This window comes from Acomys russatus, chromosome 11 (assembly GCF_903995435.1).
Source record: "Acomys russatus chromosome 11, mAcoRus1.1, whole genome shotgun sequence".
NCBI lineage: Eukaryota > Metazoa > Chordata > Mammalia > Rodentia > Muridae > Acomys > Acomys russatus.
This window is the reverse complement of record NC_067147.1, coordinates 291,190-363,278: the sequence shown is the minus strand read 5'-3', so window position 1 is coordinate 363,278 and position 72,089 is coordinate 291,190. Positions and strand designations below refer to the sequence as shown.

The 72,089-nt window shown below is 43.0% G+C and overlaps 1 protein-coding gene across 1 annotated transcript; it reads left to right on the top strand.

Annotated features, from left to right (window-relative positions):
- Window positions 1-29,574: 29,574 nt before the first annotated feature.
- Window positions 29,575-65,718, top strand: Nck2 (NCK adaptor protein 2). The gene is made up of 3 exons (XM_051152689.1): window positions 29,575-29,838; window positions 48,976-49,697; window positions 65,402-65,718. The coding sequence occupies exons 1-3, from the start codon at window positions 29,613-29,615 to the stop codon at window positions 65,594-65,596; spliced, it is 1,143 nt and encodes a 380-aa protein (XP_051008646.1). The 5' UTR covers window positions 29,575-29,612; the 3' UTR covers window positions 65,597-65,718.
- The last annotated feature ends 6,371 nt before the right edge of the window (window positions 65,719-72,089 follow it).

Here is a 72,089-nt window from a genome sequence, read left to right as displayed (position 1 = left end):
TCCTGTTTTGGTGCCCACGTGGTAGGTAGGTGGTTTCCTAGCTCATGGCTTATCTCGTGGAAAAAGCAGTAAATATGTCTCTCACTTCAGTGAAGGTGCGTCTCTGGCACCTTAGGATGGGTTCCAGGCTACCACCCCAGCAACTGCGTCATCTCAGGTCATGCCTTGATCCTTCTTGCTTTTCCTTGTCTGAGGGCACTACCAGGCACTGTGTTTGGACCTGTCCGAACGTTAGACACCATGGGTTTCTAGTTCATATCTTTGCTTGAGGCACCTGGTCCTCTGTTGCTATTTGAAGCATTTTTTCTTTACTCACCATCAGAAGGGACAAAGGGTGTGCAAAGACCAGGTGGGTTCTATCTGTAAAGCCTAACAAGGAAGACCTTTAGTGTCTCTGCTGATGATCTTAAGTGTCCTACAAAGACCATGAGTTAAAAGCTATGGCACCATTAGAAGCTAGTGGAACCTTTAAGAGGTAGGGTCTAGAACAGCGATTCTCAAGTTGAACAATCCTTTCACACGGATTGCCAACAACCAGTGGAAAGCAAAGACATTTACATTACAATTCATAGCTGTAGCAAAATTACAGTTGTGAAGTCGCAATGAAGATAATTTTATGGGTGAGATCACCACAACATGAGGAACTGTATTAAAGGGTCACAGCAGGAGGAAAGTTGAGACCCACTGGTCTATAAGAAGGAAGTTAAGTCCCCTTGCCTGAGTCCTTGAAGGGCTACTGGAACCACTTCCTCTCTTTCTCTTGAGGTTAGCAGTGTTGTTCTACCGTGTATTCTTTTCATGGTGTTCTGCCTTGCCCCAAAACAATGGAGCCACTTGCTATGGCCTAAATGCTCAACCCCCCTGAACCATAATAAATCTTTCCTCTATTTAAGTCAAGTATTTTCCTTGGGTATTTTGTCATAGCAATAGAAAGCTGACCTACGCAGTCCCCAAGGGAGTTAACACTCTGTAAATTCAGGCATTCATGTATGTTCTGGAAGGGTCTTAGATCCAAAGCTGCACAGATACTCCTTAGAAAGCCTGACTTCAGAAAAGTTCCTCTTTCAGTTAAAATATTAAAAACCCAATCTTCTTCTAGAATAAATATGGGACCTAGGGATACAGAGATGTTTGGTGGGGCTGTGCCTAAGACACAGAAATAATTAGGTCAGTGTGACAGCAGGAGAAATATGAACCCGAGTCTAGCACTAGCACCTCATGTCATCTTACAGTAAACACTTGACAGAGAGTAAGGCATCTAGTATTCTCATTGTATTTGCTTACGGGTTTTTCCTTATAATAAATCATATTTTTTAAACCATCCAGCTCTTGAGATGGAGATAGAAAATGCATAGAGGGATTCATTTTTAAATCAAAATTTATGAACTTGCCCTGTAACACTTTATAATAGCTCTGCTTGAATTATCACTTTGTATTTGAGTAAAATATAAGTCAGTTTTTCTGTGGGGTTTTTAGCAGTTTCGAGTTATAGTCATCCTAGTGATGAGTTAATAGATTGTCTCCGAGTGAACTGTCAAGACAGATCCCCTCTGGGTTTGCAATGATTAAAGATGCCAGTGAACTCCCTTGGAAATCTGCAGAGCACACCAGAGTCCCCTTGAAAATGCTAGAGGAAACCAGAAGTTTTTGCCCAAGTGTGTGCACAATGAATGCATGGCCAACTCAACAAGCAGGAGGGAGTGTGGCCTCCTGTGTTGGTTGCTTGCCCCTTAACTAACTAAAGTGCTAGTCTCTGATTTCCTGGTATGGGCAGAGGATGCTTTTAGCCTTAGGACTGGGGACTCACTTGGTGACACTTGGGCAAATGGCAGTGCAAGACACTGTCAGTTGTGGGTAGGACTCTGTGTGGTCCTCCTCCTTATGAGCTTGCCTCTTTTATTTTTTTCATTTTTATTTTTTATTTTATTAATTTATTCAGATTACATCTAAATTGTTATCCCATCCCTTGTATCCACTCATTCCTCCCTCCCTCCTGCTTTCACCCAATTCCCCTCCCTTATGTCAGTGACCAAGGGGGACCTCTTCCCCCATTATATGATCATAGGCTGTCAAGTCTCTTCTTGGTAGCTTGTCTATCCTTTCTCTGAATGCCACCAGAGCTTGCCTCTCTTGCATCTGTAATCTTTCCTTGTGGCAATAAGTAGTAATAGAACAGAGGGCTGGAGATGCTTGGGAGCCTTGAGGATATTGAATCCTTTTGGAGCTTCCATACAAGCAGTTGTGAGCCTCCAGTGTGAGTTCTGGGAACCAAACTTTGGTTCTCTGCAAGAACAGTAAGCACTCTTAACAGCCATCTCCACAGTCCTGTTTCACCAGTGTCTCTTTTTTCTTTTTCTTCTTAAATGGATAATTGAACTCAAACAAACAAGCACATCTAATACATGTTCCTTTTTATTTCTCTACAGATCCCATGGGTTGCTTTCCTATAGTGTAATCCTGGCTGGCTCCTACTCATCTGCTACGGTCTGAGCCCAGAGGATCACTGCAGTTTGGAACGTTCAATTTGTTCTCAGCAGAAAAACTTCATCTCTTTGAAGAGTGCTGCGTTTTCCCAGCCGTCTATTGTAACTGTGTGCCAAAGGTAAACGTGCACATTTCTGCTGTTCAAGTTCAAGTACAGTTTGGTGCTGAGAAGATAAGTTCACATCAGAAGAAATGCAAATAAATAGATTCCTAGGACTGTTTCACAAGTTTGTGGGAGAGGTGTGCTTAAGCTGTATTAGGAGGAAATGCTGAGTGTAATTGACCTTCTTCAACCAGGACCCCGGGACCCCCACAGTGATGTTGGTGAACAAAGATGTGGTTGTGTAACAGAAATATTTGAGAGAGAGATAGAGACAGAGACATATACATAAACACCCAGAGACACACACAAAAGTTGTGTGTGTGTGTGTGTATGTGTTGCTGGGATGGATGCATGCTAGACAAGCATTCTATGCCCAAACTAAATCCCCAGCCCACAACAATATCTTGGCCATGACTGATGGCTTGAGGTGTTTGACTCAGGATGTGGTGCAGCTCATCCAGTGTTCTCTCTGGTCAGCAGTGAGAAACACCTTGTAAGAAGACGTATTATCATCTGCAGAGTATTTCCTCAGAATTGCAGGGATAGCACCCACCCACCATCCTTCCTTTTCCCTACCAATCTCATATTGTTTCTGTTGTTTAGATTGTCTTAAGATGGTCTCAAATCTTTGATTTGGTGTACGGAGTTGAGCATCATAATTTCTGCGAATGTATTTTTATGTAAGTGAGTTAGAATTCTCTTTCATTTGATCTAATGCGGCCATTGAAACACTTTGTAAAGGTGTTGTTTCTCCTTGAAGCTTTTAAAATGTCCTTTCTCTGCCTGCTGCAATATGTGCTATTTGGAATGCCATAATGTTGATATGTCGTATTTCATAAGGGTGCAATTGATGAAATGCCCCAGCATGTTACCCTGGTATCTTTATGATTTCCCATGGAGAAAGTGGCTCATTGTCCCTGGTATGTGGGGGGCCTGTGAGATCAATTTAGAATCCAGGGCTGATGATGCTTAGGCTCTAGAACTGGACTCCCAACCCTCCCTGTTCTATATATCCCATCACTGCCCACAGAGGTTACTGCTGAGCTTCAGATCCCCTCCTGCCTTCCTCCAAATGACAAGCTCCACATGGGCATAGGGAGCATCCTGATCATGGCGGATTGATTATAAGGGAAACTCCTCAAATTCAGTGACTCGAGGTCTTAAAAATGGTCACTGAAGTGGAGCCTTATTAGACTCAGATAATTTGTGAATATGGTCACTTGTCAATCTGTTTGTCAAATTTCATGGGTAAGTACGGTAGAAATTATAGCTTCTCAGATCTGGTCAGAATCCATTAATAATTCATCAAGAACACACTGGCATTGGTTATGAGGAAGTTTTTAATGATCAGTCAGTGACATCGACAGACTTAATTTGCACTAAGGAGGGGGAGGACTCTACTGGTTCCTGATTCTGGACCAGCCTGCATATTCAGCAGGGTGCATGACACCAGCCAGGCACTGATTTTAAGGGCCATGTTTATTTCATAAGGGATGAGATCTATAAAGAAAGCATTTAATTTTGTGGTTTAGAGTGAGTGGTAGCAATCGTTTAATAAATGGCCATATTCTAAGCCATTTTGCTAGTATTGTTTTTAGCACTGTCTTTTGCCAGCTACAAAAACAGATAAAATGTGGTTCCAGATATCCTGTGTCCAACTAGACTGCACAGGCCTGTATCCACTCTGTCTAGAACACTGCCCTTTGCAGGAGTCTGGGAAGGCCCCCCATGGATGTTACTCTAGAACCAGTTTGAAGGAATGAAAGGGCACATGGGCAGAGACTTCTGCTTGGCACAGGGCAGGCCTGGTAGCCTGAGTGGGTATGAGTCCTTGAGGCAGTGGTGTGGGGGCTAGCCACATGCTTTCTGTTCAGTGATCTTTTGAAGTGCTAGCAGGAAGCACTGTGGCTGGACAGCATCATCAGTGTGCCGGAGGGATGCCAGTGTAGTGCTGTCTACGAAGAGTGGTGACTGGGATGTCAGTCTTGGGTACATTCCTAGTTAATGGGTACCTAACATGCATACCAAGTGTCTTAGGTAGGGTTTTATTGCTGTGGCAAAACACTATGACCAAAAAGCAAATTGAGGTGGAAAAGGTTTGTTCAAGTTAACACTTCCACATGCTGTTCATCACTGAGGGAAGTTAGTACAAGAACTCAAACTGGGCAGGAATCTGGAGGTAGGAGTTGATGCAGAGACTATAGAGGAATGCTGCTTATTGGCTTGTTCCTCATGGCTTGCTTGGACTACCTTCTTAGAGAATCTGCAGCCATCAGCCCAGGAATGGCACCACCCACAATAGGCTGGGTCCTCCCCCATTGATTACTAGTTGAGAAAATGCCTTACAGTTGGACCTCATGAAGGCATTTCTTCAACTGAGGAGCCTTCCTCTCTGATGATTCTAATTTGTGTCACATTGACACCCAAAACCAGCCACTACAACAAGTTACTAGACTTATACCTGGGACTGTGCTGAGGGAGCAGTTAGAGGAGAGTGGAGACTCAGAGCTTATTTCCAGTGTTTTTCTGCCCCCTGGTCTTATCTCATTAAAGTAAAGGCACAAATTTGGGGCACTTGGCCTTCTCACTCTGGAGAATGGAGATGATGGACATCCTTTTCACACTCGACTCATTTTAATTACAGGTGATCACTCTGCTGAAAACTGAAATTCCATATTGCTGGTGGTGGCTGTTGCTTAGTGGGGAGGATGCTGTAAGGCCTTTGTGTGCAATACCGATGGAGAGAGATATCTTCCACTGTATTTCCCCAGCTCTTTAGTGGCTGCTAGGATTATACTGAGCTATAAATGCCATCTGTGATGCTATGTCTATTCCTTTCTTCCTACACAGATGCTACTACAGTGCAGGAGAATGTAATACACCATGCCTGTCAGTTACCTTTATATTCCTAAGAATTCTATGTAGTAGTATTTCTTTAATGAATGAAAGTTTCATTAATTACATTCACATTATACTTGATTTATATAAAAAGAAGTTGGTTTTTTTTTTTAGAGCTTAACATATATTAATATGTTTTGTATTATTGCAACAAAATTCCAGAGACTAGGGGAATATTTATAAAGAAAAGAAGCTTTTTTAGCTCACAGGTTGGGTGCTCCAGCTGTGATGGCCTTCCTGCTGTGCACAACATCACACACACACACACACACACACACACACACACACACACACACGAGACAGTATGACTTTTGGAGTCTCTCCTTTTTCATTAAAAGCCACCAGCATTCGTGCATGGATCTGTCTAATTCCAATCTGTCTAATCCCAATCAATCCTGTAAGTGTCATAGATTAAATTGCAGCCTCCTTAATACCTTACAAAAGGGAATTTGACACATGAACCCTAGAGGGACCTCAACCCACCTCCAAACCATAGTAATATGTTTAGAAAAATGTGCCTTGGATTTGTTTGGTTCTTGTTTTTAGCATGGCCCCACATTTGTTGTTTTGGAGATTGCTAGTAAGTGACTTTGCCATTGCCCAGGGCTTAGAAAGGCTCATTTGCAGATGAAACTGGATGATGTGTACTTAAGGTTTCAGGTTCCTGCTGCTGTGGCATGTATACAGCTGGAGGTCTCTGTTTGGCCAGGAGCCTCTGTTTGGCTAGAAATGACTCCTTGAGTCTTCGTGTCCCTGGTGGTTTCCAAGGCCAAGAGAGGACCACAGCATTGATGCCATGGGTCTTAGAGGGAATAGATCTGTAATAATTGATTAAGTGATTGCCGGGCAAGCATTTACACCTTCATGCAAAAGCCCTGTAGCATTGCCTTCTCTCTAGTTACTGTAATGGCATGCCTGCAGAACCCTGGTAGGGTCGGCATGAAGTTTGCCTGCCCTGGTGTGTCTCTGGCCTTTTCTACAAATACATTAGCCCACGTGCGAGCTGATTAGGTAAGCAGTATGCATCAGAACCGAGACCTGCTGCTTAAAAGATGGGCTTCCTTCCTGTCTGAAGGTTATGCTACCATTCCTGGCATGCCCTGGAGATGTTGGTGACAGCTGTGTGCTTACTTTGAACTCTCTAGGCTTTGAGAGAGAAATACCTTGGCCAGAGCTTAGTGCTCATAGGTACCTAAGGAGGCTGGGAGTGTCCTCCCCTGCCTAAAGCCTTTCATTTTTATATCAACTTCTTTTGATCTTTCTTTTTTTCTCCTCCTTATTCCTATAGGAAAATCTCCAGCCAGTAAGTAGGATTTGAAGAGTATTTTTCAGAAACTGAAGTAAAGTGGTGTGAAGGAAGAGAGGGGCAATGGGAGGGAGGCACCAGGGACCCCAATGGCAGTTTTGAGCTGGGCTGAGGTACTTTTTCAGGCTTCTTAACCCTACAGGTTAAGGGACCCTAGGTGCTCAGGGTCCTCTTAGACTAATGACTTCAACTTACAGTTAGACCTTCCATGGCAAAAATTATCCACAGAGGCCACAAGGGTCTGTGCTCTGTAGTCACTTCCTATGCACTGGAGCTGCCTCTGCTCCCTTCTGAGCAGCATGGCTTCTCGCAGTGCTCTTTAACCTTTCTGTGCGTGGTCAGTAACATGATCATTTTCTATGGCTGAGGTAGTGATAAGCCATGTTTCCTGCTGTCTGTCTTCACTGACACACCTGTACTACAGCTTCCTAGAAAACTAGAGAAACACCTTTAAAAAAAAAATCAAGTCTGCCTATATCCATTTTCTTTTTTTTTTTTTTTCGTGACAGATTATAGAAGTTGAGTAACAAATATTCTGTTTATGTTTTAAATGAAAATATTCCCCTCTTATCTAGATTTCATTTTCTGAAGTTTGTTATCTATATTCAGCCATTCCTAGAAAAAAAATAAGTAGAAAATTTAAGAAATAATCCATTCAGTTTTCAGCTTTATGCCCTGTGAGTGGTATGATGAACTCTTGCTCAGTCCCAATCATGATGTGAATTGTCCTTTTGTCCATGTGCCCGTGTGGTGTCCTTTCCCTCCCCGTAGCCACTTCAGCATGAAACCAGCTGTTGTGTACTGCCATGCTTGTGTATAGGATTTGGAGCTAACTTCATGCTTTCAGGCATGGGGTTGGAATATGTCCCCAGAAAATGGGGTGGGGGTGGGGAGGGAGAGTTTTAGAATTTGCAAAGAAATTTTTGAGTTTTCTTTCAAGACCAGGTGGTATAGATAAGGCCTCCTATTGAGCATGGAGGTCACTTCGTTTGCTTAGTACAGTGCAGTAAAGGGTGGATAGTGACATGTGCTCTGTCTTTGCAAACCCCTGGGCCATGCACATAGATGCTGTGCAGAGGACAGTAGGGAGGAAGCTGCCACTCAGCTCTAAATGGCAGCATTGCTGCTGCTGAGACTCAGAGACTAGAAAGAGTAGAGTGGCTTGTTATGACATTCCTTCTGGAAAACAAAATGTCATGTGTATCAGCGCAGGCAATGTAGACATTTAGCAATGGAACTTTGACTAGGTAACAAAAAAAAAAAAAAAAGTTGCTTTTCCAATGCATGGGCAGTGGATGGGATCCCCATCTACCCATTACAAGACTACACACAGGAAAAAGCAGGGCCTAATGGTTCTGTGGCCTTGAGGGTCGGGGTCCTGAGGACATGGTGCCTGTACATGCCCCTGGTGGATCTCTGTGCAGGGGCCAGTGGAGCCTGAATTTTAAGCTTCTCCCATCAGGATTAATTTTCTCTTTGATTACCACTCCCTAAATCATTAGAAAATTTCTGGACTCCAAGATTTAAAATGGCTATGAAAACAGGAATAAATCAGACTGTCCCAGATCACAGTTTAAGAGGAATGGTTTGGGGCGCTGTGTGGACATTTGAGCCAGATATGAAAAGATCTTCTGGATGGAAACAAAAGGCAACCCTAGTATAGTATTGACATTGGTGGAAGGTGGCCTTGACTTCTGCAGGTCTGTGACCTTGGAGGCCAGCTTTTGCTCCCTGTTTAGGGATATGCCCCCTCCAGGAGTTTTGGTCACACCTAACATAGCACTGACAAGTCTTTTCGTAAGCTTAGAGTATAGCACCAACTGTAGGACACAAAGATGACTCTCTTTTTGAAAAGGCTACAGCCATTTCTCTGCACAGACTATGTAGGTAGCAGTGCACACATCACAGTCAGGAGCATCTAGCAGTGGCATTCCTTTTAAATACCCAGGCAGTCTGTCTCCTCCAGGGATACCAGTGGTGTCCTCTCCAGGCTTGAGATTCCTAGCAGTGTTTCTATATAGTTTGTCTCTTCTGTCAACTGTCATCTGGGTTGTTTGTAATGCTTTCTTTTACTTGGTGTGTAAGCAGCAGACCCTACCCTTTTCCCATGGATCATACAGAGGAATGCTTAGGCCACAGAAGGTGACTTTTCATATGCAGTAGTCCTCTCTAGCAGATGGGACATGTTCCAAGACCTCCACTTAAACACCAGATAGAAGTGAACCTCATAAATACAAATCTCTGTATGTGAAAACAAGGTTTTTTTTATAAGTGTCAATTGGGACCTTTTTTCTACGCCACTGGCGATTGGAAATTGTTCTACACTTACTGAGGGCAGTATACATACCCTGTAGTGGTTTGAATAAGAATCCCTTACATAGGCTTACGGATTCCAAGTCATAAGGGAGTGAGTGGTACTATTTGAAGAGGATTAGAAGTGTGGCCTTGTTGGGGGAAGTAAGTGCCTGGGGGAGAGCCTTTGAGCATATTCTGTCTCTGTCTCTGTCTGTCTGTCTGTCTGCCTGCCTCTCCCACCCTTCTCTCTCTCTCCACTCCCCCCTCTCCTCTCTCTCCCTTTCTCCCTCTTCCGCTCCCTGTCTTTCTCCCCCCTCTCCCTCTTTTCTTCCTCCTCCCTCCCACTCCCTCCCATTCCTTCTCCCTCTTCCTCTGCTTCAACACCAAGTGTGCAGCCTTGCTCCCTACCATGATGATGATGATGATTATGTTGATGATGATGATGATGGTGGTGGGACTAAAGCTCTGAAATTCTAAGCAAGCTCCCAGTCAAATGCTTCCTTTTATAATAGTTGCCTTTGTCATGGTGTCTCTTTACAGCAATAGAGCAGTGACTAAGACTCATCCTGGGCTCTCTCAGATGTGTCAGTATCAGACAGTAGAACAACATTTTCACCCTGTTGCCTTCAAGATTGCAGTCCATATGTTACTGTGCCCTGGTGTTTAGAAATTGAGCTCCCAATTCTATGAGAGCCTGCTGGAGCGTTGGAGAACCCAAAGGCTTTTTAGTGGGCTAATTTTGCTTGACAGCATGGATATTGCTTGTGAAGAGACATGTTATTTTGGCCATGCCAAGAGCAAGAGCTTCACAAGGCTGATACAGAGTATCTGATGAATCCGTTGTTTCTATGTGAAAATAAAACGGATCAACATCATGTGCCCACAGTAGACCCAAGTCTCTGTAGATTGCATGATACAAGGCCTGAGACTTCTAGTTCCTCAGGTTTGAGCTGCTCCTCGACAGTCTCCAGAGGACCACTATCCATCACAGAAAGAACTGGGCATTGTCTGTTCCTCTGAGAACGTTCTTCCACCTCTTATTTTGGCACATTGTAGAGTCATTGTGTGTGTGTGTGTGTGTGTGTGTGTGTGTGCGCGTGTGTGCGCGCGCGCATATAAGCTGCATATGGAGGGATGGTTTAAGTGTTAATCAAAATAAAGTAAGGGAGAGTTTACAGTAGTATCTTCTAGGAAATGTCCGCAGAGGCCCATTGGTTAGAGGCTCTTCTGTCCCTAGTTGCTGGCACCATTGGGGGTGGTGGAAATTTTAGAAGGTGGGGACATTGGAAGGATGTGGCTTGTCCTCTACTGCCTGACTGCCCTTTGATAATAAGCCTCCTCTTTTCCATATTCTGGCTATTGTGAAACTGCTTTGCATAGGCCCATTGAGGTCAACAAGGAAAGCAGAAATGAGTGTGCCTATGAGTAGGTATGAGAGAAAGATCTGTGGATGGGACAGTTCTTTGTCTTGATGGGGTAGTGGCTACAGAACCAATTACACAGTCCTGCCATTAGTGTCTTTATCTGGGTCACATTTAGCCCTTGGAAGAAATTGGTGCTGCATACGAGTAACTCTGCACTGTCCTGGAAATTTCCTGGGAATCTCTACTTGCTTCAGATAGGAAGTTTAAACAGTTGTTTAAAAATTGCTGGGGGAAGATGTGGGGGGTAGGGTATAAAAGGCTGTCTCATTTCCCCTTGTTTCAGGAGCCTGTCATTTGGAGTCAAATAATTTCTAGTTTACATGACTGTGAATGAGAGGCTCACAGAAGTGGGAAAATGGGCCTGTGGCAGGAATGGAGCTCATCTCACATTTGTTGCTCGTGGTTATAATGTACAATAAAACTAATGTTGATCAAGTAAATAAATGCAGACCATGTGTATCAACTCCAAGAATACCAAATCCCAATTAACATGCACAGGCTCACCTCCCCCTGCATCCCCCCCCACATCCCCCATGCCTCCACCCCCCAACCCCCCACCCCCCACACACACACTTACTCACACATACAAACCAATGTGGATTGAATGCAGTGTTTATTCTCTATTTTGACTGCAAAATCTAACAAGCAAGGCTATAAACAATGGCTTTACAAACAAGACTTTGCAAATTATGTTACTTACTGCAAATGAGGCACCACTTTTTATATATCTACAGACTCTGGGTCAGGCTGTGGGCTTATCTGCTCTTTGATTGACTGTCATTTCTTAAGTAGGTCACTGGCTCATATAGCTTCAGTCCCCTTGTCTGTATAGTTGTAGCAGGCCTGACAACACCCCGAGGGGCTGCTCTGGGATGAACTTGTTGCGTTGTCAGCACGGAGTGAGCATGAGCTAGAGCATGTTCTGTAGTGAACAACCATCACTCAGTGCTTGTATTGGCTGCACCCTTGGGAGAAGTCATGGTCACTGGAATGTCATTCTGATAGAAATCTGAGTGTGAGTCAGGCAGTCCTAAAGTTCAAAGCTCATAGCTAACTAACTGGTATCCCAAGAAACTTCAGTGAATGCTGACTGACAGATACTAACTCTGTTACCTGACTACCATATAGCAGTAATAACTGGTGAACAATATTGTTATATTACTGCTAACTGAATGCTAGGCTTCATTTGCTTTTATTTATTTATTTATTTTGTTATGTATACAATGTTCTGCCTGCATGTGTGACTGTCCACAAGATCTCATTATAGATGGTTGTGAGCCACCATGTGGTTGCTGCGAATTGAACCCAGGACCTCTGGAAGAGCAGACAGTGCTTTTAACCACTGAGCTATCTCTCCAGCCCCTTCATTTGGGTTTTTAACAGTCATCCATTTTTCTGCTTCAGTGTACACCAGTCACTATACCCTTTAGATACCTCTTGTGTGTCATTAGTAAGGGAATCAGTATTTTGTGGAAGACCCTTCTGTTGCATTGTTCCTTTTTTTTTTTTTTTTTAAATAATCAGATTAGTCCTTGGAGGCTAAGTACACACAGTCAGCATGGGCTTTACTGTTGGCATACCTTAGGGCACCTGCCATGTTTCACCTCTGCAGTAATGCCTTCCTGCTTGACACCCTGCCCTGTAGAAGTAGGACTGCATGCACAGCCACACGCCTCGCTGGAGGATCTACCTCAGTTATTCCGGGTCCATCTGCCCATAGGATTTTCTCCTGTACTCCCCATTTATTTACTTGGTAGTCATTTGTTCTTTGCTTTTTAAAATTGATTCCAACAACCATATATGAAAGCCTGACATATATAGTCTAATTTTGTTTGTGTTACTGTATTACAAAAAATGGGACTTTGGATTCTATAGTCCTTACACTTCTGCTACTTCTATATTCTGAGTCACCTGTGTGATTGCAGGAAGCAATGAGTGCTTTGTTTGTCTGCATTGCTGTAGGATACTGAGCTGTGTGGCTGCACTGCCCATCTGTCCCTTTGTTGCTGATTGGGCTGATTCTTGTCTTTTACCATCATCAGTTTTGCTGCTGTGAGCATCATTGTGCATCTTCCTCAACACACTGAAATATATCTGAAATACAGAAATCACCGAAATACAGAATACCACTAGGAGTGCACCGTTGTGCTTACATCCACATGCAGCTCATAGTATCATTCTGAGTTGTTTGTTTGTTTGTTTTTCTGCTTGCTCCCTAGCAGAGCATGAGGACTCACTTCCACTAGCAGCCTTTTCTGGTTTCCCCAGCTAACTGTTAAAATAGACCCCTCCTGTGGTCTTAGGTGACGAATGGGTTTGAACACTGTGTTATGTGCATTGGCCATCTGTGCACACTCACTCTCTGTGCTGGCTTATCTTTTCTCTTGTCCTTTTCTCTGCATTGTAGGGGTTTTCTTTCTAGACACCAGCCATTTGTTTGTCTCTCTCTCTCTCTCTCTCTCTCTCTCTCTCTCTCTCTCTCTCTCTCTCTCTCTCCCCCCCCCCCCCTCTCTCTCTCTCACACACACACACACACACACACACACACACACACACACAAATTAAAAAAAAACTAAATCAAGCTGGAGCATGGGCTTCTTGGATGACAGCATTGTGCCACGCTATCAGAAGGTTGGATGCTAGATCGTCTGCTTAACCAGGGTAGTCTTTGATCTTTTCGTGAGCCAATAGTGGATGCCACTCTGTAAACTTCATGTCGGAAGATCTTGTATGCTGATGGTTCTGTCGAAGACTGCATACTTCTGCCGTTTCACAGTTCCATAGCCTATCTATATGCATTCTTCTGATGGCTCCTCACCCTTTACATCAAAATACAGAAAGGCGAGAAGATTAGGAGAGAAGAAAGGTTTTTCTGGACACTTGAGTCAAGATTACAGTATAGCTCTTTACATTCTGCAGGGCTATGGCCCAGGAGCTAGCCTGCAGTAGCATAGAGGTCTGAAACTGTTTATTGCCACCAAAACCAGAATTCTTTGTAAAGAATGTGCGTATAAAGGTAGGTATACACAGTGCTAGACACTATGGGATCAGCTGCACGGATTCTGTGACCGAGGTCGAGGGTGGAATGAGCCTGGAGCAGCTTGAATTCTTCTGAGAAAGCACAACAGAACAATAGACACAAACAAAATGCTGAGGTACACCAGCATTGGGGTGAAGGCACTGGCTTCTAGAGCTTCTGTGAGCCACAGTTGACAGGTGCTCAAGGTCCAGGCCACCAGCCATACTTGTATCGGTGATGTGTCCACTGGATACTCTGTGATGAATAGTGCTGCTTTCTTTCCCCAGCCAGCACCCAGGAAGTGGAAAATATCATAAAGGTTCTAATGAAGGTCATTCTACAGAGTAGGGGACCAGCCCTCCTCAAAACAGGGAAGTCTGGGTTGTCACAGTCAGAAGGCACCTAAGAAGCCTCAATGCCTAATCTAGGATCCTCACAAGGAGGCAAAGACAGAAACAGGACACTGGGGAGAAACTGTCAGTCTTAATAGTATGGATGTTGGCTCATTAATTATAGTAAGTATACTATGCCAATGCCAGATATTAATTAGAAAGCTATAATTTTAATTAGCATATAAAATTGAGCATAAATGCTCAACTTTCATTTCTTCATTCTGATTTTTTGCATTATAGACATCTTTCTGTAGCTGTGACAAAATACCTAAGGTACATATGAGAGGGAGATGTTTATTTTGCAGTTTTAGAGGTTTTCAACCAATCGTTGCTTGTAGGCCTGTGTGAGACTACACATCATGGTAGAAGCCTGCATTCTTTTATAGTGAAACTTCTTCTCAGCCCATTATATTGTGAGCCTTGTGATCCATCCTCACCCTAGTCACCTCTGAGTAGTGCTGCAGTGAGGCCGAGTCTTTGAGACCTGAGCATTGGGACCATCCAGACCATAAGAGAATAATATTCCTTTAAATGACACATACAGTTGGAATGGACAACCACTGTTCAGCTTTTCAGAGTTATTCATAGATGGTCTGTGTGTGGGTCAGCTCATGGTAGCTCATGTCTCCTTACCCAGACTGGGTCCTTGCTGAACACATGGGATCAGAGCCCCTGTTCTGAAGGCCAGATACCTACTAAGGTGTTTTTTATGATACCTCTCTTCAAATAGGAAACTCCAAAAAATAAGCAAGTCCTTAGGAATGTGGGTATAATCATGTGAAAACACTGAACCCAAGTGACTTTGAACGTTTCAAGACTTGGGTAATACGGCCTGTGTATTCATGGTGTTCTGCTTCTGTCTTAGTCCTGCCTGTTTCTAAATTACAGGCATCATGAATCATAGGTGGTAAGGGGAAAGGCTGGGTTCATGTTGCTGAATCGATGTGTTCATAAGGTGTTTAAATAATGCAAGTCACAGCTACTTTTATGGTTATGGGCGCTATATAGCAAGGCTCAATAAATGCCTCAAATATGATGCATGCTCATTGGGTATATACTGTCTGAGAATTAATGTGCTCTGGCATTGTCAAAGGGGCCAAGTTTCACCAAAGCTGATCTAGTTCATGCTCACAGCTGGGAGTATTCCTAGTTGCTTTTGTTTCTCTTTGTCCCGTTATTGAGATGCCCTCAAGGCTGGTTGAAGGCAGAGCTCTAAGTCCTGTGTTGTTCACAGTTAATATAAAATTGCTGTCCTGAATTAGCAGTGATTATACTGATGGATGTCCAGACAGCACTCAGCACCCACCACCCAGCCTTTCTCCTGGTATCTAATCTACCCATGAGGGCACTGGAGAAGGTTAGGAAGATAGGCAGGCTTGTGGCCAGAGTAGTGAATTATGTGTAAGTACTATTTGCCAGATTTTGAAGTAAGTGGCTTACGTTCTGTTTTCTCTGAAAAGCTTTCCAGGCAGTTGTGGGTTCTGTTGACTTGGGTTTAGTCTCAGGAATACTCTTGGAGCAGGTCTTTCCACACCCGCATGCTGTGATAGTTTCCTCATTCACTGTTGTATCTGGTGGGGGCGGGGAGCTTGATCCTGACTGTAAAAGATGATTAGTAAAAGACATTCACCCAAAACTAAAGTCATAAGGGAGAACTGTGCAACCAGAGCTATTACTTTCAGTGTCACAATTTCTTTTTATTGAGATAATTATGTATTAATAACCCTTTTAGGAATGCAGTGAAAAGGGGGTAGAGATGTCATAGCAATTAAGAGTACTGTTTTGTCTTCCAAAAGAACCCAGGTTCAATTGCTAGCAACCAGCACCAGACATCTCACAACTGTCTCTAAGTTTAGGTGATCTGACACCCTCCCACAGACATACATGCAGACAAAACACCAATGGTACATGATATAAATAATTTAAAAGAAAAGAACACAGTGAGAAGTTTCATAAAGGATTTTCTGAGTACCCCACAGCTAGTAGTATGGCTACTATTAAAAAATGTTGACAAGAATGAGATAACGAACCTTTGTGCGTCATGTGTGGGGAAATCCCACAGCCCTGAAAACAGAGACATGGTTATGTAAGCCTTATAACCAGTTGGACTCTCTCAAGACTCTGAGGGATGGAGGACAGTGGAGACACTTGGCATAACAGAAGAAACTAGGTATTCACCCGTCCCAGGTGCTAAGTACCTGTGGCTGGTATTTTAACTCTCTTTTTGGTTCTTTGTGAAATATGTCCTGGTTAAGTGCTTGTTATTGGTATTAGCCATAGTGGGGAGCATTTGGAGAGGGGAACTGAAATATTCCCAAGACTTTTTGGTGTCCACTGAAAAGCCCGAGAACCTGAGTTTGGAAGCCTAGTAGCCATGCAGTTGCTGGGTACGATGGTGCATGTGTCTGTGTCCCCAGGAGAGACTAACAGATTCCAGGAGCTCAGTGACCAGCCAGTCTAGTCGAGATGAGCAGCTCCAGGCTCAGTGAGAGACTATGTTTCAATACAAGGTTTACTTCCAATACCTTGAAAGTGGTATTACAGGCTGTTTAGAATAACTAAGTAATACAAGCTCATTGTTAGTTGGTCAAATCATGGTCATGTCAATTACTAGTCTATTTTTATCACAAGAATATATATCCTAGGTCTAACAGATAGATTCTATAGATATATAAGGTGAAATAGCTAGATCAGGTCTTCAAAACCCTCATAGACCTAGAGAATATGGCATTTAAAGATGTTTTTATTATTCTAAAGATTATTTGACAAGAAGACAGGTTAACTCCTGGCAACACCCAGCCTACCTCAAAGAGGATGATGAACATCAAAGAACCTCCTTATGGAGATGGCTTCAAACATGGCAAACGAACCACTGGGCAAAATGTCCTCATTTCTGCCACAGACAGAATTTTGCCTAAAAATGGACAAGCTTGGATGTAGGCTGAGTCAACAGGTGAACTCTGCAAAGACAGGGTAAGCAAGTCCTTAATAATCCCTGCCTCACAAATATGTCTGTCAGATATATTGAGCCAGTCGGCTGAAGATGATGCTCCAGTATTACAGGGAGTTTTGGGTGACTGTTGAGGCATTAAACTATCTCTGTTAGTTTTTCATTTTGGAAGCTGCTAACCTGTACTTCCTGTCTACTCAGATAAATTTTATTCCTTCTCAAGTCTCTGATGGGGTTGAAGACCAGATAGTTTAGTCTTATAATTAAACTTAGTTGTTTAGCAGTTAAGAAGTTTTTAGGTCTAAGTTGATAGAGATGAGATATGATAGATACTGATTTTCATTCAGAATTTCAGACTCAACAAGATAGGAAAGATGTTTACTTCAAGTTTACCAAATACAAATAGCCAAATTACTATGAATGTAACATTTATATAATTCCTGATTGTTCCCTGGTTCTTCTTGCTGTATGTAGTTTATTTTATTTATGTGTAATAATATAAATGTATATGTTTTAAAAAGAAATAAAATGTATACACACACGCAGGGAAAAAATTAGGTCAAAAAGTGATTGAAGAAAACAATCCACGTTGACTCTAGGCTCACACAAGCCATACTTGGGAATGTAAATGCACATATGAATGCACATGCCCATACGTGCATGAACCATCACATGAAACTGGGGATTAGGAAATCTGAGAAGGAAAAGGAAAAAAGGAGTAGCAGTCAAGAGTCATCAGTCACCTCCCTTTCAAAGCCACCCAGCCTGGTGGCCCAGTCTGGCTTTCAAACCGTGCCCTTCCCTGTTATTGAGAAATTTCTTACAAGGGGTCACACTGGTTGCTGTAAAGGAATCCTTCACAATTTCAAAGGCCAGGAACCTCACAGCCCATCGTCCAACAAAGCCAGAAAATGAACCACAGAGGCAAGCTGGCTTCTGCTCTGTGACATCCGGCCTGAGCTTCACTGTCAGGAGCCTGCCTCTCTCTAATAAAATATTAAAACCGCAAATCCTATCCCAAGTCATCCCCAGGAGATCAGTGCCTACTGTTTCTCCCCGAGTAATTTCACCTATTCATTTCTCAAAAGAAAAATTGAATTTGGCTTTTGTCTATCATTATTCATTTTCCCCTTAGGACTTATTTTTTTTTTTTTTAGAGCAACAGCAAAATTCTACGTCCAGGTTACACTAGCAGGCGGTAGGAGTAGTAAAGGAAGCCCTGGGGTTGTGGGAGGACCTTCTGGTGAATTTGAACTCCACATCCTCTGCTTTCTAACTTTGTGGACTTAGGTGAGTTACTGAACATCCTTGAGCCCCCATTTTACCAATCCTAAATGCATCCATAGATAATATCTATTTCAAAAGGTTCCTGTGAACATCCTTCTGAAACTCTGTGACGTGGGTCTCAGTTGATTGTCACCATGCACCCCTTGGCCACGCAGATGGTGGCAGGCATTCACCTCTCTGTGGCTGTACATGGGAAGCTCTATTGTGTATATTCTCTTTTATATTGTGCTTTTTAATGTTTGTACGAAGCTGGTAAGAACTTGACTGTTGTCATAGCCACTAGATTCCATACTGTATCCTAGTTAGGGTTAAAGTATGTTAGCTGTAACTAGTGACAGAAGCCACAAACTGGCCCTTTGTTCCTCCACAGGAGACCATAGGTCCTGCCAAGTACTGTCACATGAGTTGGCATATGCCAAGTCCATCTACACACTTGAGAAGTTAATCAAGAGTGTTAGTTGCTTCTAAGACCCATTCATGACTCAGTCTCTTTAATACAAATGGAATACTGCAATAAATGGGGGAGAATGTAGAAAGCTCCCCTTTCCAAAGAAAGACTCCTCCCTGAGATCAGCTTCCTGTTACTGCTGGAGCAAATACCCACAGTAACAGTGTTCCCTACTTCTTGTGGTTCTAAGGTCGGAGCCCTGTCAAGTCTCACTAGGTGACATCACTCAAGGTGTTACCAAAGGACACACTCCTGGAGGCCAGGAGAACTGCCTTTTCTAGTGTCTGGAGACTGCCTAATTTCTTTTAATTTTTATTTAATTTATTCAGATTACATCTCATTTGTTATCACATCGCTTGTACCTTCCCATTCCCCTTCCCTCCCTCTTTCATCCTATTCCCCTTCCCTAGGTCTGTGACAGAAGTGGACCTTGTCCAACACTATAAGATCACAGCCTATCCAGTCTCTTCCTAGTAGCCTGGTTACTCTTCTTCTGAGTGTCACCAGGTCTCCCCACAAAGGGGAAGTGTTCAAATAGCGGGCATGAGAGTTCATGTCCCAGTCAGTCTCTGCTCTCCACACGATAGTGGAGAATGTGGTGTCCATTGGCTAGATCTGGATAGGGGTTATAGGTTTACTGCATGCATTGACCTTGGTTGGTGTAGTAGTTTAAGCTGACCCACATGGGCCCAGATCTGCCAGCCTTAATGGTCTTCTTATAAGTTTCTAGGACCCTCTGGATCCTTCTATTTCTTCATTCTTCCTTACCTCTTTCACCTAGAGTCCCAATAGGAAGTCCCAGTATCTATCCCAATCTCTGGCTAAGACTTTCAGGGGACATCTCTGTTGTGCTAGTGTCCAATTATAAGTGAGTATATGCCATGTGTTTCTTTCTGGATCTGGGTTAACTCACTCAGGATGATCCTTTCTAGTTCCATCCATTTGCCTTCAAATTTCAGGATTTCTTAGTTTTTAATAGTTAAGTAGTATTCCATAGTGTTAATGTACTACAGTTTCTTTATCCATTCTTCGACTGAGGGACATCTCGGTTGTTTCCAGATTCTGGCTATTATGAATAAGGCTACTATGAACATGGTTGAGTATATGTCCTTGCTGTGTGTTGGAGCATCTTTTGGGTATATTTCAAGGAGTAGAATAGCTGGGCCTTGAGGTAGCCCTATTCCCAGTTTTCTGAGAAAGCGCCAGATTGATTTCCAAAGTGATTGTACCTGTTTGTACTCCCACCAGCAATGAAGGAGTGAGTGCTCCCCTTTCTCCACATCCTCACCAGCATGTGCTGTCACTTGAGTTTTTGATCTTAGCCATTCTGATGGGTGTAAGATGGAATCTCAGTGTTGTTTTGATTTGCATTTCTTTGATGACTAACGAGGATGAGCATTTCTTTAAGTGTTTCTCAGCCATTTGATATTCCTCTGTTGAGAATTCTCTGTTTAGTTCTGAGCCCCATTTCTCAATTGGGTTATTTGGTTTGGTGGTGTTTAATGTCTTGAACTCCTTATATATTTTGGATACTAGTCCTTTGTCAGATGTAGGGTTGCTTTCTTCTGTTGACAGTATCTTCTGCCTTACAGAAGCTTCTCAGCCTCATGAGATCCCATTTATTAATTGTTAACCTTCGAGCCTGGGCTGTTGGTGTTATGTTCAGGAAGTTGTCTACTGTGCCAATGGGTTCCAGGCTCTTCCCTACTTTTTCTTCTAACAGATTTAATGTCTCTGGTTTTATGTCGAGGTCTTCAATCCACTTGGACTTGAGTTTTGTGCATGGTGATAAATATAGATCTACTTGCATCTTTTTACAAGTAGACATCCAAGCAGACCAGCACCATTTGTTGAAGATGCTATCCTTTTTCCATTGAATAGATTTGGTCTCTTTGTCAAAAATCAAGTGTCCATATGTGTGTGGATTTATTTCTGGGTCTACAATTTGATTCTGTTGGTCAACCAGCCTGTTTCTATGCCAGTACCATGCTGTTTTAACTACTGTTGCTCTATAGTACACGTTGAGATTGGGCAAGGAGATTCCACTGGAGGATCATTTTACCTATTCTGGGTTTTTTGTTTTTCCATATGAAATTGAGAATTGATCTTTCAATGTCTTTAAAAAATTGTGTAGGTAATTTGAATTTGTAAATTGCTTTTGTTAAGATGGCCATTTTTACTATGTTAATTCTCCCAATCCATGAACAAGGGAATCTTTCCATCTTCTGATGTCATCGTCAATCTCTTTCTTCATAGATTTGAAGTTTTTTTTTTTTCAAACAAGTCTTTCACTTGCTTGGTTAGAGTTATTTCTAGATACTTTATATTGCTTGTGACTATTTTGAAGGGTGTAGTTTCCCTAATTTTCCTCAGCATGTTTGTCATTTGTATATAGGAAGGCTACTGACTTTTTTGAGTTAATTTTGTATCCAGCCACTTTGCTGAAGGAGTTTATTAGCTGTAGGAGTTCTCTGGTGAAATTTTGGGGGTCACTTATGTACACTGTCATATCATCTGCAAATAGGGATAATTTGACTTCCTTCTTTCCCATTTGGATCCCCTTGAACTCCTTTTGTCGTCTTATTGCTCTAGTTAGAACTTCAAGAACTATATTGAAGAGATATGGATAAAGTGGGCAGCCTTGTCTAGTCCCTGATTTTAGAGGCATTTCCTTGAGTTTCTTTCCATTTAATTTGATTTTGTCTATTGGCTTGCCGTATATAACCTCTATTATGTTGAGGTATGTGCTTTGTATCCCTGATCTCTCCAGAACTTTAAACATGCATGGGTGTTGGATTTTGTTAAATGCTTTTTCTGCATCTAAGGAGATGATCATGTGGTTTTTTTCTTTCAGTTTGTTTATATGGTGGATTACATTGATGAATTTCCGTATATTGAGCCATCCCTGCTTGCCTGGGTTGAAGTCTACTTGGTCATGGTTAATGATATCTTTGATATGTTTTTGTATTCAGTTTGCGAGTATTTTATTGAGTGTTTTTGCATCGATGTGCATAATAAGAGAAATTGGTCTGAAATTCTCTTTTTTTGTTGGGTCTTTGTGAGGTTTAGGTGACTGTGGTCTCATAGAAGGAGTTTGGTAATGTTCCATCCATTTCTATTTTGTGGAATTGCTTGAAGAGTATCGGTATTAGCTCTTTTTTGAAGGTCTGGTAGAATTCTGCACTGAAACCATCTGGCCCTTTTTGTTGTTGTTGTTGTTGTTGTTGTTGTTGTTGTTGTTGTTGTTGGGAGACTATTAATAACCACTTCTATTTCTTTAGGATAAATCGGGCTGCTTAATTTGCTTATCTGATCTTGATTCAACTTTGGCAAGTGGAAATGATCAAGAAATTGTCCATTGCCCTTAGATTTTCAAATTTTGTGGCATAGATACCTTTGAAGTAAGACCTTTTGATTCTTTGTATTTCTTTAGTGTCTGTTGTTATGTCTCCCTTTTCATTTTTGATTTTGTTGATTTGTATAGTGTCTCTCTGCATTTTATTTGGTTTGGCTAATGGTTTGTCTATCTTGTTCATTTTCTCAATAACCATCTCATGGTTTTGTTGATTCTTTGAATTATTCTTTTTGTTTCTAATTTATTGATTTCAGCCCTGACTTTGATTATTTCAAGACGTCTACTCCTCTTGGGTGTTTCTGCTTCTTTTTTGGATAGGGCTTTTAGATGTGTTGTTAAGTTGCCTATATGAGATGTTTCCAATTTCTTTATGAAGGCACTTAATGCTATGAATTTTCCTCTTGGCACTTCTTTCAATGTGTCCCATAAATTTGGGCATGTTGTTCATTTCATTTTTATTGAATTTTAGGAAGTCCTTAATTTCTTTCTTTATTTCTTCCCTGACCCAGTTGTCATTAAGTAGAGAGTTGTTTAGTTTCCATGTGTGTGTAGGCTTTTTGCTATTTCTGTTGTTGCTGAAGTCCAGCTTTAGTCCGTGGTGATCTGATAGGATACAAGTTATTAATTCAATCTTCTTGTACTTGGTGAGACTTGTTTTGTGTCCTAATATATAATCAGTTTTGAAGAAGGTTCCATGAGGTGCTGAAATAAGGTATAATCTTTTGTGTTTGGGTGAAAAGTTATGTATATATCTGTTTGATTCATGACAGCGGTTAGTGTCATTATTTCTCAGTTTAGTTTCTGTTTGGTTGACCTAATCTTTGGTAAAATTGGTGTGTTGAAGTCTCCCACTATCAGTGTGTGTGGGTCAATGTGTAGTGTAAGCTTTCTTAATATTTCTTTTATAAATGTGGGTGCCCTTGTATTGGGAACATAGATGTTCAGAATTTTGATGTTATCTTGGTTGGCATTACATTTGATGAGTATGAAGTGTTCTTCCTCAGCTCTTTTGATTAATTTTGGTTGGAAGTCTATTTTATTAGATATTAAAATGGCTACTCCAACTTGCTTCTTGTGTACATTTGCTTGGAATACCTTTTTCCAGCCTTTTATCCTGCGGTAATGTCTATCCTTGAGGCTAAGATGTTTCTTGAATGTCAATTAATGTTGGATCTTGTTTATGCGTCCATTCAGTTAGTCTGTGTCTTTTGGAGAATTGAGACCACTGATGTTGAAAGATATTAATGACCAGTGACTGTTGAGTCCCTTGATTTTAATGTTGGTTGCAGTAGAGTGTTTGTATGGTTATGCTTTGCAACAGTGAAGTTATCTATTTCCTGTATTATTTTGGTTATAGTTTGTCACTTTGGGTTGGAGCTTTCATTCTAGTAACTTCTGTAAGGGCAAAGTTTTGGATAGGTACTGTTTGAATTTGTTTTTGTCATGGAATATCTTGTTTTCTCCATCAATGGTTATTGAGGGTTTCCCTGGGTATAGTAGTCTGGCCTGTCATCTGTGGTCTCCTAAGCATTGCAGGACCTCTGGCTTTTATGGTCTCTGCTGAGAAGTCAAATGTAAATCTGATAGGTTTGCCATTATATGTTACTTGGCCCTTTTCCTTGCCACTTTTAATATTTTTTCTTTGTTCTGTACATTTTGTGTTTTGATTATTAAGTGGCGGGAGGATTTTCTTTTCTGGTCTATTCTATTTGGTGTTCTGTAGGCATCTTATATGTTCATATGCATCTCCTTCCTTAAATTGGGGAAATTATCTAATATGATTTTATTGAAAATATTTTCTGGGCATCCAGGTGTCTTCTGTTTCCTCAATGCCTATTATCCTCTGTTTTCATGGTGTCCTTTATCTCTTGGATGTTTTGTGTCAGGAATTTTTCAGATTTAGCATTTTCTTTGATGGTTGTTTCAAGTTCTACCATTGTGTCTTCTACTCCCAAGATTCGTTCCTCCATCTCTTGAATTCTGTTAGAGAAACTTACCTGGGCATTTCTTGCTTTCTTCTCTAAGTTCTCTTGTTCCTGGTTTTCTTCTGTCTGTTCAGGCCAGAACAGTTCCACCCAGTTGTATGGGAACAGTCTGCTGGGGTGGAGGTTTCCGCCTGCTCCCTTCAAACTGTGCAGCCTTAGATCAGTCAATATGAGTGTGTGGCTTTGGAGCTGTGGCTGGAGGGCGTATCCACAGCTGCCTGGGCCTCTGTGTGGGCCTTGAGTCTCTGTGGACTGGTGGGCACAGATCTACATTCTCAGGTCCCCCTGGGCCAGCTGGCCCAGAGATCAGTAAGAGAGGGAGACTTTGTGCAGGTGTGGTTTCCCACCCCTGGGGCTTTCTCGGGACTCAGGGGTTGGTCTTAGGTCAGAACCGCCTCTTATCCTGCAGTTTTCCCAGGCCAGAAGCTCCAGGCTGGAGTTACACTGCCCACAGTTCAGTCTCAGATAACTAGTCTCTGATATAGCGCACAGCTGCAGCTCACTGGCGGGTAAGGGTCCAGACTCTGGGGTCTGGGCACTCACACTCCGTGGGCCAGTTGAGTGGCTGGAGGCTGGGCCCACCTGTGCTCTGCACTTTGCTCCTCTCACCTAGGGCTCTTCAGGACTTGTGGTCTGTAGCTCCCAGCCTGGTCCCTAGTCTGCCTCCTGTAGATCAGATATCCTGTGTGTTCAGTGCCATCTTGGATCCCATCCCAGAGGAAGATCTTATGACTCCCTTTGGTGCCCTTTGACAGAGACCTCTTTTACTATCTCTCAGCTTGTTCCTCATGAGACCTAGAAGGCTCATAGTTTATTGTCAGGACAGATTGATCCCACTTCATCTCTTGGCTGCAAATAGCATCTTTAAATATCTCTCTGGCTCTCCTGCCTTAGACTAGCAAGGATGTTTGTAGCTATCCAGAGCTTGGTGGATCATCCAGGGTTATCTCCTCATCTCAGGGGGAGCAGAGTTAATGACCTTCCTTCCTGTTGGCCATGTAACCCAGCAGATCCGTAGGAGCACTTTATAGTGTGGACAGATGCTTACCACATCCTGTAATGCCTATATTGAGGTTTGGTAAGTTGAACAGTTACAATCCTCCACCTCCCAATGCATGATATGTTATATAGAAAAAGAGAAGTTCCAGAGATTTGAATAATTCAGAATTTGTTGTAAAGACATTGGGATGACACCTGACTCCATTTGGTATCAATTTTCACCCGCTATCCTCTGTTGTACTCTCTGTCAGTATCTTGCTCTTCACAGACATACATTCTGATATGTCTGTATACACATGCACACACATGTATTTTTTTGGTGTTTCAAGTTAATATCCTGCCAATAAAGTGTTAGGCTTCCTTTGTCCTCCTGTGTGCCTATATGTATATTTTCAATTTGTTTGTGAATACTGTGTCTTTTTTTCTCACGTTTGGATTGGCAGTCCTCCAGTAATTGTATTAATCATTATTAAGACCTTTGTTAATCATTAAAACAAACTCACTTATTCTTTTCAAATAATATTTTTTCTTTGAGATTTTCATATATGTTTGGATCATAGTCACACACTCCCAGGCCACCCTTTCCATCTTCCCTTTCCTTCATATACAACTTTGAGTTCTCCTCCTCCTCCTCCTCCTTCTCCTCTTCACTCATAGATTCCAGTTTGTGTCGCTCAACAGATTGGGTGTCCTGTGCCCATCAGGGATCAGAATTTACGTCCTATACCAGAGCTTCTTAAACTTTTTCATGTATAGCCTCATGCCCCTGGAGAGCAATTTTTCATACTAATGAGATGGTCTTATTTATTTTTACATGAAGAATTAGATCTCTGCTAAATATTTGGCTCTTGGGATGACGATCATCCACATGTTTTCAAAGTTGATACTTTTATTTTATAATCATCAGTGTCGAGATCACTGTTTCACATATTGCACAAAATAGCAAAAGCTTCCATAGGGCCATGTCTGAAATTGTTTGAGACCAAGCTTTAGTTTGTTGCCAGTGTTCTGTGATGCTCATGTCAGCCACTTAGCATTTTTAAGAACCTAGCATTCTAACATGATACAACCCAAGTGCACTAATTTAGAGCTTCCATGGAGAGAGGACCGACAGCAGGAGACTGTTAAGTCCTCTCCCCCACAATTTAACCATCTGTTTCTATAAAAACGGAAGGTTTTGTACAGATAGGAGGTGTCTTGTTCTGGTCTGTAATCTGAGCTGAGGTGTTTGGGAGCTTGAGTGTGTGTGGGGTGTTGTGCTTGCAGAGCCAACCTGCGGGCGGAGGGGGGCGGGGAGCAGTGTGATTCAGTGGGGTGGAGAGCACCTCAGACTCTTACTGACTTGGTTCTGAAGTCATTTGGTTGCACACTCACAAACCTTTTATTGTTGCCAAGTGGTGCATGGCCTTCACACTTTATGCAACTCATTCTAGGTTTTCAACTGACAGTTTAAAAAACTTGGGCCCTCGATAGAACATTCTGCCTTTGTTCTTGTGTTCACAGATTTGACCCAAGGAGTATCCTTGAGACAGTTAGTGGCTCGGTTTTTTTTTTTTTTTTTTTTTTTAGTTCCATTCTAAAACTATGAGAAATACTTGAAAAGTATGTGGTGGTGGTGGAGGAGTGCGGGGGGTGGGGGGAGACGGGGGCGCGCACAAAAGAAGAGGGAAGGGTGTCCTGCTACCTGGCCCTTTCCTGGAGGCTCTGGTATGATTGTTGGAGAAGGGCTCCTGACCAGTAGCACCTCCCACAAAGGGAGAAAGGGTTTATTTGGCTTCCTAGTTCAGAGGTTACAGCTCATCAAGGTAGGGTAGGCAGGCACTGGAAGCAATGTGGTTTGTGGTCTGAGCAGGAATACTGGGAATACTGGGGCTTAGCTGCCTTTCTCCTTTTTCTCTTTCTATTTAGTCCAGGATGCCAGCCCATGGATTGGAGCCACCATATCGAGGGTAGATCTTTCCTCAGCTCAACACCCTCATAAATACACTCAACACATCCCTGTGCCTCAGTAATGCACTGAGGGATTTTTAGTCCAGTCAGTTTGGCTGTTTAAACCACCGTTGTGAACTTGGCACCCAAAGACAACACTTAAACTGTAACATTTTACCCCTGGCCCCTCCAGGGGCTTCTGGCCACCTCTTAATGCAAAATGTGTTCAATACAACTTTAAAATACTTTAATAGTCCTATTTCAGCAGTGCCCAAAGTCTTTTCCAAGACCTGAGACAATTTTAACTATGAACTCCTATAAAATAAAAGAAAAAGTCACATATTTTCGATATATGGTAATCGTAGGCATAAGAATTGAGGCATAGCAAGGAAAGATCCACCAGAACAAAACTGAAGCCCAACCAGACCAACACTAAGTTTTCCACCTCTGTATCCAGCATGTGTGGCTCTTGGTGGCATCTGGCCCCTGGGCCTTCAGGAAGCACATGTGGCTGTAGCTTGGCTAGCTGCACTCCATACCTGATGCATTTGTTAGCAACTGCTGCATGTTTCTGGCCTCTTTGGTATCCTGTGCTGTGGCTTAGCAGGAAGCTGTGTTCTTTATAAGCCTTATGCTTCCAGCATGCACTGAAATAAGTGCATCCAAGTCTCCTTATAACTACTGTTGATGCAGAAGGAAATTTCAGTAGAGCACGTTGATTGGCTGGATATCAACTGATTTAAATGATGAGCTGTTCCTATTTAAAAATCATTTTGGAAGTTACATAATTCAGCAGCAAATCTGGTATTTAAATGGAATCCCCTCTGAGCCTCAATTTTATTACTGCTTTTGTTCCTGCCCTTGACTTTAAAAGAGATGTCTACTTTAATGACTTTCAGGTCAGAGAAATCAGATGTGCGAGCTACAAAGTTATCTGTCTCCAGCTTTGAGAAGAACTTTGTGTAGACTCCACCTTCTTGGGTCTCATGTACATTATGTATACCATTTACAAGCATTTTGTTCTTCTCAAGTGAATTTTATCCCTCATGTAGAAATTCATAAAAAGACGTGCCTGAGGTAGAACATGTCATATTCATGCCTGCGTGTAGAAATTCATTAACAGACATGCCTGAATATGGTAGAACATGTCATATTCGTGCCTGCATGGATTTCTTCTGTGACTCTGAATTCAAGGTGCAAGATCAGGAGAAGTCTGTCAAGAGGAGAGAGGGGTTTGTGTCAAGTGTCTTGTCATTGTTCCTTCTGTAATTGAGGGATGTATTCAGTCAGTAGAGAGACTGAATGTTGATTTTTCTGTTGCAAGAACACTGTAGCATCTTCTAACTGAGAAGGGTGCAGTTGCTGAAGTAGGTGATGCCTGTATATGGTTCTTTCTTATTTATTATTTCCCAGATTGACTTCATCAGATCTCTGCCATATTTGTTGCTTTAATAAGCTATATTTTAGAGTAGTTTAATGTGCGTTTTGATCTGTATCTATTCACATATATTTGTGATTAGGATTACATGCATTCACCATCTCTGCATTTCTCACTTCTCCCTCCTGCCCCCTTCTCCACTGGTACTCTGTCTCCATAGCTTTTTGCCTTTCCTAGTATATCACAGAGTGGAATTGCTATTCAAGAACTAGTTAGGAGACAGCAGGACAGAAAGTTCAGGGTACCTACAGCAGAGTCTCCAGTCAGGAAGACAGAGTTCAGCTCCTGTGTGAGGATAAGTGGGAGTTCATAGCCAGAGAGGAGGAGGAGGAGGAATGTGGTGGGGAATATCCTAGATGAGCCCACCTAACAGGGTCCTTGTGGAAGGAGGCCAGGGGACTTGCGGCATTGTGGGAGGCTGGGGTCTGCATTTCCTCCCACTCCTTCCCCACCACTTAAATATTCCACATTCAAGCAGTCAGTTGTTTTATCTGTTCACCTACTGTAGGACATCTGTGTTAATTCCCAATTGGGGCAATTATGAATAAAGTGACCTAAACATCTAAGTTTGTGCTTTGTGTATCAGTTTTCAAGGATAATTTCATATTTACAGGAAAGTTGTAGATTTGTTTATGCAGAACATTCTTGTATAGCCCTTAGCTAATTTCTCCAGTGTTAACATATTACATTGAATTGTCAAAACTAATTAACATGGGCACATTGCTGTTGCCTAGGCTTTGTTTACATTTCAGCGGTGTTTTCACAAATTTTCTTTCTCTGTTTTACCATCCGTCTCATGAATGGTTTTACCACATTGGATTAGTAGTACATTAATTTGAATTTGAGTTTATAAGAGTAGTTTGGGTGTATTATATTTATTAAATATCTTCAAAGTCCTCAGCATATGCTGAGAACATGAGTGTAAACCTATCAGCTCTAAGGGGCCAGTGTCACTTGTCAGATGAACACTTTAATTATAAGATTGTTATTTCCAGTGGGTTCTCCCCCCCCCCCCCCGCCCCAACATTTGCATCTGGCTTTGGTAAAATGTGCAGCATAGTTAGCACGCAGAGAGAGGCTGCAGGCTTTGCTTATAAGATGTTGTTGCTCAGCAGCACTGGAGCTTATATATAGGAAGGTCGTTTTAAGGGCAAGTGTTTCAAGGGGCAGGAGGTGACTGGTGTCAGTGTGGTCATAGGAGCTGTCATTGACTAACTTTTCAAATCTGTCAGCGGACAAGATGTTCAGGTAGCTAATGAGCATCTTTAAATGTTTTGCTGGCAGAAGGACTCCATGAAAGATGACAGAAGAAGTCATTGTCATAGCCAAGTGGGACTACACAGCCCAGCAGGACCAGGAGCTTGACATCAGAAAGAACGAGCGACTGTGGCTGCTAGATGACTCCAAGACGTGGTGGCGGGTGAGGAACGCAGCCAACAGGACGGGCTACGTGCCTTCCAACTATGTGGAGCGCAAGAACAGCCTGAAGAAGGGCTCCCTGGTGAAGAATCTCAAGGACACGCTAGGTAAGTATCCATATTCCACATGGAACAGTGAGGCCACTGCTGAGGCCATGGGACAACATTGCTGCTTTGGTGTGTGTGTGTGTGTGTGTGGTGGATGTGTGGTCGGTGTGTGGTGTGTTGGTGTGTGTGCTGTGTGTTTATGTGTGTAGTGTATGTGTGGTGTTTGTGTGTGTATATGGGTGTGTAATATATATGTGGTGTGGTGTGGATGTGTGTATGGGTGGTGTGGTATTAATGTTAATAGCCTCCTACTTGGGCTTTGAATTGAGATCAAGATAATGACACTTATCATTTTCTGGATAATTTATACAGTTTGGATTCTTGGGTAAATCGACTCCTCTGTGTGCTATAGATGCCTACACAGCTGTTTGTCTCTTTGTATCCAAACTGTAGAGAACTCTGACTTAGAATCATGACAAGTTTCATAGCTTTTCCTGTCAGTGCACCAGCCCTTTACTCTTTCAGACTCCCAAGCACTGGCCTCTGTACACATAGAAGGAGAAGGCAAGAGCCCCACTCTCACCACCCCTTACATGATAGGATATTTTATCCCATAGTTTCAGGCAGTTAGTTGATGTGTGGTAGGGGTGGTTAACAACATGACATCAGAAGCTTCTTAAATAGATAACTGCGTAAGTCCTGTTCAGTTATCACATTCTCTGGTTCTTCGCATTTGTGTCTCTTTTCTTCCTCTGGTGTATTATCATACTTCCTGTCACTGTAACAAACTGCCTGAGGTTGGGTGACTTTATAAAGAGTAAGGGTTAAATTGGTTTACACTTATGTGTGAAGTCAAGTGGCTATATGTGTATTACCTTCTTGGCAAGTTTTCAGGGTGGTATAAGTATCATATGGCAAGAGGCTAGGGGAGATAGAGGGGTGTGTGTGTGTGTGTGTGTGTGTGTGTGTGTGTGTGTGTGTGTGTGTGTGTGTGTCTATTTTCTGATATTGTTCCTTCTGTAAGGCTACCAGTATTTATGCGCCTTCTTTCACCCAAGCCACCCGCACCTCTAAGCACTGTGATAGGGACCAGTTTCTTCTTTCTTACTATCTCTCAGTGGGGATTAAATTCAACACAAGGGCCCATGTGAGGAGATGCATTCAAATCCATGGCGCCTGGTCAGACAGGAGAACGTTACCATACTGTGGCCAGCCACACCTGAGTGTGCACCTTGTGCTCACCAACTGTAATCACTACTTCAGATTACCTAAGAATATAATTGGCAGGGCTCTGGAAGGACAACAGAACTAAGCTGGCAGCTGGCAGCTGGCAGCGGTTGCCTCCTTGGGTAAGTATAAACTTGTTTGTAGGGCAACAGTGTTGGCTTGTCATTGTGGGTTTGCTGTGGGAGTGAGCGAGTGTCATCACCTGGGCCAAGTGTATGTAGGCTTTTCTGTGTGTCACTAGAAGAAGGATTAGTTTCATTGGAGGGGGCACAGGGTGAGGGAAATATGTGAAAACTGAAAACAAAATCACACTTACAGGTGGGAGTTGAGGGCACCCATCTTCTCTCCTGTGTAAGCTACAAGGTCTGTGCTCACTGTTCAGTCAGTCACTCAGAAGTGTTTTGTGCTGTGGTTGGTTTTTCTCAGGATGTCTGGCTAGTAGACTCTGAGACTGCTGGAAGTATTACGTTTGTTGTTAGCATTCTCAGTCTTTTTCCACTAAGCTCTCACCCCTCTGTATTTTTCTTTGCTTGAGAATGACACTGGAAAGAAATGCTCCTGTCCTATTCTTAGGACAATAGTTAAGTACGGTAAATTAACCAGCGTGGTGAATGGGTCAGTGCTTCAGTGCTGTTCTGAGAGTATTTGGCTGACTTTCCAGCCTCCTAACACACCCTCTGTAGTAATGTTGAGAATCGTTGACATACTTTGCCTTTAATTTTTTTTTTTTTCAGAATTCTATAAACCACAAAATATGCATGACTTGGAAGCAGAACAAGTAAGCCCCCTCAGCTCATGGAGAGCTCCTCGAGTGGAGCTCACGGAGAGCTCCTCGGGTGGCTGCCTTTCTTAGGAGAAAAGATAAAGTGTTAGACTGGAGCTCCAGGCTTCATCTTTGCCCAGTGTGTTCATATTAACCCCAAGTGTGATCATTTCATCTGATTTCACACCCCTAAGTAAGAGCAAACCAGTGTATCTCCACCCCAGTGCTGGGCCTGCTCCTTTGTCCCTGGCATGCTGCTACCCAGCCCTGCTGGAATGCTTAGACTGCCAGAGAAGCCCAGCTCCATTTTTGGAGAACACAGATTGTTAGAAAGTGCTTCCTTAAATAGAATCAAAATGTTACATTTCTCAAACTTCCTCCCCTTGGCTCTGATTCTGCCCTCAAGGGCTATGCCAAGCAGCACAAATCCCTTCAGTGAGTGACAGTTCTTTTGTGAACTTCCGACTCAATTTCAGCACATAGTTCTCTGGAAACATTTGCATTAAGCGTGAAAGATTGAAAAAATACATATAAAACTATGTTTTAGATATTTATATTTATTGCTAGTTTGATTTTCATAGGCAGGTGGCCTTTGGGAATCAGGGAGAAGTGGCCAGTTAATTTTTTTCTACATTTTATGTGTGTATGCATAGCCACAACATGTATGTATTGATCAGAAGACAGCCCATGGGAGTCTGTTTCTTCTTTCTACCATGTAAATCTCACAGATTGGACTCATTGGGTCTTCAGATATGATGTCAAGCACCGTGTCCACTGAGCCACTACCCTGTCTTGGCACTCATTTTTAGTATTTTGTCATTGCTAATTTTTGTTTTAATACATCTGTCATGATCACCTTTGCTATTAGACGAAGAGAGACCTTGTTACTGAGCACTGGCTTCCTATTGAAGTAGTATCTAGAAGAAGGGGAGCTACCGTCTGATTACCCATCTTTGTGTACAATAGCTTCTTTCTCTACAGCCTGTCTTCTACCAGCTGGTAGGCCACAGACAAGTGAGAAAGCTTTCCGTAGCTCCTCCTGTCTCCCAGCTATCTCTTTTAAAATAAACCTCAGAGACTAAGTGTCTATGGCTTCCTCTTAGTTACAGACTCTGCTATGTCCTCAGAGTTAGATCATGCATTTAGACTGCATGTGCAGAATCGAAAATGTCCCGCTGTGTGGATGTATCCAAACAATATTGACCTACACTGAGTACCTTAGCCTTCTAGTAACTGAATGGTGTCCTTCATGTGGAATTTATACTGCTGTGGGATATAATTCATCCCTAGTTTGAACTAAATTGCACAGGAGTCGCCCACAGAGAGAGCCACAGGGCTATGAACTAGAGCTTCTGTCTATGAGAAGAGGAGACAGTGGCTCTGTGTGGTTCTCTGTGTGCCTCGGCTCTGCTGAACTCAGTTGGAAATTGAAGTCTTGTCACATACAGTATTTTCTTAGAGCCACTTGAAGGCAACAATGTATTTGACAAAAAACATCTCTTGAAAGTATTAACATTCTTTTCCTTTAATAATTTGTAGTTGAGTAAAACAGTCTTTTATTTTCTTTCATGAGGGTAAAACATTTATCTCCTGGGTCTCCTTTCATGTTCTGCTCCTGGTCATGGGTAGTCAATATGATCCCGTGCAGAACAAGGAGTGATTGATTGTCAAGAGCTGATTCTGCAGGCAGTGTCCTGGCATTGCTCTGAGCTCAGCAGTGACTGAGCAGGCCCAGTCTGCTTCTGGCGTTGACACTGCAACTTGACCTTTATAACTGTAGGGTAGGCATTGTACAGGCCTTTTGGGATGAGGGAAACTTCTCTCTGGGAGATAAATTTCAAAGACTTATCTGCTAGTGCCTCCAGTACAGTTTTTGTTGCCATTCTGACTCTGGCTAGAACACACCAAGCCCCAAAGGAGTTGAGCCTTTTCTGGGTGATTATGAACAGTAGAAGCATTGTGGCCTCTGCAGAGAATGAGAGGAAAATGGGAGGTGAAGAAAGGTAGAACTCAAGAGGCAGACATATCCTGATCCAGACCAAAACAGGAGACTGGGAGGACTTAAAAGAGACAGGAAAGATTGACACCTGTCCCTGTGCCTGCAGGTGCATTGGGACGAAGTAGTATTTGGATGTGTACCTCATGGGATGGTGGTACATGGTTTCTTTGCTTTCACCAAGCTCCTGCCTGGGAGTCCTTGGCTCCTAGGATGCTTCAGTATCAGGGGATCCAGCCTGGTACATGATCCCTCCAGCAGACAAAGACAAGAGCTGCATGCATAGTGAAGGATATGATGCTTCTATTGACTTTCATATCTCTACCAGGTTTGGTTTTAAAGTTTGAGTGAACTAGTAAGTGAAATTTTCCTTTATGTAGAAATTAAACACCTGGTTTAACAATTGAGATCCTTATAACTAACCCCACAAAGACATAGAGGGCTTACCATGTAGGCTGGTCTGGTTTTAGCTACCAGGTAGACCAAATGACTTTGAATTCTCAGCAGGCCAGCACTTCTTACTGAGCCTTCTAAGTGCTGAGATTATAGGTATGAGCCCCCATATGTGGCTTCTCATGTTTTTAACATTAGAACTACAAGCAATCTTTCAAGGCATCATATACAGACTTGATATATTTGGAGAAAAGTAAACTAGTGAGCCTGATTCTGATACCTCTGGGGTGAAATGGTTCCCTGTAAGAACTGTGGGCCAGATCACAGGGCCAAACAATTTCTTTTCTGTTAGTGCCATCAGATTTTGCTTGTCTTAAAACATACTTGTTTCCCACAAAGAATATTTCCTTAGTCATTCTAAGTTTTGTCTTTAATTAGTCTTTCATTAAACTCGTAGTAAGTAGTGATGGGCAGGAGGCAGATGGCATAGAGTGCCAGGACCACTAGGTGCTGTAGCAGTTACCTAATAAATGAACACGGAACAGCTTGCAAGTCTCACAGCACTCTACCCTTGCCAAATCAGCTTACCCCACATACATTTTTTTCTATTAGCTGTAAAGATGTCAGAATTCTGCCTAGAAAAGTCTCTGCGGGCTTCAGAGAACAGGAAAGGGGCTCTTGAGCCATTGTCATGCTAGTATGCTTTTTCAACTTAACATAGAAAGATATGGGTTGTTAAGCTAAGCAAAATGTGCTTAATCAGTTGGGATGTGGGCTTATGAAAACATCTGTTATTATATAGACGTAGGTAATACCACTCCTGTCCTGAGAATGGCCCTGTGACCTCCCTAGGAACACCAGATAGGAGATCCAGGAGTATACTTCAGTTCTATCTAGCATGCTTTACCTATATAGAGTTGACCATCTGGCTTGCATAGCAGGCTTCCCTGTGCAGTAGATTAGGTAGATTAGGAACTATCTCCAATTTATGGAGTATTGGAGAACAGTTTGGAAACAACGATTTCCTAATTTTAAACATGAAAAACTAGGGCCTGATTAGCACAATTTGAGTGAGGTCCCAGATTAACCGATAATAATGAAGAAATGTAAACTTCCCCCATTTGATTGGTGTCCTTGTATATAGTACTGGGGTGATGGAATGTGCTTAAAACAGCCTAGTCTCAAATGGGCCCTGGAAATAGGGCTCCTGTCACTGGCTGTGCATTAAAAGCATACAGACCCACTTAGGCCTCGTGGCATTTCATGGTCAAGAGGATGCTATGACATGAGCCCCAAGCTCTGTAGGAACATTTGCAGTAGTGTATGTAGTGACTTCAGTTTGGAACTAGCCTTTCAGAGACCAGATGTTACCATGAGTATGTACTGTATTTGAATGTAAGACGTGGGAAAACTGCAGGTGCTCATGCATTCTTTTGATTCCTCATCAAAATGATGCCCCACCTTGATTTGGAACTTCCTGTGGTCTGCTTATTTTCTGTGTTTCTCTAGATTGAGAGTGAGAAATACCTGCTGCTTGCTTCATCTACCCAGCCTGTGTCTTTTAGCCTCCCTCTGGTTATTACAAATGTGGGGGGTCAGTGGTAGGTTCCCAGCTTCTGTCTCTCAGTTCCTTTGTGTGAGGAGAATATTAAGTTTTCATTTAGGCATCAGCACAATACCTGCTCTTGTGATTGTAAACATTCTCACAAGTCTTTGTAACTATTTGGGTTTGGATGGAACTTGGGAACTGAATTCAGCAGCCTGGCTCTCATGGAATGGGATGACCAGACATCTCTTCTAAGCCCCTGTATTTCCTACAAGTGACTTTGTGAAATAAAACCGGGATGTTTTATAGTAAGGATGGCAATGTAAACACATGATGGCCTGCGTTCAGATCAGACAGAGTCCCTGGTCAGATGCTGCTTCATCTCGCTGGATTTGAAGTCAAGGCCGGAACCTCAGCTGTTTTCGACTTACCTAATTGGGGTATATGGTGGCATTTCTCATCTGAGTACAGCATTGTCTCTGCCTGCTCTATTGGATACTGGGGATCAACGGCATAGCTGTTAGGAGGAAGACTTCTAGAACAGTGGTTGTTAGCTTTCCTAGTGCTACAACACTTTAATACAGTTCCTCATGTTGTAGTGACCCCAACCATAAAATTATTTTTTGTTGCTACTTCATAGCTGTAATTTTGCTACTTTTATGAATCATACTGCAAATATTTGATATGCAGGATATCTGATATGTGACCTCTATGAAAGGATTGTTTGACCCCTATTGGGGTCACGACTCTCCTCCCTCCCCCAATTGAGAGGCACTGCTCTAAAGTCTTAGCACACCATGTACTTGGCACACAAATGTGAAGACCAAAATCCATGTCTGTAGCACCTACATAAAAAGGAGGTGGACATGGGAGCCCACTCATAATCCAGGGCCAAGGATTTGAGAGACCCTTAGGGCAAGCTGGCTAGTTGAGTTGTTGGGTTTAGTGAGAGACCCTGTTCACTAAATATAGTGGAGAGTGATTGAGGAAAACAACTTCTTACCTCTTCATTTCTCAAGAAAATTAAAAGGGACTGCCTCTGGGCTAGGTTATGTCTTGGGGGGAGGGTAGCCAAGTTATAGGGAACCTAAACAACAGTTGACCACAAGTCCTAGACACATGGAAGGACAAATAAGCCAGAGAACTGGAGTGATTCAGAACAGGCACTGGCCTCGGTGTTCAGAGCAGCCTGTACAGAGGCCCAGGACTAAAGGCTTGGAGGGTCCCACTTTGCTGATACAGATGTCTGTTATATTGATGGTAGGTGTTCTGACCCTAGTTTTTGGGGTGGGGTGGGGTGTAGAGGACCATATCTATTTTCAGAGGCTGGCAACAGGGTCTCAACATAATCCAAAGACGAGAAAGAAGTGATGCTTTGAAGGGACCCTTCCAGACCTTCTGGCTCAATGTGGAACATAAACGCATCAGTCCTTGATCACTCGGGGAGTCTGAACCAGAAGGACTAGCAGAATGACAAAGAGAACTAGGGAAACCAGAAGAAAACCTCAGTCTAGAGAGGATAACACCTGTGTGAGTTGAGTGGCGAGCAGGATATTTGGAGGAAGTGAGAGACGGTACACTTCTGAATGACTGTTTCTGCTAGAACAGAGGACCTCAGACTGGTTGCTTTATACATTAGCTAGGTGTCGTGGCACATGCTTGTAATCCTAGTACTTGGGAGTCAGAGGCAGGAAGATCAGAAGCTCAAGGCCTTCTTTGGAAACCTACTGAGTTTGAGGCCAGCTTAAGCTACATGAGGCCCTGTTTCAAAAGAGAGAGAAGGAAGTGGCCTATCTGGTAAGAAAACTTACATTAGGACCTGAGTTTTAACCCTCAGGGCCCATGAAAAATGCCAGGAGTGCTTGTATGTTGTGTGTGTGTGTGTGTGTGTGTGTGTGTGTGTGTGTGCGCGCGCGCGCGCACATGAACAAAGAAGAGGAAGTTATCAACTTGAAATGGTGTGAAATGGTGAGAACATGGGCGGGGTTGAGGGAAAGAATTGATGTAATTATATTTTAATAAAAATGAAAAAAATTCCTGAAATGGCTATATTTCATAATACTATTAAATAGTTGTCTCCAGTCTTTAAAACAGGCATACCTTTAAGAAAATTGGAATATACAGACAAAGTTAAAAGAAGAAAGCATGTCTCCTGGAGTCTCTTGGCTCTTAAAGAACCAGTTAGCATTTGTGTCTAATATCTTAGTGTTTGTATGCATTTAAGTTAGGTTGCTTGGATGGCTCACCATTCTCAATGGAAGCAGTACAAGCACACGGACTCTGTCTTCAAGGTGCCTGACAGTGGCCAGGGAATTTCAGTTTTCTGACAGTCCCTGTACTTTTTTGTTCCTTGGATGCTTAGAGTTTTGAGATGTTGATTTGTGGCAGTGCATTTGCTGTAGGCGCCATGGGCTTTTCTGTACTGACTGTTCTTTAGGAATGAGAACAATGCTGCTAGCCACCCTACCCTGGAACATGCTTCCTAGCCAGTCACTCTGGAGCTGCTTCATTAAGGAACAGGACAAAGCCCAACATGCCCCCAGAAAATTTGTTTTGTAGCATTAAAAAAAAAAAAAAATCAAGATTTCAATTCCATCTCAGATGTCCAGCTCTCAAAGTCTGCTTGTCTATTTCACCCTCTCTGTGCTGTAATATCTACCATTGTGCAAGCATGAATTAAACATAATGCATTGTAATTTAGAATCCATTACAACTCTGTCTCACCAGATTGTTCACAGTAGAAACAGACTGTCACATGTATTACTGCTGGAATACTATGGAAACTTCTATAGTGCTGCGCTGCCAGACAGAATAAATTCAGATTTGTTTCTGTGTGTCATACACTTCCAAGTATTTAGAACCAAAAATGTAAAACAACTTACATCAGATTAGTGGGAGGATAATTAGAAAATAGAGACAGATTGTTTTTAAAAAATAAAATAGTAAGAGGACAAAAGTTTAGAGAGACCATGAGATGTGCGAGGGGCATATACCTCAGAAATCTTGGAGAAGCAGGTATGAAGCCAATAAAGTGCATGAGGCCCATGTTCTGTGCCCACTGGCATGTAGTAGCCCCCCACCCCCCGTGTTTTCACGAAGGTCAGATTCAGTACTGTGAGCCTCTGTGCCTTTCTATTGGTTCCGCACTAAAGATTCTACCAACCGTGAGCAGGTGAAAATTATCAGAAAATTACGGTGTTTCTATGAGTATGTACAGGTCTCTGTTGTTGTCAGTATTCCATACAATACAGTATATCATCTACACAGAACTTACTCTACATAGTGTGTAATTCTTGACTTACATTATATGGGAGGATGTGCACAGGTTTTCTTCTATGCAAATACTCTGCTATATTATATAAAGGATGTGAGTAGACATGATTGGTGACCATGCAGATCTTTGGGATGCTGTCCCGAGGGTCCTGAGGACTGACTGTCTTTCTAGATAACTAACATGTTGATTACTTCTTACAGTCTCACCCCTGCTGAGCAAAAGAGTTAATTCAGGCTGTGCAACAGAGGAACATGAACTAAAAATGCCTAGGAATAAGTAAAACCATCTTACTGTGTTTCTGATTGTGTTTCCCCATATGGCTTGCATTTGGCATTTGTTGTTAGCTCCCATTCATGTCTGGAATGGTCCTTTTCTCTATGGATGTATCCCTAGGTAGCTGAGGCTCCTTAGGGCGTTGCTAAGTAGCTGCTGAGTGCAACTCTTCCCCCCGCCCCCCCCCCCCCCAGAACTGCCCTGAGCTACTACTGGTTCTCTTTCTTCTGGCCCTGGCCTTGTGCTATGGAGAGAGTAGATGGGCACCCAAAGGCTCCTGCCTTGTACACAGAGTATCAGAGTCTACTTAATGGGCTCAGCCAGTACAGCTGATGCTGGGTAGTTTTCTACCTGTCAAACAAGGTACATGTGTCACTTTTTGCTTAGATGAGTAGTTCTCAACCTGTGGGCTGCAGCCCCGTGGAGGGGAGTATTGAACAGCCTACTCACAGGTTTCACCTAAGACTATCCTGCATATCAGTTACTTAACATTATTACTCATCACAATAGCAAAACATGACAGTAGCAAGATTACAGTTGTAAAGTAACAACAAAATAATTTAATGGTTGGGGGTCACCACATGAAGGGAAAATCGTATTAAAGAATGGCAGTACTAGGAAGATTGAGAACCATTGGCCTACAGGCTTGTCCTTCCAGGCTGCTGTTGCTTTTCTGCTCTGTTTCTGAACCCACAGATTCTGCAAATGCATTAGGTCATTGTTGTTTTCCTCAGCTGTGGAAGCCACTTTGCAGGGCCGTTCTTAAAAATTTTTTGAGGCTACACCACCCATGTTTCTTCAAGGATGTATAGCCAGGGTAATGGCTATTGGAGGAAATTTGCTTGATTTTTGTCTTTTTGTTTCCTTAGGAAACACAGCTGCTAACTGGCCGACCTCTAAAATGTGCAAGTGGGTATTTGTGAGTTGTTAGTAGTAGCATGTAGTCATTGCCATGCAGCTAAGTTAAGTTGATCAGATCTATAATATTTAACCTGGTATGCTAAGTTAAAATGTAGCATTGACAAAAGTTAGCCTTGTGTCCTCAAAAGGACCCTTTGATCCACAGTGGCTTTTATATGTTGTTTTTTCCCCATGTAGAGAATTTATGTTGATTTCTAGAATGTACCTCTTAGATCACCATGCCACACTTTGCTGTGAAAGCCAGACAGTTGAAGATTAGACAAAGCAAGGAGCAAAGTCCCTTGTGTCCTCGCTGGGCACTGTTGACTGTAGGCCACCAGTGGGTGAGGGCTGAGAGGCAGGGGCCCAGGTGTCTGGAGGACTGGGCATTGATCACCTCTGTCTGCTTCACCCAGAATAACAAGTAGTCTGTCCAGCTATCCCTGCCTTGGAAATGATTCCTTTGTCCTCCCCAAGGCAAAGCTTTCTGTTGTATATCCTGAGCAGCTTCTCTCTGATTATTCCTGAACACTCTGGTACATAAGCTGCCTCTGACCCTGAGGGCAGGAGGTGACACTTGCCTCTGGGAATGGTTGTAGGAGACAAATTCATGCAGCTCAGTAGAGAAAGCCTCGTGTCTACCGTTCTTCAATCAAGCTACCTCTGATTTTAACTCTAGCATTAACCTATGAAAATCCCTGTTCACAGCAGACGCCTAGGCACCTGCCCCGTGGGTGCTTGCTGTGTGCCCATCACTTAAACCCAGGGCTTTCCCCTGCTACTTTACCCGCCTGGCACTGCCTTCCTCACCATCTGTATCTACTGGAGATGAGGGTGGAGAACAGAAGAGGTGCTATGGAATTCCCAAGGCCAAGAGCTAGGCAGCATGAGAGCTGGATCCCAAGTGTGCTTGGACATTTCTGCAGGAGTGATGTGTGCCTGTGACTTCCCCATGACCATTGACTTATTTCAATTTGAAAGGTTCAATATTTATGGATTGAATACAGTCTTAGAAAGTTAAAGTGTGTGTTCAACTTTTGCTGGTGGCTTGACACTTTCATTCATACTGAAAAAATGTCACATGTGATCTGTGCCACATTTCATATACTCTTTTACATATTCAAAATATCCTCTTGGATTGGGTGTATGTGTTGAGAGGTACTAAATATATATTTTTATCAAAATTGTAATGAGAAATTAAGGTATTTTTAATGGCATCTGTGTTAGTATTGACTATTAAACATTTGTTTAAAAATAATTCCTCCAAATCATTTTTCCTTAAGTTTAAATATTTAGTCACATTATTTACCTGCCTATTAACAAAAGAACATATATTCAAGTTCAAAGCCCTGTGCATAAGGAACTGTGTGATCATGGGGAGATCTGAAGAGCCATTTGCCCCAACACTCTATCCCTGTGTTGGCTCTTGTTGCATCTGCCCAGTGGAAGGACAGCCTGGGCACAGAGAACACAAGTAGTGACAGCTCTACCCAGATCACAGGCCGTTCAACCTGGCCTCCCTTCTCCTACAGCTATTTCTTTTTCTCCCATCCTTAGCGTTCAGACCTGAACTTGGGAGGTTTATATGGCTCTCAGTAGAGAACTTCATTATAAGGCACACACTCCTAAAAAGAAATAACGAGTTCCAGAATCAGGAGAGAAGTCAGAATTAGTGCAACCCCTTGCTGGCTGCTCCTTCCCACCCACATAGACACACAGTAAGATGAGGCTGTGGGGGCGTATGCTGAGGAAGAGGACTGACCTTCTAAGGCTACCAGCAGTCACCAGCATTGGTTTGGAAGGACAATGATATGTCTGAAATGGCTGTGGTGAGATAGGAAAAGTGGAGTTCATTAATCAAGCATATGTGTTTTTGATGGACATGTGACTAAAATCCTGCAGGGAAGAAGTACACACAGGATGGTTTCCTTACAGAGTGCTCCACTGCTGTGTTTGAATGCTCTTGACAAATCTAGATGTTCAGCAGATCTTTCGAGTAAACCCACTTCTATAGAAGAAAAGCCCACATTTTACTTATTTCTTGGGCACTGTCATTGCACATTATGTGTCCAGGACACCTTGCTATATAGCTGTGCTCTCTGGGGACCCACAAAGGGCTTTTGGGATCAACTCAGCATGTAGAGAAGACACTGGTTTTAATTTTTCAAAGCTAGAGTTAAGGTGGAAGAACAAAGTTCGTGGATAAGTCTTCTGCTTTACACATTTTGGCTGCCAGAGGGTACATACTCTTGCCTCTTCAAAGCAAAACGACACCACATGATGACCCCAGTGACACTGCCTGAGGTCTTGAGGTAAGGTGGGATGTTTGTTAATACCGGAAGGAGCAGGGAAAGCATCAAGGCGGGTGCTGCCTTTGGTGTCTTGTCTCCATAGTAGTTTAGAATTCGTAATTCCTTTGCATTCCTAATGGTGTTTCCCCAGTGACAGGTGAAGAGGACTTCCCACAGCAGGACCCTGAGATGGGAATGTACAGTTGACAAGTCTTTTGCTTTGCTCTGTGTTGTTCTGCCAGCCTTTGAGAGAACCCTGCCTCTCCCATGCCCACTTGCCCTCTCTGTAGTTTCTAAGCAGCCTCTGGAGCCTCCTGCGCATGCACCTGCTCCCACCTCCACCCTTGCCTTGTGTCCTCTGCACCTGCTCTCTGTTCAGAACCCAGACCTCTACATGGAGCATCTCAAAGCCCATCTGCACACGACTCCAAGTAGCTTATAGTTCTTACCATGGACACTCCTGGTCCTTATTTAGGTAGGCGCCTCTGCTTCCCGCAGGCTCAGAGGCCACAGGCTCCCAAGGACCTTTCCCTGAGGCCCTTTTATTGTACTTGTCACAAGATTGATATTTAGTATTAAATAAAAGCTTTTCATAATTTTTAGTTGACTTTAATAATGGGTCCTAAGTCTAATGGAGGAGATGCCAACACATTAATGCCTCTGATCATAACAATGTAAGCAACATTTTATCATAAGAGAGATTTTTGTTGTTGTTGTTAAATTCAGTTTAGGTTATAGATCTAATTACTAGCAAAACTTGTTATTGGCATCTCTTCTTTGAGTCTTCATGAATGACTCTTCTGCAGTGGTCTGTGATTTCCAAAGGGAAAGAGGGGCATTCTTCTTGCTTTGCTTCTGGCTGAACACTGAAGAGTGAATGAGCAGAAATAATTCTTGAGAAGATAGAGAAGAAGGAGGCATAGGCACGACTGCTGTTTATAGAAATTTGCTTTATAATCATGGCTGACCTAGCTCAGTGCTTTTAGGAGGGCATCAAGAGCCCCTATAGTCCGGTAGAATGTTCCTGAAATCTCCTGCAGCCTAAGAGCAGCCTCTTGAGCAGAAGATTATGCAGTGGTGTACAGATGTTAGAAGACGTGGCCTGTCCGGGTTGCGTTCTCTGAAGTCCACACTGGTGGAGTTCTTGAGTCGATGTATATCAGGATATGATACTGGGAAATACCTTGTCCTCTACCCACCTTTGGTGGTTATTGCTGTGGCTGAAGTGGTCTGGTTTCCATAAAAATATCACTGGCCTTTCAGATCCCTCATTCATTAGCCTGTAAACATCTGTAAATCAGTACTGGCATAGTCTGGTATCTGTAAGACCAAAGGAACTGACCCCATTGTGCTTGAGTCCATTTTGATTTAAACTTGACTTTGTCTAAAATTGTTTTGTGTTCAAGAGCCTGTCCTATCTCCTAAGCTACAACTGGGGTTTCTTTGGTACTTTCTAAGACCTTGGCCATAGTGAAATGCATCCGTGCTACTACTCTCCACCAAGTTAGATAGCTTGCAGAAGACAGGCTGCTTGATGAGTGAAGCCTCCTGGCTATAGAAGCCGACTCTCATAGATTGCTCGTAAGAACTCTGGCCATGAAACCTAAGACATGGAAGTCTCAGAAAACAGCATGCACCATCCCAGGGGTTCATGGAGCTCATGAGCAGGGTTTACAGACCTTCTCTTTAATACTTCCTGTCTCCCACAACCAAACTCAGGAGGCTCCAAACCATCAAAGTGTTCTTTCCCACAGATAGCACTTTCACAAATAGGCATCAGTGGTTTGGTACTTTCAAAAACGTGGAGGCGGAGAGTGAAGATGAGGAAGGTTGTTTTATTTTCTCAGGACTCTGAATTGATGAGACAAAAATTAGCTGAAACCCAGGTTTAAAAAAAGAAAAAACAACTAAAGTCAGCTTATCATGAGTATGCATGTTGGATTTGGGGTTCATGCTATGAGGACTCTGTCTCTTTGGGTATTATTTGGTTCACCTCTAACCTTCATGAAGTGCAGCATGCTGCTGGCATCTGCTGCCCATGGCCTTTCCTCATGGTCCCTGGAAAGCTTGGGTGACACACATATTCCCTATGGCTCAGCAGTGCAAGTGGATTGAGCTCGGCTAACCCAGATGGAAAAGCTTGAATATGAAAGGATTTAAGACGTGCTGACCAGGTTAAAACTAGAGGCACTGTTACCTTACATGGTCAATCTGTGCAAATATCTTTACAGTTAGTGTCTTAGTAAGAGTTTCTATTGCTGTGATAAAATACCACGACCAAAATAATTTGAGGAGGAAAGCGTTTATTGGACCGTACAGCTTCTAAGTCCATCACTGACAGAAACCCTGAAGTAGAGGCTGGAGAGCAGTGGTTCCCAGCTTTCCTAATGCTGTGACCCTTTAATACAGTCCCTCATGCTGTGGTTACCCCCAACCCTAACATTATTTTCATTGCTACTTCATATCTATAATTTTGCTACTGTTAAGAATCGTAATTTAAATATCTGTGTTTTCTGATGGTCTTAGGGCAGCCCCTAAGGATTGTTTGTATTGTTAAGGATTGAAAGGGCTCTTTGACCTCAAAGGCTTCATGACCCAAAGGTTGAGAACCACTGCTGTAGAGGAACACTGCTTACTGGGTTTCTTCGCAGGAGTGGCATCATCCCCAGTGAGCTGGGCCCACCCACATTATTAATCAGGAAAATGTTCCACAGGCTTGCCGCAGGCCTGTCCACTGGAGGCAAACCCATCTAATTTGCGTTGAGTTGACAAAACACATAGCAAATTTGAGGTTTCTCTTTTCACTTACTCTGATGGTTTTGTTGTGGTTGTTAAATTTTTTAAAACTTTATTCTGAAATAACTGAATTGATGTTACCAGCATTACCACAAAACTAGATGCGAGTCAAGTCAGTGCACAGTGATGTGAAATCACCGAAAAGCCAAATATTAAATGCTTCCTCTCGCTGAAAATTTGCTTTGGTCGCTATGTGCCTTCCTTAGTCAGATCTCATGGCCTCTAGTAATAAAGGCCTTTCCTAAGTTTTAGTTGACTTTAATAATAGGTCCTAACTCCAATGGGGGAAATCCCTACACTTGAATACGCTCCAGTCACAGCAGTTTAAGTAGTGTTCTGAGTAAGGAATATATTTGGTTAAATATTGCTTAGGTACAGATATGATTAGTGGCAAAATTAAGTAATTTGCCACAGAACTCCCAAAATTCAAGCACACTCCATGTGAACGAGTCAGCTTGAAATTATTTCAGAACTATTGGGTTTGTTTGGCATTTTCTCTTGGATATGTAGGGTTCCAGCTGGAAGATGAGTGTTAGAGCATGTCTCAGAAGTGTTTTTTACAACAGCCCTTCATCTTTGCTGGGGGGTGGGGGAGGGGGAGGGGTGCAGTGCATAAAAGAGTTTGACTTTAAATTGACTAACATTAATAATGCATGACATACTCAAACTTTTATTAGAACTTTAGTGTATGTAATTTTATTCAAGGAAGTTAAAATGTGCCTGTTATCATACCAAAAAAAAAAAAAAATGTAGTTCATAACTGAGCTAACACCTGGTGCCAAAAAATTGTCACAAAAGTGGAAAGCGTAGTCTGCCTGTAAATCTAGCTCAGCTGTTAGCTATTTAAAACAGTACCCCCTATCTGCTCAGAAGAACAAAAATACAATCCCACAAAGTACTTGTTGTTACATACAGATGACATATGGTACAGTTTGCAGCTGGCTTTTCCATAGGTCCCTACAGAGGTGGCTTCATTAGGAGCTCCATCACCTATTGCTGGCAAGCCTCACCCACCTTGGGCACCTTTATGCCAGGCAGGGTGGCTGCCTGGCCAGGAACAGCTCAGCTGGTCCAGTCAGCCTCTCTGAAGTTCTGAAACCTGTGTCAACTGCTGAGCATACTGTTGATTGCTCTCCAGCCTCAAGCTCTGAGGAGAGAAGACAGCCTTGCAGCTGCTCAGGTGCTGCAGGGAGGAGCTAGCAGGGACAGAGGCACTTGCTTCTAATCTCATTGGTAGAACACTACAGGACTCAGTGCTTCCTACCCACAGCAGAAGCTGAAAAATACTGGCCAAGCTGCTATGGCCTGAGCATTTGTGTTCTGCCTCACCCCATCTTCCCTCTGGTCTTAGGAGGTATAAGGCCTTTGAGAGACCTCAATAATGGAAGATCAATGTCCTTTTTAAAGACGTAGGGAAATGTTTTCCTCTCTTCCTGCCTGGTGAGGACATAGCCAGGAGACACCATTCCTATTGTTGTGAAACAGGAGTTGAACCTCACTCAGTCTTTCAGCTCTGATTTTAGACTTCCAGCTTCTAGAACTTGGAGATTAATTGTTTCAGCTGTGGCCTTGTGTGACAGCACAGGTGGACCTCTAAAGTCTTTTAGTGGTAAAGGCCACAGCTTTATTTTTCTGTTAGAAGAAGTGAACACAGGGTCTTGGAAATGTATGTAAAAGTTTACTACCCTCAGTTCAATACCATAATCTTAAAATAATAGTTTCAGAAGATTGAGAATTTTCCCTGAGTATAGGTCTTCAAAGTAAGTGTTTGTTAAAAATCTTGTTCCTGAAAACAGCATCTTGCTTTCAATACCATAATCTTAAAATAATAGTTTCAGAAGATTGAGAATTTTCCCTGAGTATAGGTCTTCAAAGTAAGTGTTTGTTAAAAATCTTGTTCCTGAAAACAGCATCTTGCAAGTATTTTGTTTTGGGATTTTTTACTGGGTTTTTTTATTCCTCCTTTGTTCTCTCTCTCTCTCTCTCTCTCTCTCTCTCTCTCTCCTCCTCTTCTCCTCTCTCTCTCTCCTCTCTCTCTTCTCTCTCCTCTCTCTATCTCTCTCTCTCTCTTCCTCTCTCCCTCTCTCTCTCTTCTCCATCTTTTCCAAGGTTGCAATTTAAACATAATTGAACAAGCTATAGATAATGAGAGCCATTACTTTGCACAGTGTGATACTTTACCTGACCCAACATAGAGCGTGTTAAGCAGATGGGAAGTTTCTAATAGTCTCACTCTAGATACTCTCCTTCATGTGCTGTATGCAAAGCTAGCTGCAGCAGCATGCACAGCTGAACCGCTCACTCCTCAGGTCAGTGCAAAGCTAACTGCAACAGCATGCACAGCTGAACCACTCACTCCCCAGGTCAGTGCAAAGCTAGCTGCAGCAGCATACCCAGCTGAACCACTCACTCCCCAGGTCAGTGCAAAATTAGCTGCAGCAGCAGGCCCAGCTGAACCGCTCAGTCCCCAGGTCAAAGCAAGGCTAGCTGCAGCAGTATACCCAGCTGAAATGCTCACTCCCCAGGTTAGTGCAAGGCTAGCTGCAGCAGCATACCCAGCTGAACCGCTCAGTCCCCAGGTCAGTGCAGAGCTAGCTGCAGCAGCACACCCAGCTGAAATGCTCACTCCCCAGGTTAGCGCAAGGCTAGCTGCAGCAGCATACTCAGCTGAAACGCTCACTCCCCAGGTCAGTGCAAAATTAGCTGCAGCAGCATGCCCAGCTGAAACGCTCACTCCCCAGGTCAAAGCAAGGCTAGCTGCAGCAGTATACCCAGCTGAAATGCTCACTTTCCAGGTTAGTGCAAGGCTAGCTGCAGCAGTATACCCAGCTGAAATGCTCACTCCCCAGGTTAGTGCAAGGCTAGCTGCAGCAGCATACCCAGCTGAACCGCTCAGTCCCCAGGTCAGTGCAGAGCTAGCTGCAGCAGCACACCCAGCTGAAATGCTCACTCCCCAGGTTAGTGCAAGGCTAGCTGCAGCAGCATACCCAGCTGAACCGCTCAGTCCCCAGGTCAGTGCAGAGCTAGCTGCAGCAGCACACCCAGCTGAAATGCTCACTCCCCAGGTTAGTGCAAGGCTAGCTGCAGCAGTATACCCAGCTGAACCGCTCAGTCCCCAGGTCAGTGCAGAGCTAGCTGCAGCAGCACACCCAGCTGAAATGCTCACTCCCCAGGTTAGCGCAAGGCTAGCTGCAGCAACATACCCAGCTGAAACGCTCACTCTCCAGGTCAGTTCTTTGAGGGGTGATTTTATGACTAACATCAGAATTGGTAAGAGGAATGTGTTGCTGAACTCCCATGAGAAGTTTGGTATATACTGTGTCTGTGTAGGTGTAAGATAGCACATACTGGCATGCTTGTTCTGGGTAGGATATACAGAGGGCCACAGGAGGGACCCACTGTTGGTAGCTGCATCATACTCTGCTAAGAAGGATACAAATTCTGGAGACAGTGCTGGGAAGTACATGTTATCGTTTGTGCCATAGACCTACTGGCAATTGTTAATGGGTAGAAGGGAACAAACCAGTTTCAGTGAGTATCAGCTTTCAATAATTTCATATCTGTACCACGCAGCTGAGCCATTTTCTTTTCCAGCTTGTCTCTCTTGTTGATAACTGGTCTTTTTGCATCTCTCTCTGCCTGACCCCCCAGGAAAAACTTACATGCCCAGATAATGTAGGAGTGGGCATGGTGTACGTGTGCCCAGTTGCAACTGAACCCTTTGCCGTGTCTTCGCAGGCCTTGGAAAGACACGCCGGAAGCCAAGTGCTCGGGATGCATCCCCAACACCAAGCACCGATGCCGAGTACCCCGCCAATGGCAGCGGTGCTGACCGCATCTATGACCTCAACATCCCAGCCTTTGTCAAGTTTGCCTACGTAGCAGAACGAGAGGATGAGTTGTCCCTGGTGAAGGGCTCCCGTGTCACAGTCATGGAGAAATGCAGCGATGGTTGGTGGCGTGGCAGCTTCAACGGGCAGATCGGCTGGTTCCCCTCCAACTATGTGCTGGAGGAAGCGGACGAGCCTGCAGCGGAGGCCCCCAGCTTCCTAAGCCTGCGTCGGGGTGCTGCGCTAAGCAACGGGCAGGGTGCACGGGTGCTGCACGTGGTGCAGACTCTGTACCCCTTCAGCTCGGTCACTGAGGAGGAGCTTAGCTTTGAGAAGGGGGAAACCATGGAGGTGATTGAGAAGCCTGAGAATGACCCTGAGTGGTGGAAATGCAAAAATGCCCGAGGCCAAGTGGGCCTGGTCCCCAAGAACTACGTGGTAGTCCTCAGTGACGGGCCTGCGTTGCACCCCACCCATACACCACAGATCAGCTATACCGGGCCCTCAGCCAGCGGGCGATTTGCTGGTCGTGAGTGGTACTATGGCAACGTGACACGGCACCAGGCCGAGTGTGCGCTCAATGAGCGGGGCGTCGAGGGCGACTTCCTCATTAGGGATAGCGAGTCCTCGGTAAGTGCCCAGCTGCTCCTCTGCTGGGGTCACGCTGCCAGAAGAAGGCTAAATACAGTTCTTTCAGGGACTCCTGCAAACCCTGGTCTGAGGATATTCAATGATATTACAGTTCATTTGCCTGATTCTTCATTGTTAAATGGCTTACCAAGTCTAACTTATGAGCTAGACTTAATGATGGGCATAACAAAAAAACAAACAAACAAACAAACAAAAAAAACATTTCTAGGGTTCTGATCTACCATGGTTTCAGCCATCCACTGCAGTTCTTGGACCCGTCCTCAAAAAGAACCACCTTGTGTAAGTGACATGACTGGTGTGCGATTCCCTTGTCATGTTCCCTGACTATACTTGAAATAGCAAATGTGGTATTTGGGGGCACACACTAAACTAGATAAACACTATGCTGGCACATGACACCCTGCTCCTGGCTTAGCTAAATCTGGGCTGGTAGACTGAGGACCTGTTGCCACTCCTTTTCCTAGTTGCAGGAAGATGAGGCAAGTGATTTTTCAGCTCTCGAGATGGCTTTAGACCTTATAGTAAGTCTCTCCTTTTTTTCAGTTTAGAGATGTAGGCTTTCTTTCCCTTCCTGGTTTCTGCCTGTGTAGAAAACCCCTCTGATTATGTACTCAGTGCCATCTGTATCGGAGTGTACAGCTAACAGGTGCCCGGCTTCTCACGTAGCCCTTTGTTGTTGGTTTGCTTTTCTTTGCAAACAACAAAATCCCAGGGTTGTCTCGGCAGCAAGCAGAGCCCCTGAAAAGCACATCTCTGTAAAGCTCTTAAAGAACTTACAAACAGAATGGAACAGAAGCCTGGAGTGCTCAAGGGAGATGAGTAAATGGGAAATGAGGCCACTTGTCTGGCACAGCCTTTAAACAGGCATCTGGTTGTAGGGGGTTATGGCTCATCGGGACTACCTGATAGAACCAGACAGTTTCACCACAAGCAGCCTTATTATGTGTACCTCCTGAGAATAATGCATTTTGTAGATATCGTCCCAGTGGCCGTTCCAGACCTGTAAGCAAGAGTCAGTTCAGTATGTTCGAGTGTTACTGGTTCTCCTAAGCTTTGGTTTCATGTTAAGTGTTTTAAGTGCACACTGTAAAGAGCAGAATGTGTGTGTTCCACTCTGCTAGCAGAGTGAGCAGTGTGTACTCCTGCCTCAGAACTGATCTGAGAGGTCACAGCCCCTCATGGAGAGGGTCCACTGTCGTCTGTTCTTTAGAGCAGAAGGGGCATTGAGCTGGTGGAAACCAAACCCCTTTATGCTGTCAGCAGCTTTTCAGGCTGGCCTCAGCCTTAGATGTTCTCAGGCAGGGCTCCGGATGCTGACTGCATCTGCAATCTGATGTCCTGGTCAAGACGAGGGTTCATCATTGCTGCCAGAGACTTCTCATGGCATTGTTTCACACTTTGAAGGCCCTGTGCATGGCTGCCTTTAGAAGCACAGGCTTCCTTCCTCTGGGCCTGTGAGGAACTCAGGACAGCGGTGCCTCCAGCCCTGGAGAGCAGGAACACACAAGGCACTGGAACACTAAGCAGAGTACAAAATGCACAATTCATGTTACTTACGAGCCAAATGCTTGAATTTGAAGTGGCTTCTTGGAAGAGAGAGGGCCAGCAGCCACATAGTAGGGAGGTACTGGCTTCATTTATTGACAGATGAGGAAGGTGTCCCCTGGGGTTCTAGTCCAAAAAAAGACCTGTTTATTTTCTGTGTCCAGATAAGCAGTCTTCTTCCCACCAATGGAGTCATTGAGTATTTACAAACCGGTTTCACCCTTTTTTGTGAACATCCTTTATTCTGTCTGAAGAAGCTGAGGTGAGACTGGCTTTTGTTGCGAGGGTGTGGGGGCAAAGAATGCTTTGTTGGAATGTGTATCCCTTTCAGAGATACTGATTGGCCAGCAGCCGTGTGTTGGGCTTCCTGATCCCACAGTCTTGGGGCTGTTGAGCTGTGTATCCGTGCAAAGAGCCTGGTACAAGGAGCTCCAATTTGTGTTAACTTCTCCACTGAGAAAAGAATAGACCAGATTCAGATTTACTGTCTTGTCTGTTTGCAGCTCTGCTCCGTGACGGTGAAGGGCCTGTCCTGGTGGACTCATGGGTGACCCCCTTCCTCATTTTTTTCTCACCTTCTGCTGCCTCTCCCATGTTCTGTGTCATTGATCTGTTCTTTTGGGATTTTTTTCAGTTCACTGCCTTGTTCTCACATGGAACATTAATTGATGATCTAATTGCATGTCACTGGGTTGAGGGATAGAAAGTTTTCCCAGGGGCTTGACTCTCCCGCAGTACTAAGTCAGAGACATTTGAGCCTGTAGCCTTCATTATTGAGGGGATTGTGGGAAGCCTGGCTACTGAATGTGAACAGTAGGTTGCAGGAACACATCTTGGTAATTCAGGTGATTGTAAGGTAATGAGCAAAGCGCTGGATGGTGTTCTGCATTGATAAGTGGCTACTGTTTTTCTTCTTTGAAGAATTATGATGTGCCCATTCCTGGGTACAAGAAAGTCTGCACTTTTGAGGAGAGAGGTGCATAAAGTGAACATTGTTTCACCTGTGCCTCCCAGGCTGGGGGAGTGCTAGGCACTTCAGAGCTCTGTTGGCATGGTGCTGGACTTGGGGAATGAACAAACAAGCAGAGCTGTTTGACTCTCCCATCACCAACTGTGGTACCCAGCGTTCTTTCTCTTCTGGCCTCAATTCCTTTTTTACTCTCTTTACTAATCTGTAATAATAGTTCTTCTTGAAAGCTAAAGGAGGCACAATATTTTCCTTTGTCAAGCAACACCTGTGTACCAAACCTGCCTGGTGGAGAAAGTTCACAGAATCCCTGCCTACCCTGTATGAGCATCAAATTCTTACGTGTTTGCCTACATTAATTCACTGGGGGTGCTTAAGGGTCTGGACTTAAAATCAATTTGACTTCTGGCAAGCAGTACAGGTGTCAGTGTTTTATTTTCTCAGGTACTAGATCCCTTTCCTTGTAAAACGTACTCATAATGAATTTGATGTAAACTAAGGAGACATTCTGAGAGGTAGAGAGGGTGTTGGGTTGACACAGGACAGCATCAGCCAGAGTAGTGTAGGGAGTGTTTCCTCTTTAGACTTTTGATCCCGGAGAGCTAGGAATTCCCCTGTGGTGGGTTATGCCCAACTCCGTAGCCTGTGGCTCAGCCCCTGAGTCAGCATTAGGAAAAAGCAGGTTACCCTGAGCAGCACCCATATTTATCCCCTCCTCCCTTAGAGTTTCTATTGCTGTGATAAACACCATGACCAAGAGAAACTTTGGGAGGAAATGACAGGTTTTTTTTTTTTCCATATCACATGATAATAACTAGGTACTGCTGGTTGTCATGCTTCATATTCATTTGAAGTAGAGAAAAAGTCCTGTGTTAAAAATGATTTAATATACTGTTGGCCCCATGAAAAGTCAGTAGCTGTTTCATTTTCCCTTCTAAAGCCTATTAACTTTACTTGATTAGGAAATAAAACTAATGAGCTCCTCATTTTAAAATCATTGTATATTTAATTTTTAAAATGTTATTTTATGCATATGGATGTTTTGCCACCGTGTATGTCTTTGTGCCACATCTGTGGAGTGCCCTTCGTGACCAGAAGAGGGCATTGGATCCCCTGGAACTGGAGTTACACAGGGTTGTGAGCCACCATGTAGGTAGTTAGAATCAAACTTCATCTTCGGAAAGATCAGCAGTGTTCATAGCCTCTGAGTCATCTTTCTATCCCACAATTATTTTATTTCTTCTAGATAGATTTCTAACCGCAGCTTAAGAATAATGAGTTGGGACATTTTAAGAATTTATTTCTTAAAGAAACATTTCTAAGCACAACTTCATAGACCCGTTTGTCTGGATGGGTATTTTTACAATACAGGTCAGATGCAGACCCCCCCAGAAATTGTACATGTAGAGATTACTTCCCTCTCGCCCCCTCAGCATTCTTCAAAGTGTGAACTCTTTCTGGGTCAGCTTGGAAAACAGTCAGATGAGTCCCTGGGGTTTTCACTGCCCAGCTCCCTAGCCTGTGCCTTGGCCCCTGAGTCAGCATTAGGAATATTTATCCCTCCCTGTCTTAGAGTTTCTATTGCTGTGATAAGCACCATGACCAAAAGAAACTTTGGGAGGAAATGACAGGTTTTTTTTTTTTTAAGCATATACTTCCATATCATAATCAGTTGTTGGAGGATGTGAGGGTAGAAACCAAAAGGCTGAAACTGAAACAAAGACCGTGAAGGAGTGTTGTGTACTGGCTTTCTCTTCATGATTTACACAGCCTACTTAACAGCACCTGAATCACAGAGAGCGGTATCCTCCCACAGCAGTTATCAGTTAAGAAAATGCACAGCAGGCTTGCTCACAGGCCAATCTGTTGTGACTTTTTTTTTTTTTTCAAATTGAGGATCCCTCTTCCAAAATGACTCTAGGTTGTGTTAAATTGACCTAAAACTAGCCATCACACTTGGGTTTGGAAGAAAGTCATTTTTGTCAGGCTTTTTGCACAGTACCAAGTGAAAAATTTCTAACTTTAAACTTCTTCCCATTTTTAAAAATTATTTTAATTCAATATATTCTGATCTTGCTTTCCCTTTCCCTGAATTCTACCCACCCCTAAACTCCGTGTCCTTACTCTGTCCCTCTCCGCCTCTTACCTCCTCCCAGAAACAAAACAGGCAAACAAACAAAAAATCAAACAAAAATTTTTTAAAGAGACACATATACAATACTACAAAATCAGAGACCATAATGTACATCCAAAAGACCAAGAAGATCTAACAAACCAACAAAACGCAATATGAGACAAAAAGTTTACAAAAATACCATTGTGTTCTTTTGTTTTATTTGACCATCTACTGCTGGGCATGAGGCTTACCCTCAAGGGACATTCTACCGGGGAAAAAAAACTAATTTTTCCTTTTGAAGTGGGTGTCAATTGCAGATAGTTTCTTAGTTAGGGGTGGAAACCAGTGTCCACTTTCTCCTCTCAGCAATAAGAGCCCATCTGGCTTAAACTTGGGCAGGCCCTGTTCTTGCTGTCAGACTCGGAGAGATCATGTGTGCATCCATCCTGTTGTATCTGGAAGACACTCTTTTCTTAGAATCATTATCCCCTCTGGCTCCACAATCTTTCTACCTCCTCTTCTGCATAGGTCCCTAAGCCCTGAGGGGAGTGGTTTAATGAAGCCATCCTAGTTAGTACTAATTGTTTCAGATTCTCTCATTCTCTACACATTGTCCAGTTGTTACTCTCTGTATTAGTTACCACCCACTGGAAGAGTCTATGGTGACGACTGAGCAAGGATTGACCTATGAGTGCAACCATGTGTCCTTAGGAGTCATTGTATTCCTATGGTACTTTAGCAGAACAAAGTATTTTGTTTTCCCCTAGCCTATCCAGTCACAAATTCTTGGCCACCTAAAGCAGTGGCCAGCGTTAGTTCTATTTCATGGAGTGGGCCTCAAATGCAGTCATAGAGTGGTTGCCTGTTTGTACCACTACAAGTGCTCCACTATAGCTAGTGTGATGATTGCTTTTCTCCTCTGGTAGTGTGCAGGGTATTTTCGAGTACCATGAACAGTAGTCATTCAGTAAGGATGACGCCTCTAGTTGAGTGCCAGCGTGGCATCTCTGTGTTCAGAGTGATATGCAAATGTTGTCTTCAGCACTAGGACCTTACCATTAAATCATAATCTTAGAAGCCCATACACATGTTTAGAATGGGTTCTTTTTCTAAGAGCCATTGCTAATTACCTGACTGCTGCACCCAATTTTCAAGTGATCCATAATTCACTTTACCAGCCTTTGATCTTCAGTACTCCCTTTAAAGCAGAAAGCACACCATTTTCTGGGACCTGTGGAAAGATATGGTTAGCATGAGAGGCCAGCACTCACTCAAAGATGGCACATTCTCCAAAGCCCGGCGTTTCTGGTCCCAAGTATTTTGAACAAAGCATATAGACCTACAGTCCTGAATCCATGTTGGCCTCTGTGAGTGAAATGTAGAACTGTAGCAATATAGAAAAATAGAGAACAACCTACCACAACTTGGGAATCACCTGAACCATCATTACCCTGAAGGTGGCCTCTCAATTTCCCCAGCAATGTGTCTAACTTCCGTTAATCACATACTCACCTCCATCAGTTCCTCCAGCTTGGCTTTTGCCTGTTCAGACCTCAGTACAAATGTGGAGGACTAAAACACTATCCCCAGCCTCTGTAGTACAATGTGTCCACTGTCTGGCAAATATACATTTTTTCCAATCTCATTCTTGCCATCTTCTGAAAAGTCTTGGCTGGCCTGTAGGCTTGAGCCAGATCCTTCCTCCATCCCCTTGCATGCCCCTTTCAGTGAGGTTTAGCACAAGGATATGCAAGGGAACACTTAACCATGGCTGCCTTGCTTGGCATTGAAACATTGAAACATAAGAACAGTTGATTATGTACACTGGGGAGATTCTGCTCTGAGCCCAGCAGAGCTATGGGGCTGCCCAGTTCATGCTGTATCCTGTTCTTGTGTGGGGTTGTGCTGTACTACTAGCTGGCTTGGATCAGACCCATGGCCTCTGGAGTACCAGTGCTGCTACTGCTATAGGGTCCAGGTGCTCGCTCTTCAGGCCTGACAGCATGGTAAGGGGAGAAGAGGTCATCCGCTGTCAGCTAAAGCAGCTTTTCAGAATAAGAAAGGATGTCAAATCAGTAATTCAGTCTTAAGAGTGTTCAGAAATGTTCTCGTTAAAATCCCTTAGACCAGTAGCTCTCTTTTGTATATAGATTTATGCAAAATTGCTAGTACAGGGTAGAAATATTTTTCACCCAAAATATGCAAAAGCATAATGGAAAAAGAAACTTAAAACCCCAGGTCAAATATACCTTTATCACTTGAGTCCCTGAAACACCCATGTGGCTAGTACCCAAACTATACTAATGGGGGACTTCTGGGGTTGGCTTTTTGCTGTTCTTTTTTTGGTCTGTTTTGCAGTTTTGACTGTGGCTGCAGAAGATGCCTTAAAGATAGAGACCTTCCTTTGCCTCAGGGAGGAGTCATAAGAGTTCAGCTTGCCTACTGGCAATCCCACAAGCATGCCATGTAAAGTGGTCCTGATGAACTTGTGGAAATGCTATGACTTGGAATGTGTCTGCCTTTTACAAAGTACATGCAGAGCAGAATAGAACAGGGTGAGGCGAGTGAGTCTGTGGACCAGCAGCACCATGCGTGGGCCCTTCTGCCTCATCAGTGTCCTTTGAAGAGTTCTTTGCCATTTCCCAAAGAAACTCCACAAGAAATGTGTCGGCATACTTTTTATCTGTTTTATTTGTTTTCTTAAGCCTCTACCTCCCTCCCAACCCCTCAACACTAGGTAGGAGAGAAAGAAGGGGAAAAGGGAAAGGGGACATAGACCTCTGGAGACTACATCCTATTGTGTAGGGATGTATTTCTTGGCGGCAATCCGATTTTCATAGTGAGTATGTCCAGCTAAGCAGCAAACACAGCAACAGGATGAACCAGCAGCAGCCTTCTTCCTCCTCATACTCTTTTCCTCTCAGTGCTCTGGCATTTATATCCTCTCAAACGCTTCAGAATTAAACTATCTGCAGCTGACAAAGACCATGCCCCTCCACAGTTAACAGCTATGGAAAATAAAAGTAGCCCTATATCCCACACTTGGGATTAAAACAAAAACATATTTACATAACATAACTGCGTTTTTAAAGGAGCTAAAACTTCCACTACAGAAATGTTTACGTTTAAAGAAACTTGTAGATAAAACTTGTCACACAGCTTGTTCAAGGCAGCCAAGCACTTTGCCTAGGCCCAAACTCTATCCATCTCTATGAGCCTCTGTACCTTTAAGAGGACCATCCTGACAGCATGGAGCCTCACTCAGTTTTACACTTTCACTCTCAGTTTTTGCTGACTTGGTAGCTACAAAAAAGAAAGAACTATGATAGACTAGAACTAGAAGAACAGCTAGCTTTATAACCCCTTCACAGCTTGTCCTTTTGCCTGCATTCCATCCACAGTGTGTTATTAATGTCATCTCCAAAGAGGTACAGTGGCTCCAGCAGCCACAGGCAGTCAATGTCCTAGGATTTTTTTTTTTTTTTGAAAGATATATTTATAAAAGAATAAGCCAGAAAGAGATTCCCTGAGGCTAGGGCCGTCTCTCATGTTTTTCCTGGTCCCTAAGAAAAACTGAAATGGTCAGCAGGTGTCTCAAGTGGCCTCATACAAACACTCTGTTTGATCTCTAAGAAGCACCGCATGAGGACTGTGGCGCCTCCCCACGATTTCCCCTGTTCTTCCTGGCCACTGTGGGTGGCTTCTGTGGTAGGGAGGGAGCAGCCTCCCCACTTACTGCTGCTTCTGTTTCCTGAAGTCCCATCAGAGTTTCACAGACCTTTTGTAGATCATCACTTAACGTGTGTGTGGTGTGTGTGTGGGTGTGTGTGAAAACGTCTTTGAAACAAAATTGGCTGTTTTAGCAGTTTTTAAATGTGCAGTTCAGTGGATACTTTCACATCATTGTGCAGCTGTCAGTCTTCAGAGCTTTGTTAGTGTCCCAAACTGAAAGTTGTTCCCACTGAACACTGACTCCCTAATTGCCCTCCTTCCTGAGATTCTCTTCTCACTCTCTGAGTTTTTATATTTTAGGGCCCTCTTATAAGTGGGAACATACAGTGGCTGTCTGACTGTGCCTGGCTTATTTTACTGAAAATGTCCTCAGAGTTCATCTATGTTATAGCAACACTTTAGAAATTTTCTTTTGATGCTAAGTAATATTCTGTTTTATATATCCATTTATCTGTTGATAGAATGTCAGGGTGTTCTCATGTTTTTGTTTTTAATTATTAATAATCCTGCAATGATTGTGCATATATAAATATTTCTTAAATTTTCTACTTTGAATTCTCTTGCATAGGCCATTTGGTAGGTTTGCTGAATCAAGTGGTAAATATATTTTTTAAATTTTTTTGAAGATCTATGTATGTTTTTCACAGTGATGGCCCCATTTTCCATCCCTACCAGCAGTACACTGGAATTCAAATTCTCCATCTCCGACAATATTAATTGCTTTAAAATGCCTAAAACCAACAAAAGAGCAGTCTAATGAGTGTGGAGTGGTTTTGAGTTGTACAATCACAACTCAAAGTTAGACTGGACTGTGCTTATGTGTGTGTAGTGTGTGTGCATGTTCCTATGGGTACATGTACCTGGTCACATTGGATGTCTTTCTCAGTTGTTTGACTCAGACTTGGCAGAGTCTATCACTAAATCTGGAGCTCATCTGTTCAGTTAGGCTCCAGCAGCCCCATCACCCATGCTCTAGGGCTAAATGTGAACCCATATGTGAGGCTTATTTTTTTCCCCCTGAGGTTCTGGGGATCCAAACTTGTGTGTGTGCATGCTTGCATGGTCAGCACCTTACCTACAACCCAAGCCACCTCCCTGTCCCTCAGAGTCACTTTGGCATGCAGTCTCTAAGCATGGCCTTACCATGTTTTGTTGTAGTTCTCTTTAGAGTCCATCATTATGGGATGTTTCTCAAGGCCCTGCCCCTAGCATTTCCTTAACAAAGATAATCTCATGGCAAGAGCAGCAGAGCAAGAAGGTGGTGTTTTCAATGTCATGGAGTCTGCAGTACACGGCAGATTTAATGTATGGTAACCATGGTGGAATCCCACGTATGCCTTCCATGCTGCATTATGTTTCACTTTTTAAAGTTCCTATTATGTGATAAACATCAGGCATGTAACAGAATCCACTGCAGGAGGCTCAGCAAACGAATGGGAGTGCCCTTGTGAAATTCCTCAGTGCTCTGTGCAGTACTTCTCAGACAGCAGCATCATTGTCAGCAGCAAACCTAACTAGAAATGCAGAGTGCCAGCCCCCTCTAATGATTCTGATGCTAGGATTTGAGAAGGCCTGCCTTATGGAATGTAAGCTTGTTTGAAGCCCCTGAACAATGTTCATTTTATGGTAAAATTAATAACTTACTGGGCATACTGGCTTACAACTGTGGTCCCAGCACTCAGGAGCCTGAAGTAGGAAGACCACCAAGAGTTCAAGGCTAGCCTGGCTACATGGTAGGTTCCAGGTCAGCCTGAACTACAGAGCAGCAAACAAACAAAACATGTTCTTTAGCTACATGCAGTGAAACACTGTGAACAGACAAGGAAGGACAATATTCTTAAAGTCTGTACAATACAGTATTATATTGGGGAACTCTGGGAGTGGGGAGGCAGAAAGGGTGAACAGTCACACAGGCTTGTTTGAAGATGAGCCTAAGAGCTCTGATAGTTTCTTAGGTTATTATCTAGTTGAGCATTACTTTTTTTATTAAAATAAGTTTCATACTAATGAAATGCATGTTTCTGTTACCTGTGTGTTGTCTTTAGGCCAATGGAGTAAGTAGTCCGAGGCTTGGGCACACGATAATCTGTGTAAACACCAAGTGCCACCAGCCCTGATGGAAACATTTTAGTCAGTTTTGTTGTGACTTAAAAAATAGGTTGGTTGAACAACCAAGGAACTGTGAGTGTATTGCTCAGTAGAGCCCATTTTACCTTCCATGCATTGGCTCTTCACTTGGGCATCAATGAACCTCTTCTGTAGACAAAAGATGTTTACCCTACTGAAGTAAAAGAGAAAATATATATATTGCTTAAATGAAAAAGAAGGAGAGGCTGTAGCATTTGGTGAAAAAGCAATATACTGCCATCAAGTGCGGATCCCTGATACTTGAGACAGTGAGCTCCTGTGGGAGGTCAAAGGCATTTCCCCTCTTGTCCAAAGTGGGTAAGTTTTATTGTTAATTAGACACCAGGTGTGTCTCCTGGCAAAGTCCCCTCTTCCCTTATTTCCTTACAGACATTATGCTTAGGAAAAAAATCACAGTAATGCTTACTAAGCTCTCGGAGGTGAAGGAGAAAAGGATATTAAAGATCATTCTTAATGTTTGTGTTTTTCTCTCAGTGTTTGAGGAAGACAAGTATTTTCCCAAGTTACCTGCTTTATGGAGAGTACAGAGGCTCTTCTGAAGCTTTAAAGGCAGGGGATTAAGCAGGTGCCACTGCAGAAACCATCTGACCCTGTAGAAAATACCAGTGAGCATTCTTTCAGGAGTTTTTCTAAAAACACTTATGAACAAAAACTGCTGAGATGCAAGATTTAATGAAGTGAATAGTGGAAGAAGTGAGGTGGTCAGAATTGGGAATCTATAAGTACCCTGAGCCTAGTGCAAAGGTGTGAAATTAAACCAAACTCTTGGATTTAGGGGGATTGTATAGTAAATGCCTCAAGGAAAGTTCAATTCTATCAACCTATTGTCTTTAGATTCACTTGAACATGACTTCGTAGAAAGAAGAGGGGTATGGGTGGGTTGTGTTCATTTGTTAATGCTCCAGAGTCTTGGATTCCACTAGACTGTGAGAAAAACAGAATCATCCCTTACAAAGGAAGAGGCAGAGAAGGTGGGCAGAGCATTCTAGCATTAGGGAATGCGAAGGTGGCCTAGTCATTAGCTCAGAGGAACGTCTACAAGCAGATCCAGTGCTGGAAGAACATGTGGATCCCAGGCAGGCATCCAAATGGGGAACAAAGAGAGAACATAGAGGCAGGTGTTTCCCAATAAGAAAGGTTCAGTCAGTGTAGCCAGAGCTTAGTCAGGCCATAGAAAGGTCTGATGACTAAAGCATACAGACTGGTAGACAAAGATGTCAATCCTTTCTTCACTACCCTTTCCTTGGGAATTTGGAGCCTGTTCAGTGACTGACTTCTAGTGACTAGAATGTGGTGAAAGTTGTGATGTATAACCCAAAATGGGCATTGACAGCCAGAGTCATCTTCCATTCTCCTTTGGAACACCCTATCTGGTTAAGTCAGCTGTCATGTTGTATTACACTCACACAGCCTTGCAGGGGGCCTTGTGTGGTTCAGTGAAATCCTAAATTGAGCCAGATGACTGCATGTCCTGTCTTATGTCTTGTGTTATGGAGCTGGAGATGAGGACCAGAGCTTCCCCCATGCTAGATGGACAGTCTACCAGGGAGCATACGTATATCTCGTTGCTTGTGTGTTTGAAAAACATGGACAGGTTTTCAGGCAAGCTTTGCGTTAGAGTACGCCATCATACCACAGTGCGCTGCTGCTTCTTGAGAAGAGGTATGAGTCATCAGGCTTTTTTATCCGTTCTCCCTGAGTCTGGTTCGCAAAAGCCGGCACAGGAGGTTCAGAACAGAATGAGGAAGACTAACAGAGTAATGTGTCTCAGTCTCATTGCCCTGCCTGGTGTTCTTTAAGGTAGACTTGTTTGGAGCCCAGAATAGCTCCCATTTCCAGAAGACCCAAGGGTTAGCTCACATGATAGGAGCAAGTGTTAACCCTTTTCAGCATGTCATCCCATTAGTGGAAGTTACTCTCAGGGACTGGCCACACAGAACAAGGAGGACCGTAATACAGACCACCAAGGAAGCTAGCAGTGGGCCGCCATCTCTCGACTGCTTTGCTCATAGTCAGATTCACATCTTTTCTGATGGTCATGTACGTTTATTTATTAGTGATTACAATCCTGTTGGCTGGCCCAAGGCCTGTGAAACCCAGGTGGCTATACTCTCCCACACAGGTGACCTGGCCCGGCACTAAGTTTCTGTTTCTGGAGCAACCCTAAGAAGCTCCCTTCATAAAGTCCCCATATTACGCCACTGATGCTGATCTGGGGACCACCGAGCTATACCATATCCAGGCTGCATGTACAAACGGGTTCAGAAGTGCGGGGGGGGGGTGCCTCATTTATAATTTGACAGGTCAAAGCATAACATTATTTTAAAGCACTTTACAAAACATACTATTCGTGTTTGGGATTTAGTTCAGTCGGTTTGTTCCTTAGCTCTGGAAAAGAAAGGGAGGGAAAGAGGGAGCAAATTAGCTGTCAAACAAGCTATATAAGGCTTAATTGAAACATAAATTACTGTTTTAGACTTGGGTCACATCCACAAACTATTTCAGTGTGTGTGCAAATATTAAAAAAAAAAAAAATCCAAAATCTAAACATTTTGTTGAAACAATCAGTACCTATAGCAGGATGGAATGTCTACTGCCATAGGTTGTTCATTTTCAGATTGTTTAAGGAAAGTCTTCTCAATTTGAATTAAGAACACTCCAGACTCCTGGCACTCCTGTTTAACATGAGTTGATTGTGCATCCTTAACTTCAAGGTTTCTGCTCAAGAAACCCATGAAAGAAATTCCTTTTCCTGTGGCATCATTTTACTGCTGTGGTATAACAAGCCCTCATACATTGTGGCATCAAATTAAGAATCTGATTAAAAGCATAGTTCTCTGTTCAGAAAGTTATCTTACAGGCACATCATATGCCGACTACAGTTATCTCCAGTTAACCACCCCTAGTGGCAAGCTAACACAGGAAGGGCACCCAATTTTAGCTCAGAACAGACCAACTTATAAACTATTAATAGTGAGCCTGGAACTAAAATATAATCCCTCTAAAGAGAACCTGGAGCCATTGGGAGAGAATTGAACAGCTCCAACTTGTATGTGTCTTTGTACCAGTGCCAGTGTATACCTGTTGAGTAGTACCTGTTGTTCCCTTTCCAAGTGGGCCACTCAGAATACTGAGGCTAACTTGTATCCGTCTGTAGCTATCTTGGTTATCAGGGCAATGGTTGTGATATCACATGGTTACATTAAAGTAACCCTATTTAATACTGACATCAGAAGGCAGGAACACTGATGCTGGCAATATGAATATTCCCAAAAGAAACTGTAGTTTGCAGTATTTCTGAGGGTCTTAGAAATAAATATTTATTGTAGATGATGTTAATGGGGCTGGTTGGCATGCTTCTAATTTGTATCCATCTCTAGCTGTCTTGGTTATCCGATCAATAGTTGGGCTCTCATGTCATTACATTCAAGTAACCCTATTTAATGCTGACATCAAAAGGCAGGAACAGTAATGCTGGCAATTTAAATATTCCAAAGGAAAACAAACAGCAGTTTTCAGCAGTATTTGGAGGCTTGGAGGGGGAAAAAAGGTCTGTTGTAGATGGTATTTATGGAGCCAGTTGGCCTGCTCACCTGCCATGTCAGAGTTCCATGATCCTTTGAAGAAAGTGTCAGGTTCTGTGTTTTGCTTACCCTGGGGCTCATGCATGGCCATGATACTGAAAACCTATACCCCAGGGTCCCCTGGAGATAACATAAATGCAAACTCTCATTCCTTTCTTTAAGCTACTATGGCTGGGAAGTGACTGTGCTGCCTGCTAAGTTTGAACTGCCCCAGGCTCCTATCCTGGAATAGCCAAGTCTTTAGGACTTGCCTACTACATCAAACAAGCCACTGGCCTTTGTGAATGTCACATGGAGGTCTTGCTGGGAGAGAGGGCCAGCTACTGGCTCCCCAGGGATCAGAAAAAGCAGGAGCAGGCTTAGAAGGACCTATAGTGGATGTGGACTTAATGCTTCAGGGTGAACCTAAGCACCATCCTGACTCTGGCCAGCTATTGGAACTTTTGAGAGCAGCTTTTAGAGAATGGCCAACCAAGGGACAGGGGACAGAGCACAATTCAGGAGCATCATGAGTAGGAGCGAAAGGGCTCTAAGATGTGAGTCTCTGCACTTCCTACACACTGCCTTTTTTAGTACCACAGAGTGGCAGGTCCTCCTTTCTCTACACAGTCCCATCACAGTGCCAGCAAGCCCGTGCCTCCCATAAGTCAGCTTCAGGTCCTCTATGTGTAGAGGCCTCTCCTAGCTCCACAGTAAGTGTTCAGCTACAACCATGTGTGCACATGTACACTCACATTCACACATGTGTGAACATACACAGGTTTCACATTTCCTATTCACTTTTACATACAACTTTCACAAATACACAGCTCCTTCATATAAAGTTCATACCTAAAATTATGTCCCTTCATAATCGTGGACCAAGCCTCATACTCGTCTTTCTTACTGGGTACTATTTAAAGTGTTGTGTGTCTTATGGATATGTTCAGGGCATGTGTTGCCTGGTAAACCAGCAATTAGTAAGCGTTGACTCAGTTAATACCACCATTCAATATCCTTTCATTGGACTGGATGAGTGATTGTACTAAAAGTACTGGCATATCCCAAAATATTCTCAAATAAGTAAGTCACTGAGCTCATCACAAAATTTATACTTTTCTTACTGAAATTTATACTTGAACCACTGTGGAGCCATCTCTGGTATATATCACACCATCTCTGGTGTGATTCTTTAAAACACACCTACATTGTCCACTGCCTTGACAGTATCTATTGCTAAAGAGCTTTAAATTTAGTAGACATCAGAAGAAACAATTCCAGTTTTCTGCCCGCTGAGAGCCACTTTGAATAATTCCCAGTTTGTCAGAAATAATTTGGGGAAATGGAAATTTCAGGGTTCTTCTGCCTCGAGGTTAACCCAGCTGCCGTTCTCTCTATAATGAGTTCCTACTTGTCAGAGACGCAGAGTGCATTTATCCCTGAATCCATGTGAAGCAGAATTTCATTAGTGTTTGACTGCAAACCTGAGAGCCTTGGCCTGCAGGTCAGTCAGTCTGAGACCCTGGATGAACGAACGCACTGCCTGTTCAGGCAGACCCTGTTCTCTGCAGGTGCCTACCCTGCTGTTAACTTCCTTCTGCTTCCTCCCTAGCCCAGTGACTTCTCTGTGTCTCTCAAAGCATCGGGGAGAAACAAGCACTTCAAGGTGCAGCTTGTGGACAGCGTCTACTGCATTGGGCAGCGGCGGTTCCACAGCATGGATGAGCTTGTGGAACACTACAAGAAGGCCCCCATCTTCACCAGCGAGCACGGGGAGAAGCTCTACCTCGTCCGAGCCCTGCAGTGAAAGCAGCCATTGGCCTCCCCATGCCCTGCCCGCTGTGGGCCTCGCTGCCACCTCCGCCTCCTAGAGCCTGCCTGGCCACTTCGACCCATGTGGCTTGGATCACCACCGTGGCCCACTCAGTCCTTCTTTTCAAGCTCTGTTGGTCAACCATAGCTACCCAGGCCCTCACAGCCATATCCATGGCTACCACCTTTCTGGCTACCTTCTGGTAGTGAGGGTCAAAGGGAGCAAAGCTGCTCACTTTTTTTTTTCTTTTTAAAACAGTCTATTTAAATCGTGCGCGCACAGGCACGGACGCACGCGCGCGCGCACACACGCACACACACACACATACACACACACACACACACAGTAAAAGACTAGGGCTTATTCAGAAGGCAGTGAGGCTTACATAGTAAACATGTAACCTTAGCACACACTCCGAGAGCTGTGTCCACGGTGTTTGGTGCCTCCCAACAGCTATGCTGGTTCAGGCCAGCAGTTTGTATCCTGGGCCTGTTTTTGTTTTTTTAATTTTTAGTTTTTTTTTTTTTTTTTTTTTTTTTAAATGCGAGGCTCCAGGCTCTGCAGGAGTCCGCGAATGTGCAGATAGCAATACTGAAAACCCTGGGGAGATAGTGGTGACGGAACTGCCCAGTGCCTTTGAGGCTGTATTTGCAACAAACGAGGGCCTTTGTGAGAGTCCTCCGCAAAAGGTGGAGCTGGTGACACAGAAAGAAAGAAAGCTACTCTGGTAATGTACCCCCAGGTGTGCCATCCACGTAGTGCTTTTTCCCTCTTGCCCTTCAGCTTGTTTGAATTTCACAATTATGTATTTAATTCTCAGAGTAATATGTATCTGTAGCTGTTTGTTGACACTAATAACAGTTGATTAAGGCAAACAGCTGATCTCTTGGGTAGGGGAGCTACCAATACTTTATACATACACACTATATATATATATATATGTATATATATATATAATGTGTATATTATATATATATTATTTGCTTTACAGGGAAATTTTTCAGGGTTTACAAAAGAATATGTGATTGGTAGTAACAGAATGTTTATGAAGAAATTGCATTTTCCTTTTTCTTTACATTTGAACTTCTTTATAGTTTGACTATAGAGTCTTGAGATGGCACATTCCTATGATTGAAGAAGGGGTCTTGAGATCCCCTAAACTTGCATACCCAGTTTTTTGAATATTGTAATAAAAAAAAAAGTATTATGACAAGGCTGTGTGTTTGTGTTTTGGGAGAACTGACTCTCTTCTAGGGAAGGAACAGCACAGGAATCATGGAAAACTCATGATAAACAGAAGATGGCTTATTGCCACCTTTCAGCTTTCTCCTTGTTGGGAGATGGGGGAAGAGCAGTGTCTACCTGAAGACTGAGCAAAAGTTCAATAGTGGAGCCAATGACTGAAAATGAAGGCTCCATCTGCAGATTGTGTTCCTCTTCTGAGGTTCCTGGCATTGCCCTTTTAAGAGCAGTTCTTTCAACTATTAGGCTTCTGGTTCACCACTAGGTTTGCTTCAGCACTCTAATCCGGAGGCAGGAGCCATCTGTGGGTTTTAGTTGGCATCAGTCCTGGGGTTGCACTCAGGGCCTTGGACATGCCAAGCATACAGTGCCAATGAGCTAGGCAACCATTTTGGTTCTGGGACTCATATCCAAGGTCTTTTGTACAATGAGTTCTTGACCACAGACTTGGTCTTGCTATGTGCCCCAGGCTGACCTTGTGATCCTCCTGCTTAGCCTCTAAGTGCTGTCCTCACAGGTATCAAAACTCCATACCCAGTTTCTCATCTGCGTTTTTGAAAAGCTTCTAGGAGATGCCATTGTTTGTCTAGTGTCTTAACACCATAGAGTTTCAAAGCCGCCTACTCTCTGTCTCAAAGGGCATGAAGGCCTAGGGTCATATCTTGCAAGATGGCACTCTCCGAGAGACATTGCTTTGGTACCTCAGACAGAAGACTTGGCTCTGCTCCTTTTATCACTCCATCTCAATCCAGACATTGTTTTAAATTTTTGTTGTTTCTTAGAAAAAAGCTGGTATCACCTCAAAATCAGGGTCAACATGTGCTACAGGGTAGTGTTAGCTACAGTGCCTTCATCAATTAATAACAGGTCAGAAACACCAACACCTGAAATACGGGTTAAATGTTACCCCAGGGCAGTCTGAGCTTTGACCCTAGAAGCCCCTTGCCTATCCTAATCCACTCCTAATTTTTTATTTTAAACAATCTCAAGTAGGTCTGTACATGTGGTACCAATAGACAGAAAAGTAAACGCATGCAAGTGCTTCATTGGGTTAAACCATTACACCATCAGGAGACCTTTCAAATCACTCTTAGATTTCACTTCTGGGATTTTTGCCTGAACACCCACTGGGAATTTACAGCAACTTCCTACCTATTTGAAATATTTTCTTTGCAGTTTCCAACACCCACCAAACATTAGTCCAGTAGAAAGGCAGAATCCATTTGTACTTAGTCAGCATTGTCCTTCCTCAGCCACAGGCACACTGGTTACAACCCTAGGGATTCCTTCATGTGAACAGATTGCACAAAGGCTGCTCTCAGTTGTTTCTCTCTGACCCTGGAAGTCCTCTGGCTGAGTCCCTTGCCTGGAACCTAAGCTACAGCAAAGCAGAGTGACACAAAAGGACTACTGTGAACTGTAAGTAGGAGGCAGTGCAACCCAAGGCTGACTCACCAAGTGCATCTGCCTCAGTATGTTGGGTCCTGAGTGAGCGGAGCTTCCTGGGTGCCATGGGCTTCATTCCACTGCCCTACATCTAAACAGTGCAGCCTAATCCACAGCAGTTCTTGAACCAGTGTGGTCAGAGAAGGGTTGGCCCATAGTCTACCTAAAGTTTACATGTGGCAATGTTAGAGATCCTGATCATTGGCCATTTCCAATAATTGGTGTCTTGGCCTCTGCCCTGCAAAACATTTCATAATGCACGTTTTTTAGCCCATTGGCTGGGCAGTAGTTAGGGGGCAAGGCCAATGGAGCAAGGCTAAGACCAAAGTACAACCCAAGGGTGAGGATCACAGAATCTAACCTACCTTATTTTTTATTGCTCTGATAAAACACTGACTAAAAACAAGTTGGGAAGGAAAGGCTTTATTTTAGCATAGATGTTGTAGTCCATTGTCTAGGAAAGTTATGGAAGGAGCAGGAGGCAGGAACTGAAGTAGAGACCATGGAGGAACACTGCTTACTGACTTCTCCATGGCTTACTCAACTTGCTTTTGTATACAACTTAGGACCACCTGCCTATCATTCTGGAAAATGAGACAGGCTGGGGATATTCTTGAGCCTGGCAAGATTAGGAGTGAGCCATGGGCTAATGTAGTTTCCTGAGACTTGAGCTGGCCCACACTGTCATCACTGATCATTTATAGACACTGGACATACTGGAATGAAGACATACTTAGGTGTAAAATACATACCAAATTCTGACGGAGTCATGCTAAATATAGAAAGAATAGAAACTATTTCATAAGAGTTTATGTTGATTTCACATTGAAAGCATAATAAATTGAATATGTTTGGCTTAATATTAATGAATCCATTTGAGTCTTTTCCATTTTACTTTTAAACACATGTCTGCTAGGCATTTTTAAATGGCATAATTTAATCAAATTGTAATTTTGGTAGTGTTGCTCTGGGACATTTGCTTGCCTCTATACCTCAGGTATTCCCACTTGGTCCCCAAGTTCTGCACAATACTACACTCATAATACAGTGGAGTCAAATAATAAAATACTATCAGACTGGAAGACTGAGAAAATCACAAGTGACCTTGCTCATAGACTTAGTAGACTGAACAATAATGTTGAGAAATTTTTCCAAGATTAGAAGAGAGAGAAGAGAAACTATGATTGGACATACAATAACTAAAAATCAAATTACTAAGAATTCCCACCATCAAGAAAAGGGGAGAAAAAGATGGAAACAAAACTGTTTAAACTATTGTCCATACAGGCTCAAAATTTAGATCTTGACTACCATCATGGAAATTTGATAGGAAATGTCTAAAACTGCAAAATGGAGTTTTATATCCAAAATGGAGTTTTGAAGATCTGTGTCCTACTGCCCTTCATATATTTGGCCTTGAAGTATTGAAAGTGGGATCTGTTGGGGAGGACCACTGCAAGTTCTTGGAGAGGTGTAGCATAGTCAGAGAACAATGCAATTACCGAATCTTACTCATATCACTGAGAATTAATCCAGATTTAAAGGCACAACATGGAAAGAGAAACCTAGAAATGCTTACAAAACAAAACAAACACACTGTATTTTGATGAATTTGGGATAAAAAACAATTTTTAAAAAGTAATTATTATATATATATAGTGCTTTGCCTGCATGTACACCTACATGGCAGAAGAGGGCATCAGGTCACATTATAGATGGTTGTGAGCCACCATGTGGGTGCTGGGAATTGAACTCAGGACCTCTGGAAGAGAAGTCAGTGCTCTTTACCTCTGAGCCATCTCTCCAGCCCTGATAAAAACAATTTTTAAAAAGCAGTGAAAACTATAAAGATGGGACAAGAACTGAAAAAATATTTTTGTTATATTTTACGAGGAAAGGCTTTAAAAGAAAAATTTGTACTTAATGTACAAATGAAGAAAAGGATATGAATAGCCAAGGAAACAAGTGGCCATGTGAAAGAATAAGGAAACACAAGAACCGAGGTTAAACCCAATTTCTAACTTTTAGTACCCATCAGGCATGGTGTGTAATGCTGGGGTTCATTGTGTATGGTTGTTGAGGAATGTGATTTTTTGTTTGTTTTGGGGACTGGATCCAGTGCCTTTCACATTGCAGTTCAGAATTCAAACACTGAAATAAATCTCCAAATAAAACAATATAGCAACTATTTATAAATCATTTCCCTTGTAGGTTAAAAGTAATCCAGAGAAGCTTTAAAGTATATGATTGGGGATATAAATACATTATGTGCAAAAACCATGCCATTTTAAATAAGGTATTTACATAGGTGTGAATTGGAGTAACCACACAGAGTTACTGGATCTACTCCCTCATGGATGCTGAGGGTCACCTGTATACATAACCCCATAACATATAAAAGCATGTAGAGCAGAGTTGGATACACTAAAGTTATATATGTGCAAACATCTCTAACTAAAGGACACAAAATAAGTGCAAAGACTAACAGCAAATTCAAAAGCTACAGTGGGCAAGGAAAGAGGCTATGGCCAGGCAGCTGCCCTCTATATCTGACTGTACAGGTTATGTTTCCTTTCTTAGACTGATGTGAAAACTTAACATTCTCTTGAAAATAGTTCTCAACTTATCTCTGTGTATGTGTGTGGTACATTGCATGTTCATGTGTGTTCCCATGTATGCAAAAGCATGTGGAGGCCAGAGATAAAAAAGAATCTCTCCTCTCTCTTTTTTTGAGGCAGAGTCTGTCATTGGACCTGGAACTCATCTAGGCTGTCTGGCCACTGAATTCCAGGGGTCTTCCTGTGTGCAAGCCCACAGTGCTAGGGTTACAGGTGCATACAGTCAAGCATGACTGTGAGGTCACTGCTGGAGCTTTGAACTCTGGTCATCACACACACACAGTCAGCACCTTGATTAAGCCTTCTCTCCAACCCCTGTTCAATGTGTTTGTAAGGCAAATGCTCACAAATGTGCCACACAAATCAGGACAAGGACTGAAGACGTGTCCAGCTGTGTATGTACCATGTGCAGCCACATGAGGCTGAAGATGGCTATGTACGGCTCAACACAAAGTCATATGCTTACTTGGAACATTAAGATTCTTTCCTGTGCTTTGTTCTGTTCTTTTTAGTAATTTCATTGCACAGTTTCAGAGCATAAACTTTTAAAAAAGCAATGACATGTTGCAATGTCAAAGTGTTGGACATAGTGAGAATATTATCAGCCCCCAGAACCCATTACCTGTAAACTTCTTTCCCTTTGAGACAGTTCTTCCTTGCAGAGAGGATCATTATTCTGACTTAGAAATAGCCTGTTCCAAACTCCATCTACTGTTTCAACTCCTGGAGAAGCATACTTTGATTTAGCCTGAATTAAATTTCTATTTAGGTGAAATAACATTGTACTATTTTGAACCCAGCTTTCCCCCTCTATTGTCTACTAATAAAAATGAAAAGTAATGCTTGTGCCTCCACTGCACCCATATTTATTACCAAGTAATAAATCTTTTGTGTTAACAGATATAATACATTTATCCATTCTCAGAAAGTTTTTTTTTTTCTGAGTAGTGTATTCTATTATCAAATTTTAATGAGCTGCCCACATCCCAAAAGTTGCCTGATTTAAGAGGAAAAAAAAAATACTGAAAAAAGAACACCAGAAAGTGGACAGTGTGTGTTTTATGTTTACTTCAAGTTTTAGCTCAGACATAGGAAGTGACACTGTAAGTCACTTGTTCCCACACCCATGCTCTGAAGAGCATTAGCCCTGGGTCTGCTTTAGCAGATACCAGAACCCTTGT

Excerpts from the sequence above, each read along its gene's own strand:
- Nck2 (XM_051152689.1), top strand. The coding sequence starts at position 29,613 with ATGACAGAAGAAGTCATTGTCATAGCCAAGTGGGACTACACAGCCCAG. Across the intron at positions 29,839-48,975 it reads GAATCTCAAGGACACGCTAG|GCCTTGGAAAGACACGCCGG; the intron begins GTAAGTATCCAT and ends GTGTCTTCGCAG. Across the intron at positions 49,698-65,401 it reads TTAGGGATAGCGAGTCCTCG|CCCAGTGACTTCTCTGTGTC; the intron begins GTAAGTGCCCAG and ends CTTCCTCCCTAG.